This window comes from Xyrauchen texanus, chromosome 10 (assembly GCF_025860055.1).
Source record: "Xyrauchen texanus isolate HMW12.3.18 chromosome 10, RBS_HiC_50CHRs, whole genome shotgun sequence".
Lineage (NCBI taxonomy): Eukaryota > Metazoa > Chordata > Actinopteri > Cypriniformes > Catostomidae > Xyrauchen > Xyrauchen texanus.
In genome coordinates this window covers 15,570,478-15,631,425 of record NC_068285.1, presented here as the reverse complement: position 1 = coordinate 15,631,425, position 60,948 = coordinate 15,570,478, and the positions used below count along the sequence as shown (strand labels likewise).

The 60,948-nt window shown below is 38.0% G+C and overlaps 3 protein-coding genes across 6 annotated transcripts; 1 reads left to right on the top strand and 2 right to left on the bottom strand.

The window, feature by feature from the left end:
• Nucleotides 1-7,712: 7,712 nt before the first annotated feature.
• LOC127650597 (sorting nexin-27-like) lies at nt 7,713-28,918 on the bottom strand. Its single transcript, XM_052136102.1, has 13 exons — nt 28,145-28,918; nt 21,914-22,145; nt 20,535-20,727; nt 20,180-20,244; nt 19,968-20,072; nt 19,756-19,834; nt 17,775-17,938; nt 16,707-16,796; nt 14,811-14,960; nt 14,428-14,556; nt 14,115-14,174; nt 13,976-14,024; nt 7,713-13,063 (listed from the first exon to the last, which is right to left on the bottom strand). The coding sequence occupies exons 1-13, from the start codon at nt 28,459-28,461 to the stop codon at nt 12,996-12,998; spliced, it is 1,701 nt and encodes a 566-aa protein (XP_051992062.1). The 5' UTR covers nt 28,462-28,918; the 3' UTR covers nt 7,713-12,995.
• A 3,341-nt stretch (nt 28,919-32,259) lies between these two features.
• Nucleotides 32,260-34,593, bottom strand: LOC127650606 (protein S100-A1-like). The gene is made up of 3 exons (XM_052136118.1): nt 34,510-34,593; nt 33,647-33,812; nt 32,260-33,225 (listed from the first exon to the last, which is right to left on the bottom strand). The coding sequence occupies exons 2-3, from the start codon at nt 33,785-33,787 to the stop codon at nt 33,061-33,063; spliced, it is 306 nt and encodes a 101-aa protein (XP_051992078.1). The 5' UTR covers nt 33,788-33,812; nt 34,510-34,593; the 3' UTR covers nt 32,260-33,060.
• Nucleotides 34,594-36,085: 1,492 nt separating this feature from the next.
• On the top strand, nt 36,086-50,495 carry trim46b (tripartite motif containing 46b). Of its 4 annotated transcripts, none has more exons than XM_052136099.1 (12): nt 36,086-36,214; nt 37,546-37,801; nt 39,809-39,959; nt 40,364-40,562; nt 40,659-40,805; nt 42,920-43,015; nt 43,101-43,354; nt 43,446-43,567; nt 44,144-44,482; nt 46,228-46,457; nt 47,018-47,085; nt 48,219-50,495. In XM_052136099.1, the coding sequence occupies exons 2-12, from the start codon at nt 37,552-37,554 to the stop codon at nt 48,655-48,657; spliced, it is 2,295 nt and encodes a 764-aa protein (XP_051992059.1). In that variant the 5' UTR covers nt 36,086-36,214; nt 37,546-37,551; the 3' UTR covers nt 48,658-50,495. The 4 variants fall into 4 exon arrangements, with proteins under 4 accessions (XP_051992059.1, XP_051992058.1, XP_051992061.1 ...); XM_052136098.1 differs by lacking the exon at nt 36,086-36,214 and adding an exon at nt 36,402-36,438; XM_052136100.1 differs by lacking the exon at nt 36,086-36,214 and adding an exon at nt 36,503-36,613.
• Nucleotides 50,496-60,948: the final 10,453 nt, after the last annotated feature.

Here is a 60,948-nt window from a genome sequence, read left to right as displayed (position 1 = left end):
CACACACACACACACACACACACGATTCCCCGGCAACATCTGAACCTTTGCTGCATTGGTAAAAATCATAAAAAATGTCAGAGCTTGCCAAGGAAACCAAAGTGTGTGTGTATAAGCATGTACACATGTGTGAGGACCTTATGTGCCCAAGTGCACTTGTGCTGATCGAATGACTGGACAGGCTCCTGAACACTCTTTTCTTTTTTTCCCTTTTTTTTGTAGCCTCACCCATTCATTACCAATGGCCGGTCAATTTTGACCAGGAACACAACAGGTGTAACAAAGTGAAATAAAACCTATAAAATGTAATGAAAATGTTTTTCAGATACAATTTATGAACAAAGTAAAGGAATGTTATTCCAATTGGATTAAGTACAAAAACAAAAAAAGTTGTCCGGGTCAAAATGACCGGAACACAACAAAAGGGTTAATAATAATGTAGTTAACCTCAGGACTCAGGCCATATCATCTACTCTTTTCTTAAACTTTGACTGGAAAGCCGTCAAAAGACAGTCATCGCAACTCTATAAAGAATCAGCACTATGTTATAACACTTTTTATTTGGCAGTTTTTAATATGCTAAATATCCCACTATCCACATACGTCTATATGCGAGAAAACACCAGAGACTGAAAACAGAAACGGTTATTAATCGTCGATCACTTCCTTTTTCAGGAGAAAATGGATACCATAATGCTGAATTCTTGATTCTCATTGATTGACAGACATCACATAACCCTTCCAAATCACTTCACCACATTATTTCTAAACTAGAGCTGTTTTGGGCTGTTTTAAGGAAGATAAAGAAATTTCTGTTGATAAATTGCATTTTTGTCATAGTTTCTAAAGCCTAAACGATGTTGCTTTGACACTGTTAGGATGTTGAGCCAAAAATGGCAATACTATCAAGTAAAAGTTCATTGTTTACGATCTGATTGCTATTTTGACGACGTTATGTTGATATAAGCCAAAATACCCCAATAGTAGCCAGAGTTCAACGTTTAAGAAATTACATTTAGCTAAATTTCCTATCCCAACATGCAGTCAGTGCATCAAAGAATACAGATTGCGTGTGTCTGCCATTACTGCGGCAGCCATGGCTCATCTGCCAAAGTAATTCATCCGCCTCTATCTGTAAATGTGCTTGCTGGCACATTGACTTATCCAGATTTGCCTTGCTTACTCGTATGGAGAAAAAGAGGATATAAGGGGAATAAAAGTGTGTGCATGTGGCAAATAAAAGGTGTGATCGCACACTTTTTTTTTTTGCAGAGATACGCCAGAGATGATGACTGTGAGTATGAGTTATATAACGACAGAACCAGGATTGTGTGAAGGTGAGACTAATGTGTATTTGAGTGTGACTGAAGGTACTGCATTGATAGATTGGTATCTCTGTGTGCAAGAGAGATAACGCCATGAAAATGGCTGTATAATGATACAGAGTCCAAAAGTCTGAGACCACTCATGAAAATGCTTCTATTTTGCACTTTTCATTACAACTTATATAATCAGCATAACATGAATTAAAAAGTTAAACTGAAAATTGAACATTAATTTTATTTACATTTGAAAGGTTTAAATTTCCATGACTATTTTAGGCCAGAAAATCTCAATTGTAAAATTCCCTGATATTTCCAGGTCGTCCATGACCATGGGAACACAGCTCCTTTAATACTAAAATAAAGCGTATATTTTCATAATTTTTTCAGTGTCTTCTTCCCCTCTCACTCTTCCCCTCTCTTTTTATGACACTGATACACAAACACATATCAGTTTATCTCTGAACGTGACAGCGTCCACAATATTGCTGGCGTGTGGCCGCGATCAATGGCTTTTAATTAACGGGGTAAGATGGACTTGATCGATAATAATGACGAGGGCGAGGGAGAGTAAGTACAGAGAGTGATTTAGGGAAAGGGATGGAGGGTGTTTAAGGAAAATGAAATATAAAGCTATAGGTGTGTAAATATATGTGAAAGGCATGCAGAAATGCTAAAATACATGCAGGAAAGAAAGATAGAAAGAAAAAATGTTTGCTGATGTTGTATACTTACCAATCTCTTAACTCTTGGGTCACAGGTCTGTTTTGATATAATCATGGACAGAAATAATATGGAACTTACCATATTACCATATATTTTATTATAAGGTTAATAAAAAAAATGTGGTTCTGTGTTGGACTGCCACAGTATCCAATGTAAAACCTGCCATAGTCTGGGCTGGATAGTTCTTCCTGTCTCTCTCTCTTAATGTGTGTGTCTGTGTTTTCCTCTCTCTCCCTCTTGTGTTTTGCTGGTGCCATGTGGAGAACATCAGCTCTGTTGCCAGGACAACGGATTGTTTCTCCACCCAGCCCGCACCTGCCACCTATTACCATCTCCTATATATTCTCTCCTTTGTTGTTCTGTGTTTGTTGGATTGTTTGCTGTTGCAATTATGTTAGCATGTTCTGGTCTGTGTCTCCAGTTTCAGTTGTTCTAGTTTCTGTTTTATTTTTAGTTGTTTATTCCTCCCCTTGTGAGAGTTTTGATTTGTATTTTATTTGTTCATTTAATAAAAGACTTATTCTGCCTTCCTGCGTTTGGGTCCTTCTTTCAGCACCATGTACCGTGACAGAACCACAGTCCTATGGTTAAAGATCTGGGTGGGTATGTTCAAACAACGTGATCACACGGGAAGTCTGCATATTGCTTCCAAATGTTCCAATAACATGAGTTAGGCCCCATTATGCTGATTTGCTGTCAAGCGCAATCTCCCAGCAGACATTTTTGCCAGTACAAATGTGTTTACCTTCTCCTGTGGTGCAACTGAAAGTGCATTGTGTCAGCAAGATGGAAAACACAGCGTTCCTGTGTTGAAACCAGGAAGTAACTAGTCTGCGTATTCAGTAGAGAGCACATTTGGAGGTAATGTTTTCCTTCAAGGGTTACATTTTTACTGCACTATCCCTTTGGATTAGGCTAACAACCGGTCTACACCAGATCACTCGCGTCCAGCATAGAGAGGATGTTAGGGTTTGGGGTACAGTTCATAAAATATGCATTCCTCTTCACTATGTTACATCATTTACTGCTAAATACAACTCACTTTTGGCGCCCCTTTGTGGGCACTTCACCCGGAAACTGGAGCTCACACGTGCGGGTGTTTTTTTGTGTTCAAAAAGGCATAGGCCACTGGGGGTAGTGCTTCAAATTTCACATAAGCACATGACCGAGTCTAGCTCAAGAAAAGTTAACCGACTGTTTCTGTATTCAATGTGAGATCAGTCTGGATTAGGAATGCACTGGTGTATCGGCTGCCAATATTATTGGCACATTATTGACCAAATTAAAACCATTGACATATCAGATAAGTATACCTGTCAACATTTGGGTACCAAAATCCAGGAGACCTCTGAGCAGGGAGGGGGGTTGTTGGTGCTGGATGGCAGAGGTAGGCTTAATTACAAATTAGTGTAAACTAAACTTTAGAGAAAACACAGATGGTTCACAGATTTTACAATGGTAAAATCAAGCACCTCAGGGAACAGAGAGAAAAGAAATGCGATAGTTTAAAAAAGGTACAGAAAACACTTCTTGAGAGGGTTAGATTGATGATTGTTTTGCTATGAGAGTCTCATAGGACCAATTGTTAGCACTTACTAAGCTCACAAAGACACATTCAGTCCACTAGACTGACAACAAGTGGCCCTGTGAGACCACTGCGGTCACACACAAACACACACACACACATACAGTCCCCCTTGACTCACTACTCTTTCAAGAATTAACCAAAAGCAAAGACACACAAGCACTCTTCAAACAGCCTGAGTCGACCAGGCCAGCACTTCATCTAGTGTGACCGCTGCAGACCATTGCAGTTTAGCGCCATATTGATCACGTCTAACCCCATGGACAGCTTCATCCTTTGATCCCACGATGGCAATTTATTACGGTCTCGATCCCTCTAAACTTTACAGAGCATTTATGATGATGTAATTGAGTATGAACTGTATAAAGAGGGCGGAGCGTGCTAAAGTCTGTAAGTGCCTATATTTATGTGCACTTCATGGGTTACACTGTAAAAAACTGTTCAAATGCTGAAGATGCAGTTCAATGTAGGCTACAGCATGTACTGCAAGTATGCTTCTATCTCTTCCGTAAAAGGAATAGTTCACCCAAAAATGAAAGAATTCTCTAATATACTTACACTCATGCCATCCCAGATGTGTATGACTTTCTATCTTCTGCAGAACACAAAGATTTTTAGAAGAATATCTCAGCTCTGTAGGTCCATACGATGCAAGTGAATGGTGATCAGACCTTTTAAGCTCCAAAAAGTATATAAAGGAACCATAAAAGTAACCCATACAACGTTTGGGTGAGAACAGATGTTACTCCTTTTTCACTGTACATCTTGCCAGTCTCTAGGCAGGATCATGATTTTAAGCTCGATTACACTTCCTAGTGCTTGATGCATATGCAGGAAGTGTAATCAAGCTTGAAATCGTGTTAAAAGTTATATTTTGGCCTGTTTTAATCCAAAATCGATTGGATCACTTCAGAAGACATAGATTAAACCAATGGTGTTTTGTGGATTACTTTTATGCTGCCGTTATTTGCTTTTTGGAGCTTAAAAGTTTTGGTCACCATTCACTTGCATTGTCTAGACCTACAGAGATGAGATATTCAAAACAATCTTTGTTTGAGTTTTGCAAAAGAAGAAAATCATACACATCTGGGATGGTATGAGGGTGAGTAAATGATGAGATCATTTTATTTTTGGGTGAACTGTTTCTTTAAAGGGATTAAAATGTACTCACCCTCTTGTTGAACCAAACCTGTATACATTTCTTTCTTTGAACACATAAGGAGATGTTAGGGACTCACAGCCTCAGTCACCATTCATTTTCATTGTTTGGAAGAAAAGAGCAATGTCAACATTCTTCAAAATAAATCTCATACAAATTTGGACAATATAAGGGTGGCAATTCATGACAGAATTTTCAATTTTGGGTGAACTATACCTTTGATGTTAAAAACTAACAATTCAGGAATTCTCACTATCATTGACCACAACATGAAATATGCTTGCACATAATGGATCTTTTGGATAATATAAGCTATCCTTTTCCATCAGTCCATAAGTATGTCAATTACAGAAAACTGGTTTAGATTAATGGCTTAAATATCCAGTTAATAACACAGATATGTCATTGTCAGCTCTAGCTTCTGCGTCTTCATTCTTTTAGTCAAACCCAATATATCAGCCAATCAGTTTTACATTTTAATTCTGTGATATGTGATATATTTGGTGAACTAATAGCAGATGAGCTACTGAAACCCACTTTTCATACAAAAGATCAGACAGAGGTGAGTTTTAAGTGCGGCCAATCCTCTTGTTAAATCCCTGGAGTCCTTGTGATAATAAAAAGATGGAATTTGATTGGCGTATTTAGCTTGCTCAATTTTAAGGAAAACTTTTCCCAAGGTTGTGCATGAGAGATAAGTAGATATTTAGTGGCAATTCTCCAGCAGGAACTCCATTACAGGAATTATATATAAAATCAGATCTGCAGGGGGCCTGGGAAGCTACAGCCTCTAGCACCCCTTGAGTCATGAGTTCAAATCCAGGGTGTGCTGATGTAACCGGTCCTACTCAACCCCGCTCTGAATGGGACTCGAACTGGCGTCTCTGGCGTAGTAAGCAGGTGCTCTAACAAGGAGGCTAAAGGCTACAGCGTCTAGCGTCATTCGCTAGTGCACCTCTTCAGGTCAGGAGAGTGAGGTTTACACACTGCTCCCGTTACACTGAGTGACTCCAGCCAGGTCTCCTAAGCAACCAAAATTGGCCCGGTTGCTAGGTAGGGTAGAGTCACATGGGGTAACCTTCTTGTGGTCACGATTAGTGGTTCTCGCTCTCAGTGGGGCAAGTGGTAAGTTGTGCGTGGATTGCGGAAAGTAGCATGAGCCTCCACATGCTTTGAGTCTCTGCGGTGTCATGCACAGCGAACCACGTGATAAGATGTACATGACATATTCAATTCAAAACAGCAAATTTCACCACATGCTGTTACTTTGTTGGAACATAAAAATGTACATTTTAAGTAACTATTCCATCGAATAGGTTTATAGAGAGAAGGAACTGTCAAGCTTCATAAAGGACAAATCCTATAAAGCACTATTATAGGTTCAGTATAATGACATCATCACTGTATTCCAAGCTGTCTGGGGCCACACAACAGCTATGTGTTGTAAGGTTTTTTTTTTCTCTTTGGACATTGAGAGGAGTGGTTAATATGAGCTGTTTTGTATGGAAAATAGCAGCGTTAGGATTCTAGAACAAAAGATTGTATTAAGATTCTTCTTTTTGCAAACCAATTGACACATTCGTGTCATTTTACAGATACATCAAGAACTGAAAGATGACTGAAACAGGCATTTTACTAACAATTCAGACATTGTGCTTGTCGTGTACTGTGAACTTAAAAAAATAAAAAAAAATTGTGCTTTTATCACATTTAAAGCCTTTTCAGAAAATTATTGCATTCAGCGCTTTGACGATTTCATAGGACCAAAGAGACTCCCCCCACCCCCAAAATGATCAAGACATGGTTACGGCCTTGGTTAAAATGAAAACTAGAAAGGTTTATTGAAATCTGCTTTCTATTATTGTTTCAAAACACATTGTTTATTTAATAAAAATTCACCTTGCGCATACAAAGGCTCAAACATCTTTTCAACTCATGTTGTTCAGGCCATCTGATTCGAACAGATGCTTTTGATTGGTGGTGTCCATAATGTAATAGTTCTTTAAAATCACAGATTTTGTCCTAGAAGCTGGAAACGGCACAGCACATACATTGGTAATGCACAAATCCAACATTAATCCACTGTAAATTTAGCTCACTCTTTCCAATTCATGTTTTATAGTATTCAGTTGGGCTTTGTGATTTTACAATGCTGAGGTGAAACCTTGACATACCTTTTTATGATACTGCATTACCATTGAGGAATGTTTACGTCTTTATATGGTTTTAAGTCTAGTAAGTGTTAGCAACAAAAAGTGACTGAATTAAAACTGACGGGAGCCATTATTGTCACCAAAAGGAATAGCAACAAATGTCTGCTTCCAACTCAAACAGGTTTCCTTTGGTCAGCCCTGCCCCAAATCCTCTGTTTACATTACATGTCAGGCATGCTAGTAGGGAAATGTGACAAAAAAAAAAAATACATTTATAACAGCTTTAACTCACTTAAAACATCATGCTAGCACTGCTGTCATATTTATAATTACCTTAACATAGGCCTGTAATTTTTTATAAATGAGCTTATCATTGCCCTAGACAATATTGATTACTATATTAATCATTACAATTAATTATACTTCCAGCACTAATTACTAAGTCATTCTATCAATGTGTATAGTGCCATGCCAATACACAGTTGGCACACTGTGCAGTTCTGGGGCAACTATATCAATTAAGGTTCAGCAAGGCTTTATCGAAAGTTTCATTAGAGGGATTTTTGCACTGCTCAAGACTGTTTTATGTACTGCAAAAAAGTTAATAAAATTGTATTCACACTCATTGATATGTACATTTCAATGTAGATAGGCATAAACATCTAAGGTGGGTGCAAAATAATCTTGACTGATATTAGAAGGCATTTTATGCAATAAAATCATATGACACAGATTTTCCAATAGATCATTTTATTTAAAATAGCATGTTAAAATGTTTCAACCTATATCATGTTTGTTAAAGTTTTTTTTTATAACTCTGGAACTATTGTATCCCGATATTGTTAATTTATGCCATTAGCTAGGCTACATGAAATAATGCACCCTCTTTATCTCTTTCACTTATGCATTATATATTTTTCCATACAAAACCCCTCCCGAAACTTACACCAGCAAAGGCCTTCAATATCCTTGATTTAGCAGAAAAATAAATGAATATTTTCTGTCAAAAAAGGTCTATAAAGTCTGTCAGTACCACACATAAGCAGTACATTTACAGATGAAGCGCAGAAGACAGAAAAATAGCTGTTAAATGTTTGCACGTCAATTCACGAAATCGTCATTCGTGACGGGAATGCAATGATATTTCTAAATTCACAGGGAAACACTCAAAACATTAATAACACGTTCAAGGTGAGCAGACCTAAAGCTAAAGGAATGTTCCGAGTTTAATACAAGTTTCTCTCACTCGACAGCATTTGTGACATCATGTTGATTATTACAGTGAGGCACTTACAATGGAAGTGAATGGGGCCAAGTTTTGGTGGGGGTAATGCAAGGGCATAGCCAGGAAATTACTTTTGGGTGGGCCTCAATAAAAATGTATATATTTTTTAACATCAGAGAAGCGGCGCATTCAAACAGTTCTTTCACACTTTCAGAAATTATGCATTTTATTTTACTTTTATAAATAAAGTTAAAAAAATTATCTCAAATATTCTGGGTGGGCATGGGTCTACGCCACTGGTTTAAGGGCAAAAATGTGTATTTTAACGTTTATGGATTGGCCCCATTCAGTTCTATTGCAAGTGTGTCAATGTGACCCAGAATTCTCCTTTTCTTAAAGAACAGGAGGGACAAGTTAAAATAATTTTCATGGTGTCAACATTTTGCCACAAATGATATCGTCTGAACTGAACTTGTATTGAATCTGGAATATTGCTTGAAGAAAAAAAACACTCAGAGGGAGGCTAACAGTAGGTTAGTGTCTTAAGTTGTAGTAAGGGTAATGACAATCTTAAACTGCTGCACTTCAAGTTAATATCAAAAACCATTCTTATTAATAATTATCCATGTTATAAATACATTCTAGTACATTCATATACTTTTTCCTGCATACTGACACAAAATAAACACTGATCAAACAATTAACATTTGTATAGCACTGGTGAACATTACATGGTTGACACCTTCTTTTACATGGTCCTGACAAAATGACAAGTTACACAACCACTATACACACATGCTGGTTTTTTCTTCATTCACATTAATAAACTGGTTGAACTAATCAAACATGGAAATGATCAGGACTGAAGACAATCAAGTTGATTTGACCAATAACAATTTTTGCTACTATGCTGTTGTAATGACAGTCTTTACTCTGACCAGAGAGCAATCTATTGCAGACAAACACACAAACATTCTCATTCACTGATCAGGGCATTCTGATGTGGTTAAGTGCTTCCCTACCGATTCAGTTCATGAGACATTGCTGAACGCTTTGGGGAAGTTCCTTTTCCACAACCTAGTTGAAGCCTTTGTATCACATAATGCCAGTCTTATGATTGGCAATGGTGTTTGAGCCCTGCTACTCCTGCCGATGGCAGGGGAATGGAGATTTCATCCTTAAATGGTTATAAGGATTTGGGAACACTTCGGCAAAATCGAAGTCGACCTATTTGCCTCCACAGAGACAGCCCACTGCCCTCTTTGGTACTCCTTGTCCCAAGCCCTGCAGGGAGTGGACACCTTGGCCCACAAGTGACCGACGACATACAAATATGCGTTTCCCCTGATACGTCTCCTCCACCCTGTCATCAGTAAAATTCGACAGGACAAAGAAACGGTTCGGTTGGTTGCGCCGAAATGGTCCAACCAACCATGGTTTCCATAAATGGAGATATTAGGTTGCACTCCATTGGGAATACAGCTGAGGAGGGACCTACTCTCTCAAGCGCATGGCACGATTTGGCATCCCCAGCCGGAGCTGTGGAACCTACACGTATGCCCCCTGAACCCTAGGATAACGAACGAGCCAGAATTGGCTCAGTCTGTAATAAACACCACTTTGCAGGCTAAAGCGCCGTCTACGAGATGCCACTATGCACTAACATGGCCTGTGTTTGCGGATTGGGGCTCTTTACGCATCAAAGACTCAGTGAACTGCCCCATAACAGAGATCTTTACATTATTTCAAGAGTGGTTAGATGCAGGCCTTACTTCATCAACGCTTAAGGTTTAAGTAGCGACCATCTCAGCATTTCACGCCCCAGAGGCTGGCTCCTCTATAGGCAGACACGATCTAATCATAAAGTTCCTTAGGGAGCATCGCGTTTGAAACCCCCTCTTAAGCTATGGTTCCAACATGGGACTTGAATCTGGTGCTGAGGGCGCTCACGAGCCCCCCGTTCGAACCTATGGAATTGGTTGAATTATGCGTGCTCTCTTTAAAGATGGCAATGCTGTTAGCTCTGGCTTAAGTCAAACGGGTTGGTGATATACATGGTTGAGAGTTCATGTCTGGAATTCGGTCCCAGGCTTTCAAAAGCCACCAACAAACCCCAAAAAGGCTATGTGCTTAAGGTGCTTTCCACATCCTTGGGGCTCAGATAGTGCACCTACAAGCTTTCTCTTGTCCACCTTCTAATTCGGATGAAGAGCTGTTAGCATTAGTTAGTATTTATTATGCCCCGTGCAGGCATTGCACATGCATGTGGAGTGCACTCGCCAGTTTAGACTGTCAGATCAGCTCTTTGTTTGTTATGGAGGATGCACAAAAGGCATGTCAGTCTCCAAACAAAGGCGATCTCACTGGACCATCGATGCGATCGCCTTCGCTTATGAATCACATGCGTAAGATGCCCTATTGCCGTGAAAGCGCATTCAACTAGAGGCATGGCCTCTTTATGGGCATAGACTTATGGTATATCCTTACAGGATATATGCTTTGCAGCAGGATAGTCTTCGCAAAACAAGTTTGCTTGGTTTTATAACCTAGACGTAGCATTGGACTTACTATTCCAGCACCCGGCGGGTGAGCCCGAGCCCCTTATCATGGCAGGCTACCAGTTATATTTTAATACAGTACTCCGCTACACAATTTACTCCCACTAGAAGTCACAAGCATTTCCAATAAAAATAATAAAACCTCCCACCTCTGGTATGAAGGGTTAAATTATACTGTGTGTATTATAAGACTCATACACATCCTCAGACTAAGATTAATTTTCTGTCTGGTTTTCACCATGTGGGGTTACTCATTTTCATATACACGAAAGAGATATTATACTAAGTCACCACCCAACGAGCCTGCGACCTTATTTACATATTCTTCTAAGTGTTTTACACCCTGGTGCATCCAAGGGTATTACGTTACGTGGCGCAGCATGATGGGACAATGTCTCGTGAACTGAATCGATAGGGAATGTCTCTGGTTACTCTTGTAACCTCGGCTCCCTGTGATGGAGGGAACGAGACATTGCAAACTTGGCCCAACTACGACTTCAGAGTTTCGAGGTATGTTCTTGTCCTCGGTCAGAAAATTCAGAAGAAATGGTGTGCGAGCGCCCGCTTATATAGGGCAAATGCGCACCTAAAAGTGCGGGACTCAAACAACAATGCCAATCGTTAGATTGGCATTATGATACAAAGGCTTCAACTAGGTTGTGGAAAAGGAATTTCCCCAAAGCATTCAGCAATGTCTCGTTCCCTTCATCTCTGGGAACCGAGGTTAGACGATTTCTCGCAGTATTGTGCTGAAATGGAATAGTGAAAGCTTCTGACTTGCATTAAACATTCATGTCTGTTAAGAAATAGCACTGTTAAACAGGGCAGCACATTTTGGCCTTTATGGTGGGGGTTTGATGTTTTGCCATCCGACCAGGTAGGGGAGCATCTGAAGTTCCCCTGTTAGACCCGTGCTATGCTGTTAAAATATTTCCAACAAGTAAAACAATGCTTTTAGGGTGAATTGGTGGTACAAAAAGACGCAAAGCGTCTTGGCTATTTTAGCACATTTAAGGACATTTATTACTGAATAGAGACTTATGGCCTCACAGTGCCTCAGGTCATGTTAAGAAACACTATTAAAACTATTCACAATATTCTTAGTCCGTCCCTTAAATGTAGCGGTTTTAACAGATCGTACCAACAGGTACGCTATGACGGATCCCGGGGAAGCCGCTATCCTCTTTCTTTGACGATAAATAACACTAAAACAAACACAGTTACGGTTCAGCGATGTTTCCTCTGTAGCCAAAACACAATTAAACATAAATAAACAAAACTGACTCACTTTTGAACCCACATACAGAGTGAAACGGACATATATCATGTCTCAAATATATAGGCCTTATGTTTGCATGAGAAGCCTGCACCCTCTACAGAGAGCTTGCGGAAACTACACTTGAATTAACGCAAAACTTTATCTTTAAATCTTTTTTCTTACATTTTTTTCTCTCTCTCAATCAACACAATCACACACATTCAGCATACAAAAAAGCTCCCATGATACTGCCACCACAGACTTGTTTACTCCTAATTTAATTATATTTTGAAATAAATGTAAAAATGTTCACTATATGAGATAATTGTAGTCAGCAAAACTGGGAGAAAAAAAAAATAAAAATCTAGCCATACCATCTTTCCCCTAAAAGAACAACCATACGAATCATCTGTATGGCAACCTTGCTATCCCACTTATTTACTTCCTATAATGACTTTTTATGCATAGCTTTCCCCTTCTCATATATATTAAAATCTTTAACCATTGTGATAGTGACTGCCGTTCCATATCACAAAGTGTTTCCTCTTTCTTTTCTATGCTTCCCCGTTAACTGAGTCAATAGACCTCTTCTTAAGCTCATGTTCTTGAAATTCCAACCAGCAGAAAGTAAGAAGAGCCTTTCTCCTGAACCAGTGGAATGGAAGATCTCTAGGTCTTGTCCTATGCATTTTTTTTCTTTTGTTCAAAGTATCTATTGATGGAAATGACAGCAGATTCCATTGGTGCTTTTGATTGGGTGTGAAACGGCACTGTAGCTTATTATGCATCTGTCTTGCCATGATCATAATGGCATTTTGTGTTGCCATGGTGATGTGGCTGCCATACGGAACGCTCTGCATCTGAAAAGGCACACAATTGTCTCCGTGGAAACGTTCTTGGTATGGCGTTGCTGGGGTGTTGCCGTGGTAACATGGTCATTATGGTGGTCCTCTGGTGTGATGATTCAGCACCACTTCTGCAGTTCTACAGTGGGACTTTGAGAGGAGTTTTATGAAGTGGCAATCTCGCCCCCTAGGTGGCACCAACCCTTCTGTTGCTCCAGCGGGGAGAGGTAATCTGCGAAACGAGATATTTCAATTGTGTATTGATGTGTGTGTTTTTTTTTAATTTATTTTTTTTAATAAATATACTGTAATTTATGTTTAAAGTTTAATTTGTTTTATTACAAGTTTTTTGAGCATTCCAAGTTTTTTTGCATGGATTTATGCCTTCTTTTGGGATGTTTTAAATGTGCAAGCAATGTTTTCCATGGTGTAAAAAATAAAATAAAAATAATAATAAATCCCCAAAATAAATAATTTGTAGTTATGAAAATGTGTTAAAATAATATACTTGTATAAAATTAATAAAAATAATAAAAATATATATTTTTTAAATAATCAGTGACATATGCTTGGGAACTGGGTAGTTCAACAATTACATCGACCGAAAAATTTTTGTGTGATCTACACCAATAGGGTCAGTATAAAATCTAGGACGAACAAAAAATTACTTTGTACAACTTAAACTTTTTAAATTAAGAAAATGTAATTTCCTCAGTTTAGTACAGAAAAGTATGTACTATGTAACACTTAAGCTTCTTTATCTCCATTGTATGATAAATATGGGAATACATAATTTGCAGAATAAAAAATAACAAGTTCAATAATAAGCATAGTCACCATCCTCATGAGTACTTCTAATTTATGACAGCATACAGTGCATTTAAATCAATGCATTTCCTGCATTTTATTTTACACAATAGGAAGGAATAAATTCCCATTGTTTTACCTTTCGAGAAGGTCCAGGGTTCATTTCATGCTCTGACAGTTCAAATGAGGATCACATGCATGACATGTGAGCTCATATACACACTCGAGTGTTTGTAAGAATTAACCAGGTTACTGTGCGGTTACATACACATCACATGAGTAAACCCATAAACGTGTACTTTATGTGTGTGAGAATGAGAGGGTAAAAGGTTCTCACCGTTATTACTACAGTTCTTATTGCCTTTGTCCGAGGCCTCTTCTTCAACCTGTTACACATCCGAGAGAAACATATTAGCCACAAATAACAAGAAATGGTACAAAAACAAAGGCTGAAATGTGTGGAAGTTAACAAATACCTCTTTTCTCCATTTGAGCTCACAGAAAATCCTCTCAAAGCACTCGTGCATGTAGTTAAACTGAGGGCAAGCACATATACACACAGTCAGGGCATTAATAGAAAACAAGTGATTGAATGGGTAGCTATTAGAGCACTGACACATCCTCTCTCTGATTTTTTAGCAAACTATTTTAAACAATCTATTATTCAGGAGATTGTTTTAGCCTAAAAGGCATAGTTAACCCAAAGATGAAAATTCAGTCACCCTCATGTTGTTCCAAATCCTTTTGTCTAAACTACTGAATGTTTTTGTATGCATGCATGTGACTTACATAAGGAGTGAAAACTTTGACCCAGCGAGGTTTCTTCTGTCCTCGCACATATTCAAAGCAGAAGGCCATACCCTCCTCATCTGTGTCCCATCTCTGCATCTCTGACCATTCAAAGATGATCACCTGATTCTGTGTGCCAGAGGCAGAGAGTTCATACAAGCCCTCTCCAAGTTCTGTGATAAGCTTTAATAAATATACAGTCCATCTAAACCTTCAATATATACAACCAAGCCCCTAAAAACACTGATCCAAAATGAGTAGCATTTTATACTTGGGTATGTGTCCCATATACCCAAGTCACATGACTGTAAATGTCTACAAATATGATACTGATGAGATCACTCATTCCTGCACACACATTCTGTCATGTTAGCCCCACCCACCTCCAGAGTGCCATCCTCCGTGCAGGCGTGCAGTTTGAAGTGCTTCATGCTGACGGCCGAGATCACATGACCTTTCCTCCGTGAGTCACATGGACAGTGAGGGAACATCACCTCGTTATACCCTTCACATGAGTGCAGAAGATTCAGATACTGAAACGGATAAAACATACTGTTTATTTTGTGTTGAACTAAACAGTCCGTGCACATTTAAATTCCAAATTATTCACAGATTTTGTTGCATGACAAAAAGCGTCAATAGATATTTTCATTACATTCTCATTACTGTAATATATAGATTTACAGTTGTATTATAATTATACTGTTCTACAAGAAAATACTGAATTGCAATGTTTTTGCACCAATTAAAGCCAGTAATAAAGACTACCTTTATGCAAAACAAAAAACATAATTTTTTTTCAATTTACAATTAATTTTTTTAACTTTTTTCCCCTTTTATTTATTTATTTCTTTGTTTTGTTTAAATTATTTCTTTAAGCAAAATTGATTCGGTAACACTTTACAATAAGGATCCATTCATTAACACTAACGGTTAATACATTATGTATCATGAAAAAACAATGAACAATATATTTGATACATCCTAAATTAATCTTTGTTAATGTTAGTTAATAAAAATACAACTGTTCATTGTTCATAATGCATTAACTATTGTTAACTATTACCACTTTTGATTTAAAAAATGTATTAGTTAATATGTTATAATTAACATTAACTAAGATTAATAAATGCTTAATAAGTATAGTTCATGTTAACTAATGCTGTTAATTAATGTTAACAAATGGAAACTTATTGTAAAGTGTTACTAATTATTATTTTTTTTCCTTTTGATTTTTAAGGTGAAATGTGACCTGGACATGTTCTTGACTGTTTTTGTGCAATTCACCCAATAATACTTGTAAAATCTGACATGAACAATAGCATTTTATATTTAATATAAATAATTTTTAAATAAATTAATACATTATACATTTATTTTTTATAATATATTTAATATAAATTGTACACACACACACACACACACACACACACACACACACACACACACACACACACACACACACACACACACACACACACACACACACACAGGGCACTTTATTAGGACCACCTGTACACCTAAATATTCATGCGATTATCTAATCAGTCAATCGTGCCACAGCAGTGCAATGCATAAAATACTGCAGATATGGATCAGGAGCTTCAGTTAATGTTCACATCAACCATCATAATGGGGAAAAATATGATCTCAGTGATTTCAACCGTGGCATGATTGTTGGTGCCAGATGGGCTGGTTTGAGTATTTCTGTAACTGTTGATCTCCTGGGATTTTCAAGTTTAACAGTCTTTAGAATTTACTACGAATGGTGCCAAAAACAAAAAACATCCAGCGAGCGGCAGTGCTGTTAATGACAGAGGTCAAAGGAGATTGGCCAGACTGGCCCAAGCTGACAAGAGGGTGACAGTAACCCAAATTACCACAAGTTACAACAGTGCTATGCAGAAAAGCCTTTCTGAACATAGTTGAACATCGAGGCGGATGGGCTGTCAGATTAGAACAGGAAACAGAGGCTGCAGTGGTCACAGGTGCACCAAAGCTGGATGGCATACGATTGGAAAAACATCACCTGGTCTGATGAATCTCAATTTCTGCTGTGACATGCAGATAGTAGGCCCACTGCAGCCTCAGATTTCTGTTCTTGGCTGACAGAAGTGGAACCCAACGTGGTCTTCAGCTGTTGTTGCACATTCGCCACAAGGTTCGACATGTTGTGCATTTTGAGATGCTATTCTCATCAAGAGGGCGTTTCCATCCGCAGAACTGCCGCTCACTGGATGTTTTTTTTAAGTTCTACAAAAAAATAAAGGATCAGAGACCATTGCCATCTTCCGCTGTTCTGCTAACTTCTGCAGTTGGTACGCCTTATCCTCTGCTTTAATGAAGCCCTTCTTCACATCTTCCTGTGCCTGAACGAAAGAGAAAAAAAGCTAAAGTAAGAGATGAACTGCATTAACTGATATGATCATTTGAAGTTAAGTTGAAGAACTGACAGAACGCAAGCCAATGATATACTTTAGGCCACAAATGAAGGCATCTTGTTCAGCTATGCAAATATTGCAAATAAAATGCAAAGAGACACTAAACTAGGACATGTGGTATTAGATAATACTTTAACAAGACACTTTACTAGCTGTACAAAGTCCATTAGATGTGTTTGTCCATCCATCCATCCATAGTCAACCGCTTATCCTGTGTACAGGGTCGCAGGGGGCTGGAGCCTATCCCAGCTAACATTGGGCGAAAGGCGGAGGACACCCTGCACAGGTCGCCAGTCCATCGCAGGGCCACACATAGACAGACATACACTCACACTCACCTCCTAGATGCGTTTGTATTTACTTTAAATTGTAAAGTTTCCATTTATTGCTTGTTTACAACACACTATCAAAAAGGCTGTATTTAATGTTCTACACAAACACTTCTGTACATGCGTTATCTCATTTATTACATCAAACTACAATCAAATTTGAGAGCAGCAGTTAAGAGCTATAATCTGATCCTTGACACAGCAATGTAAAAATGATTGAAATATCTAGTTGAGGAAATATCATTGAAAACAGGACTTCCATTGCCATTTTGAAATAAACAAGATCAATGTGATATATCGCCATACTCTAAAAAATACAAGGAACCTTTTTCAATCCTTCCTTTTAGAGGTAATTTACATTGAGAATTCTTAAAGGTACAGTAGCAAAAAAGCCTTTTTGTTCAATTCTGAAAGTCAGAGGAGGAGTGAAACAATTTGAGCTGTTATTGACTTAAGCATTGACTAACATTATAAGTGTATTTTAGGGGAAAGCAAAAAGCTTCAAAGAACCAGATTCAACTAGAAGCGGACAATTGATTGAACAGTGCCTTGCTGATCTGAATCCGATGGGACTGACCTGATAGAAACAGTAGTGCAGGGCCAGAGGGTTGTCCCGCAGCAGTTCTTCTTCCTCTGTGCTGAAGAGCCATTTGCACATTGTGAGACACGTGCCGAGCACTGCTGACGTGTAGTTCTGAACATAAAGCTTATGTGGGAACTCATTAGGAGCCAATTTACGCACTGAGAAAAGACATACCCAAAGTGAGACAAGATTGTTCAAGTTTTTGCTTAAATACTATAAATAAAATAGAATAACATAAAATCAATTGCAGTAACAGTAACTGTAGGACCCATCGCATTTAGGTGCAAACTATGGTTACATTCGCACGTTATAAGAAAGATTGACTTGCCCTATATTGGTTAACTGAAATAAAAATGTCAATGCAAAATTAACAATAATTCCAGAATAAGTCGTCAGTAGACTTTTTCAAAAATGTTTTCAACTTGTATCTGGATTCAGATCTCTATTTTGTTCAATTTAGTTGTACGATATCAGTTCACTTTTCATTCACACAGTTATTTTTTTGGAACCCATTCAACATAAAAATGATCATATGTAAACAAATAATAATATATTATAATAGTGATATATCTCAATCGTGCACCTTTAACTTTAAAACCCTCACGCTTTTATTTTGACATTCTGAACTCTCCAGGAAGTCCTGCAAGTGTCTGTTTTTAGGCAAGTTCACAGTAGTTTAATTCGCTTCTTGTTCAAATTCTGTTAAAATGCCCCTCTGGTGCCATTCTAAATGCATATTATAAGTGAACCAAACTATTGAGCATCTACATCTGAGATGTTATTCGTGAGTAACACTCAAATATTGCGGCGCACTGCATGAAGGCTATAAATAGCCACGAGTGTGTGTGTAAACAGAGCAGCACCATTCACTGACACGCTGGAGCTGCGCATACATTTTATATATTTACCTTATTAAAACACAGCCTTTTGTGATTCACAGAGCTGTTGCACATCTTCAAGTGGATTTGAATAAAATGCAGGATTCATATGAAATACTTTAATGGTGTTTTAATGGTTCTTTTATGTCATTTTTTTTTCGCTCCATCTAAAAGCCTCGGTATCCAAGTATCGGATCAGTGCATCCCTAGTAACAACCACACAGCCATCATCCCCAACAAAAACAACAATCCTGAAATTCTCAAGTATTTAAGTTCATAGCAACGGGAGGGTTTATTAGTAATAACACGTTAAAATAAAAAACATGCTCAAGCCTGTTAGTGCACAGAGTGGGGAAAAAAAACAAAACAGCTAAAAATAATGAGACAGCAGTTCGGGAGACATGGGTAATGTTTTTATTCTCCTGCTTCCCAATGCATTTCTCTCTATTTATTTGGCAGTGTCATGTGTATACGAAACAGTGTGTATACGAAATGCTTGATCGATTTTATAAGCAGCATCCCGCTATTTGTGTCACTTTACTATCACCTGTGGTGTTGAAAGGCGAAGTTGACATCTGCACGCACACAGAAGCAGATTTCTCATGTAGCCATCCTGAACAAGCAACCAATAGTTGTGGTTATAGTAACAAACTAGGGATTGATTTATTCTAATACAGAGTGCATGTATTGATAAAAAAAAGAAGAGAGAGAACAAGGTGCACTGAGAATCGTTTTGTAACTGACATTAAGCTCCGCCCCCTTGGTTTCGGTTTCTCACTCTGACAAGCTCTGCAGAACTCCCAATTGCAGACTGCCGTGAATGACACGGATTTTGGCAAAATATTCTAATAAACGGAATGGATAATATTTTAATGTGGCCTGGCATGAAGAGTGACATTACGTAAGTTATTAGAAACGCTGTTAAGGCGGGGCTTAGTGAAGGGTCAATTGAATCGTTATAAATCGATTCATAATTAATCAAATCGTGAGGCCAGTGAAGAGTCGCACCTCTAATTAACTCAATAATTTTAGACTTCTTCCTTTTCAACAGATTCAGAAAACTACAAACTTGAAAGAAAGATGGAGAGATTGCTCACCAAAGGAGTGGTTAATAACTTCAAAGAGAGCAAAGTAACTGGCCATCATGCTGTCCATTCCAACTTTCACGACAAGAGCCTGAAAGAGAGAGAAAAAAATATCTCTATCTCTAGATATCTCTAGAATGAGCCTCTGTTTATCTCATAGTTGAGGCCACCCAGGTGTTGGAGTTATAGATACTTATGCACAACTATGAAAAGTGAAGATTTACCTGGTAAACCTGGTCAGTGGTGCTGTTTTTCCGGACCCTCACTGAGACTGTGGTTTTATCAGGTAGCGCTATCCGTAACTCGACATCGGTTACACCGTTATGGTTCTTAAACACAACAAGACATTGAAATCAAGAGCAATGGTGTGCAAACTAGCTAATTACAAACTATATTCATGCAAAGCAACATTCAGTATTTGTGCACACATACTTACTTCATTTGATTCAGACAAAAATTCTTGCATAATGTCACTTTCACTGATAACCCGCACCGAGCACACTATAGAAAAAGAGAGAGATAGTGAGGGAGAAAGAGAGAGGATATACATTTACAACAATCACGCTCATTACAATACTGTTTCATCATTCATCTAATGCATCAACCACAAACTCTCTACGATACTCTATAAAGACAAATAAGCATAAAAAAAACACTCCCATGGTGGTTTATTGCATTGGTGCATAAAGAGATGACTAAACAAAAATATCCCTGAAGGAACTGAAGTCGTGTGTACAGAAATCAATTACATAAATTAACTCGAACCTGCATCACAGGTCAATGTGTCTCACCTCTCTCCAGATACTCCTCCAGTCCCCTCCTGCGAGCGTCCAGCTGCTGTTCAGACAGAGAGAAGGGCCATTTCCCTGGCAGCTTTGGGAAAGTAAAGTTGGAAAACTCTCTCTTCAGGTTCTGATTAAGTATTGCAAACTCCCGGTAACGTTTTGAGCACAGCTGTCTGCCGGACATGTACATGTTATAGACCTAAGAAAAAAGAGAAAGAGCTTACTGGAAACATGCTTAAAAAAATGATCGGCACAAATGTACAGCATTAATTACACAAATTGCACACACTTTATAAATTGACTTGGTAATGATGACCAAAAGAATTCCAATCATTCTAAAACAACTTAGACAAAATGCACTTCTCAAATTATGTTGGTCACATGAAATTCAAATCATTTCCAAACAACAACTGGAGCGCAACAGTAGTTTATTATAAGTGTAGTAAAAATATATATTAATTTCATTGCAAAACATTCAGATATTTGCAAATACACAAGTAGTTTGAGAGTGTAGAGAGACTGACTCGACTGCATCATTCAAATCGACTAATGCGATCGCTTAAAAGCTTGTTTGCCCTTCTTGTTGGCCACCATTCACTGATTGGTGGAACTTTCTCTGCTGGACCATGAGTGTAGTCCTTCAGATATTCCACTATTACAAATTATTTAAAAAAAAAAAAACACAGACCGATGGGTTCAACAGAATTATAAACAATCGATTAACAACCTCGGAGCTCATTGTTGTACTATTTTAAAGGTTTAGAAGTCATCATTAAAAATCATTACACCCATTGAGAACCCCACTCTATTGCACTCTATTACGTAAATTTCATTACTTAAATGTCAACAATAGCAATGTCAAAGCAGTGGGACAACAGCAATGTCAAAGCATAGCCACCGATGGTGCGAGGTGGGACTGGGCCCACCCACATTAAACCCAGGCCCAGATTATTAGAGATTATTGTTTGACTTCAAAGATATATTTATAAAATAGTTAAATAAAATTCATAAATTCTGATTTCTGAAAGTGTGAAAGAACTGTTTGAATGTGGCAGTCCTCTGTTGTTAAGGACAATTAAAATAAATAAATAATAATAATAATAATAATAATAATAATAGCAATAATAAACAAAAACTTGGCACAAACATTTTTTACTGAGGCCCACCAGAAAGTAATTTCATGGCTACGCCCTTGTTCCAAAGTTAATAACATTTACATCATTTGCGAAGTACATTAGTTATAAGTACATTAACGAAGTTGTTTTGGACTGTTCTCGAATTTATGTGGGCAACATTTATGAAGTAAATTGACCATCATTACTCTTATTCTCTTGTTAAAAGTGATTAGTTGCTGCATTGAAAATGGTGTCTAATGCAGAACTCACCACAAATTTCTCTGAGTGCTGTTCCACATGTTTGTATGTAGGGATTGAAATGGGGACTGCCTGCTTGTCGCCATAGTCATAATTGGGTAGCACAGAGCCTTCTTCACTGGTATCGAGCCCTTCCACTTCCTGTGCTGGCACAGAGAGAACAGTCACCACCAGTTCCCTCTGTCCAGCCCTGATCAGATCCACCACCTGCTTGTGTGTCGCCCCCTCCACGCTCACACCATTTCTGCAGGAGAGATGGAGAAAACAGTTCATGTTTCAGGGGTGAAAAGGCATGGTCATGTGTCGGTCTGCAGGAGAGGGAAAGTGGGAAGGCTCATCACCTGGGCTGTAATTACTCTAAATGATCTTGAGGGCATTCTTTGTCATTTCACAGGGGGTTGTGTGATTTCAGATAATAAAGGTTGAGGGTCAATGGCTTCTCAATATAGTTAGAAATCATTGTAAACCACAAAGAGCTCATGCCATCTGTCCATCACTTATTCCCACCATCACTAATTCATAAGCAAGGCAACAGATGGAGCTATACAGTGAGGGAGATATATTTCATAAGAGGGGTGTAAAAGTTAAGTGGATAAAGACAGGTAGATGGAGAGCTGACATACAATACTCCTCAAAAACAGAGGCAGATGAACACACACACAAAAAAATACAATTCTTGTTTAGATCATCGTGTTCAGTACAACAGTGCCATTCTACTATAGAAAACAATCCATGTAGTTTTTGTTTTGACTTGGCTACACAAAAAGATGAAAAAAATGGAAAGATTTTATGATTTCAAAAATAATTTAGTTTAAAACTAAGTTTAAAGTACAAATAAACCACAGTGAAAACTACTGTGTAGTTTTTCCATAGACTGGACTCTCTTTGGACGATCTGCCTGAAAAGATCTGATTTGAGAAACAAATCTGATTTGCCTGCAGTCTCAACAAATCCTAAGTCTACACTCTGCCACCTTTGTTCACTTTGATCTTTCTTTAACTCACAAAAAATAGAGCTTTTTAATTGAGCTGCTTAGCGACATTTTTCTTCATGATATGATACACACAGAGAACGTGACACATATATTATGATTCACTACGTCACGAGCCATCACCTTCTAATCCAGCAGCAGCAAACACGTGCGAGTGACGAGTGTCCCCACTCCAGAGTGTGCATCAGCCGGGAGAAGATTCAATCTCTTCCGCGGTCACTTCACGCACATAGACGTAGCGCTGACCGCACATAGAAATGCCAGTTTCTGAGTTTATTTTCAAAACCCGCTTCCTTCTTATTTTAACTTTATAAAACGATGCTTTAAAAATATAACGTCGGGGAGTTTAATGGCGAAACAGAATACGCCAAAACAATAATTGAAAATAAAATTTGATTAATCACTCAACCCTAGTATAAAGGCTGCTTGACATTGTCCATTTTTGCCTTCGATGGGACAGACAAAGATGAATTAAAGACCTATTGATTAACATGAAGAGATAGGATAACAACCTAGCTTCACAGCATCCAAATAAACAAACCAGATATGAGTCAGATGCGTCTCTTATTTAAAAATATATGAATATTCATAGAATGACAATATTTCAATCTATATACACATGGCACCTTACAGGAACAATCATTATTGAATTTACAGGCATAAGTATAGACATCCATCTTGCAATTTACCAAAAAAAAAAAACCAAATCCTACTAAATAAAAGCAGCAATATACATAACGGCATGTTGTTTGATTTAAATTGTGACGTTTACATCTAGAGCAGACATAGAAGTAAAAAACGTAAACCCTATGTTAAAGTACACTTAGGCTCAGTATGAAAAGAACCTGGACACCCCTAATAACCCTTATCAAAGGTTTATTTACAGTCCTGTGCAGTTCCTTCCTTAATTTCAGGAAGGCCTAAATGTTTTCATGGCATTTTCAGTGAATGTAATATTAGAATGTTGGATACATTTAGCAACAGCCATTGTACCACATTACTGTGTATACAGCTCCAAGTAGTTGTGAATAAATGTCAAGTTTAAAATTTCAAAGAAACAAATTAGTGAAAAAAGAAGGAACTATGGCAGCACATGGGCAACATACGGCCCGTGGGCCGGATCAGGCCCTCCACATGGTTTAATGTGGCCCGAGGCTCATTTATTGCAAAAGTGTTTTTTTCTTCTTTTCATTGGATATTTCAGTTAACTTGCATTGGGACCTAACGTGTCTCCACAAGTGTTTAACAAACTCAGGGTTGCCAGATAAGAGATGCATCACCCCAGTTTGAGATTTATACTTGCACAAATTGGAAATATTCTGCCAAATGTTATACTTATTTTGTGCAATCTGGCAACCATGCATGCAAGTGCACTTTTACTATCTCTCGCTTTCCCCTTTGAAAAAACGTAGCAATCTGTAGTGCAATATTTTGCTCAAGGTAAAGTGTGATATGGCTACTCTGTGTCCATTCTTGAGGCTGCTTGTGATGCTTGGTGCTACTTTGCAGGTAAACCTTCTCAGTGATTAAATTCAATATAAAAGTAGATCTCGGCATCATTGACATGCGAGCAAAAGCAAGCCAGAGACGAATATGTATATGTATTTTTTATTTGTGCAATTTAGAAACGTTGAAGTACCTTCGCACCGGTATGTTTATCTAACTAATGCAGTAATTATTCATCATAGTCATGAAGCCTGTGTTATTCAGTTGTGTGCTGAAAGTCAATCCATCAAGGAGACCCGCATCATGACCCTTTTAGCATGTAAACGGGTAATGTTTTAGAAATCAATAAGTAAACTCGCCCGCTTTGCGACAAAAGTTGCATTAAAAGTTCTATAAATTTCAAATGTTTTTTTTATTAAATCAGACCCCTGATGTAGAGATTGTTAAATTGAATAATGAATTAACAGGAAGTCACAGATACACTTCAGAAAATTGAGTACACAACTATTTCTGGGCTTAAAAGATACAAAAACCAAATCAAAAGAGAACATTGTATCTCAAAAGGAATACAATGTGGCCCCCTATGCACTACTTAAAGCCCGATGAGGCCCCTTTACCAAAATAGTTGCCCACCCCTAAACTATGGGGTGGTTTAGGATAATCTTGCATTAAACTTTAATTCCACAGGTTATTTATTATAAGGGACAGTAAAAACTAAAATCGAGCTCTCTCTTCTAGTGTCCTAACACTAGTAAGTGTGCAGTACAAGAATGGTGACACTATTGTGAATGGTCTCTTTGATGACATAGCCAGGAGTTTATCTACTACACACTAATTAGATGAGTTCAGATGATTTATATTACCTGGGAAAATGCATTGACTGAAACCAACAACAAGCACACCATCAACATTTAGTTTACTGACAGGAACTAACATTATGAAGAATTATATCTTTAGCACATTTTGTTGCATGAATCCTTATTTAACTTTTGCTTTTCAAGTTACATAATGGGAACACTGTATCTTCACATGAGATATAACTGTAACCATGATCAGTCGAAGTACTATAACACAGATCATGTTACCTGTAACACCACCAAGAGTAATTTGATGAATCTCAGGCAAACATGGCCTGGCCATATTTCAACCAAAAATGACAAAACAAAAAAACAGAAAATCTATTTTGCTTAAAGTAGACTAAACGAAAACTACTTTTAGGCATTGACATAGCCAAGGGTGGGCCGATGTGGAACTGGGCGCATCCAAATTAGACCCAGGCCCACCAGAATAATAGAGATTATTCTTTGACTTCAAATAAATATTTATAAAAGTAAAGAAATGCATACATTTTGATTTCTGAAAGTGTGAAAGAACTGTTTGTATGCACCACTACACAGTTGTTGTTTTTTTCTCTCCCCAATTTCGCCTGCCCAATTCCCAATGTGCTCCAAGTCCTCATGGTGGTGTAGTGACTTGCCTCAATTTGGGTGGCGGAGGACGAATCTCAGTTGCCTCTGCATCCGAGACAATCAATCCGCACATCTTATCACGTGGCTTGTTGAGCGCATTACCGTGGAGATCTAGTATGTGTGGAGGCTCACGCTATTCTCCACGGCATCCATGCACAACTCACCACGTGCCCTACTGAGAGCGAGAACCACATTATAGTGACCACGAGGAGGTTAACCCAACATGACTCTACCCAACCGGGCCAATTGGTTGGTTAGGAAGCCTGACTGGAGTCACTCAGCATGCCCTGGATTCGAACATGCTACTCCAGGAGTTGATAGTCAGCGTCTTTACTTGCTGTTGTTAAGGAAAATGTTGTTACAAGTTTTGGGGCAAAACCTTGGCCGATCCATTTTTATTGAGGCCCACCCAAAAGTAATTTCCTGGCTACACCCTTGCTTTTAGGACTGCTTGCAGTGTGACACTATTTTCAATCAATTTGAGCACTTTTCACTTTTAAATTGTTTGTAATTCTCACTGAATCTCATTAGGGCCACACAATGAATCGAATAACAAACTCCACCATATTTAATTGTGGAGGGAGAGAACCTGGAGAAGAGTTTCAATGTTTACTGGTGCATTGTCAAAAAGATCTATGTTAAATAGTCATTTCTATCCGTGACCACCTCTTCTCTGTGTGGTACGTGCCTTCCAAACAGACCTTTCACACTCCCATGTATCAAACACTCTGTGAAAGCTTTCCCTAATGTGTAGGTGCCCTTAATGTGCAGCGGTAGAGCATTCACAAATCCACAGCTCGCTTCTGTGTATATATATTTTTCTAAATTTTAATAACAATTTTATTTTTCAAGCTGTTAAAATGATCAATGTGAAGTTGACCGTTTGAGGACCGTCTTCACTTAATGATAAAACAGCTAACAAATAATTTAGAAACAGTTCTCAGCTGTTTGTTGGATGCTTGTTCTACATAAAATAAAAAAATTAAATGCCATGAAGTTGATCCACCCAAAATAAGCATTTTAATGTAAATTGATTTCATCTAAATGAATTACAATTACAATATAGAGGGAAATAATCGACAATTATGATTTGTCATAATCATGTAGTTTTAATTCTCACAGATTCTGTAATAAAGTAATGAAAACCATCCCGAACCAAATAACATTCATTTCTTTTTTTTAAATTCTGACAAATTAAAGTCACTACAACAAATACAACACATAAAAAATATTTAGCCTATTTTTACGATTTAGACATTTCAATTTCATAACAAAATTCAATCGAACTGAATTATGTAATTTAACAAAATTAAATTAATAAAATGTAGTTTTTTTTAAAGATTACTTAATTTAATGGAATAACTGGCCAAACCAAACTTTCAATTTTTAATTTTTTTTGCTCTTGTAAGATTCACCCTAATATGATAAGCATGCACACACACACACACACACACACACACACACACACACACACACACACACACACACTTTATAAATTAGCACGAAATCCAGAGGGTCTGCAAAACATTTGCTGAAGGGGACCATCATTGTAGTACATCTTCTGTCTAATAACGGTTCTCAGTGTTGACACAGTGGCTCTATGCAGTAAACCATGTAACAGCTAATTTAAAGCAATAACATAATAAACATTTAAAAAATATGACTCTGGTGCACTTTCTAGGCTAAAATAGCGGCACTGCTGACATTATTAATCTCGAAAAGAGCTATCTTGGAAGTTAACATGTAAATATTACATCTATTAACTGCAGTAAGTTAAGCATGTGATAGAATATTTCCCATACATCTACTATCTTGCATTGATCATGCAACTGTCTTTATAAAACATCAACAAGTCATTCAGCCGAGACACTTCAGATTTATACCAGAAAGACATTGAGAGCAGTTTTCTCAGCTTCAAGGCTGACGCAATGTAGATTACAGCAAACAGGTATGATATACCAATGAATGTTTTGTAGACATATATACTATGGAAGCTGTGAACTTTCAAAGACGCTTCTAGCACGTCTTATCTGTCTCCTCACTTACATTATAATGATCTATTTACTGCCTTAGTGGAGACTGTTGGCATGCAGGCCCAAGAAAGCTTAAACATGCCAACATACCACTGTGCTGAACTGCTATACGCGCAGAAACAACGTTGAGCACCGATAACTATCCAGTATGTCAAACTGCAACAGTGTTCTAATGTAGAATGTTACAAGTCATTGTGACATAATGACGTCAGAACGCAGCGCAGAATTGATACATTGTAACGGACTGAGTGCAGGGCAAATTTCCCGGCAAAAATGAAAATAAAGTGGGAAATAAACAACTTACACCTCTAGTATTCTGTCTCCTTTCACGATACCGGCCTGGTCCGCCGCGCCCCCGGTTAACACGGCACTGACATGCTGGAGAGGAGCGTACAGCTCCCCGTTAATGCTCCGCAGCTGGCCGCCTTCACTCACTTGACCGCGGACGTTGAATCCGTAACCCGATTCTGACTTTACTATCCGAACCACCCGCGGACCCGAAGTCACCATGGTCGGCGTCAGGTTGCCAGAACCGGATCCGACCATCCCGGGACCGTTAACAGGGGGTATCAGCGACGGAGAAGCGGGACGAGGGCTCTCTTCTCCCTCAATTTCCGCCATCTTTAACTCGGGGTTTTAACCCCCCTCTTCTCAAGCAGGACTAAACCTTCAAAACAACAGGCTAGAAATACGCTTGACCCGCCAACCATCACAAGACTTCTGTCACTTTCCTTCACAGACTGTGTTCAGTGTTTGTACTGGACCTTTAGAGGGAGACAGCTTTGGTTTGTAATATTTTGCGCTGGTAAATTATGTAATGAGTCATATGGTGTAGGCTATATAAGTTTCCAAGGCAGAGATTAAAGTAAGAGAGTGTCATATATTGAACCACAAATATGTTTACCTTAGCAACTGACAAAAATGTGACATGATAATTAAACTACTTATATTACTTTGTCCAGTCACACATTATTAAGATTATGTTGTGCATTTAGACCCTTTTAGATGGCAGTGTATGTATAAGCCGATGCCATCGGGTTCGAGCTAACTATTTGATATACACAACGTGTAGGTTATACAGAACATTACTTTTATTTTGTTGTATTTATTTTTTTATGTATTTGTTTGAATTTTTTTGTATTATATAATCTATTTAGTTTTCATGTATTTTCTTCATTTTTATTTTACTAGGATTTTGTTTTTATTATTGTTTTTCACATTTTTATTTTGTTTTATTTCTTCAATGTGCGTCTCAGTGGATGAACGATGGATCTTGTGTGGATATTTCCTGCCCCCTTGTGGCTAATAAACGACAGACAACTTAACATTTTCGTTTGCTGTGAATGGGCAACAGCATGGTTTGCGCTGTTATTTTAGTACTGTAAACAGTGTGGCTGACTGTCTGAAATTTAGCTGCATTTGCATATCTCAAAGTTGACTAGATTGTAATCAGAGTAACGGAGTACATGTAACGGAATTACGTATTGAAAATACAAAATATAAGTAACTGTATTCCACTACAGTTACAGTTTAAATAATTGGTCATTAGAATACATTTACATTCAAAAAGTATTTTGATTACTGAAGAGCTTACTTTTTATCATTTTAAGAGCTTTCTGCATTTTATTGACATTTGTTTCATTTAATATTTAGTTCTTTCAGATGGAAAACATTTATACATGTAAATGATGCGATTCAAACTGCATTTGAACAGCGGTGAAACACTTTCTTATGATGTTACATTCATACGAGCAGACAGAGAAGTACGTTTGAAGTAAGTTTTGAGCTGAAGAAATATAAATAAACCTTGTGTAAATTGTCAGATTTATGCTAAGCTAATATGCTATTTCGAGCCATTTTACACGCACATGTTACCAGACACGATCATATTTTTCTATCAAGAAAATTCACATTGGATCATAATTTCTTTTTTCTAGGAAGATAGGGCAAAACTCATATTCTTGATAATAATTTTTGTTTTGTTTTCCTGTAAAACAATCTAAAATTTCTTAAAACAAGATTGATTTGATTTGTCTTGTTTTAGAAACAACACTTCATAAGATATTTAGGTTTTTCAGAGAATGTATTTTTAACATGTGTATTTTATCTGACTGCACTGACAGAGTTTTTATAGTCAAAACAAGTGAAAAAAATCTACCAGTGCTGGAGAAATAATCCAAAGTATTTAGATTACATTACTGACCTTGAGTAATCTAATGGAATATGTTACAAATTACATTTTACAGCATGTATTCTGTAATCTGTTCTAAAGCAACCCTCCCAAACTTGTAACGAATGGAAGCCTGTTTCCACCATGTCAAATAAAACAAAAATCCTGCTCTCAAGCCATCAAAATAATTATTTTGAGATAATGTTGCCTTAGTCCAAGATTACCATTTCAAAATAATGACATAATATCTCAAATTATTCAGTTAGTATTCAGGGGTATTGCTTTTTAGAAGTGGCCAGCTCGAGTATATATATACATCGATCAGCCACAACATTAAAACCACCTGCCTAATATTGTGTAGGTCCCCATCATGCTGCCAAAACAGCGCCAACCTGCATCTCATAATAGCATTCTGAGATTATATTCTTCTCACCACAATTGTACAGAGTGGTTATCTGAGTTACCGTAGACTTTGTCAGTTCGAACCAGTCTGGCCATTCTCTGTTGTCCTCTCTCATCAACAAGACATTTCCATCCACAGAACTGCCGCTCACTGGATGTTTTTTTTTGTTTGATGTTCTGAGTAAATTCTAGAAGATCAGTAGGTACAGAAATACTAAAACCAGCCCATCTGGCACCAACAATCATGCCACGGTCCAAATAACTGAGATCAAATTTCTGATGGTTGATGTGAACATTAATTGAAGCTCCTGACCTGTATCTGCATGATTTTATACACTGCACTGCTGCCACACGATTGGCTGATTAGATAATCGCATGGATGATTGTTGGTGTCAGACAGGCTGGTTTGAGTATTTCTGTAACTGCTGATCTCCTGGTATTTTCACACACAACAGTATTTAGAGTTTACTAAAAAAAGAGAGGAAGTGATGGATATGTTTCAATTTCTCAACTTGTGAGTATTTGGTGTTTGTAGTTGTATTGTAATATGCAAAAATATGATGCTGGATTTTTTTTTATTAAAGATGCCATATTAATTTAACATTGATTTTAGCAAAGACTTTCATGTGACACAAAAAGCATTTTGAATTCTGGCCACCAACATCATCAGAGCCATGAGAAGTGAAAGTCACAAGGGACATTTCACAACAAAACAAAAAGGTATATCTTTTCCCATTATTTTGCATTGTGTCAAGGTATGATATATAATACTAAAAATGGTTCCCTTCTGTTTGCAGTGTCTCTGGAGTGCAGCATTACTGGTTTGACCGTCTTCATTCAGTTAAAACACAACACTCCTCTTCTTCGTGCAAGTTTTAAGATGCAGTTTAGGGACACATATTTCTTTCCATTTAATAATAATAATAATGATATGCTTACTGACAGCACATCTAATACAATTTCTTACTTTCAAGGATCAGAGCATCCATCCTTAACCTGATCATTTATACGGTGTCAAGACCGCTCAGTGCAGAGAGTCAGCATCAAACTGATGACATGGAGATGGCTGAAGTCAAGTGGATTTATTTCATGTGTTGTATCCAAAGACCTCAGAGTGTCTCATTATAATCATGCTGTAGAAAGATGGGGATCTTTCTATAGCATCAAAAGTGGCAACAAAATTATTCTGTATTCTGTAACAGATTTTCATAAGTCATTTGTTTTTATTTTTTATTCATACTTAGTTTTCTACTTATTTCTTAATGTTACTCATGGTTATAATTTTAATTTATGGTTAATGTTAAATTATTTAATGTTAAGGATTTTTACATAACTAATAATGCTACTATTTAGAATTTTAGCTAATTATTAGAAACATGTGGATTTATGAAGTCAATTCTTATTATGAATTGTGTTATTTATTGCTTATGTTGTTGTTAATACAAACTATTAGATATGCTTACCGAATAATACTTAATGTGTTTTATATGTTTAATATTTCTTAGTGATATATCTATATTAACTATTTAATTCACATATCCATAATCATTATCCTGGTAACAAAACTAAAATGAAATGTTATGATTCCATGATGGGAACCCCTAAAAGGTTCTATATAGAACCTTTTCACCTGTGTTCTTTCGATAGAACCCTTAAAGGGTTCATGGAACCTTTTCATCTATGAGTGTAGCCAGCATACAGTATTTATATCATAGTTTGGATGTGATAAATCAGCTGAGAAAAACAGTAAGATTATATATTATGTGTAATAAATGATTTAATGCTAAACCTATACACATGTTAGAAAATAACATGATCAAAAGGAGGCCACGGAATTAATGGTTTCTTATATGGAAGAGTTTTATTTCCACTGACTAACGGCAACATGTATTTATACCACAAAGCAAAAATGTCTTGAAATCTTATATCAAATTATGACCCCAAAATGTCTGGAACATGTGCAGAATATGAGTGAATTTACACACTGGGGTACAACTGCCAGATACCAAGCAGCCATGTGCTTGAATTTTCACCATTAACAGGTTTGCTTCACTGCAGGACACACCCAAGTGCAAAGACAAATGTGAGAAAAGCATTGTGACAATGTAGCAGAGAGAGAGAGAGAGAGAGAGAGAGAGAGAGAGAGAGAGAGCACCAAAGGGACTATACATTTGTACAAATGAATAATACTTGGTTTCCTCTCTCCACCCATCTGGCCTAAAATAAACAGTTGGAGAATCAGTCCATCAGGATCGTTTCCACCCTTTTTTCATTACTGAACATCATTCCCAGATACCCATACCAAGGTTTTCAAATGTTTTAAGTATTTCCTAACAATAAAAGCTCTACACAGGAATATTTTGAAGTTAAAATAAAAAGCAGATTGTGCTTTAATCATAAAGCAAACATTTAAAGCTTGAAGAATACTATAGGGCAAAGAGCAATGTCAAATCCTCAAAGGCCTGTCATACACACCCATTGTACTTTGACAGCAAAAGTGTTTTTATGCTTTTTATCTGATGCCATTTAGATCTATCCCTCATCCTTCTTTCTCAATGCACAAATGACAACACAAACTCATAGGACAAAATAGTTATTTTAATAGATGACAGGATCAATGAAGTTTTCCTCTTCATAATCCCCACTGTTCATTTCCAGCTTCGTGTCTTCTTTAATTGCATCCGGTAGCACTTCTCACAGGCGATGGATAGACCCACTACAAGCGACACAAACTCTTCAAAGTTCACTTCTCCGTCTCCATTGGCATCCAGGTCTCTCATAATTCTGTCTACTGTTGTAGGGTCTTTCTGAGACTACAGGAAAAGAGAGAAAAATGTGCCAGATGTTAAGTGGCTTGAAACTTGAACTACTTGGACACCCGTGTGAACTTGATGGGAACTGATGCCATAAATCTACTAAAATTAACATTAGACCAGTTGATTAGAAGTATGTATATCCATCCAGCCATTCAATTTATGATTTAGCAGTCACTGGTTTGATATTTTGTATCAAATGCAATGGCATTTACAGTATAATTTAAGTGGTTGGGATTGTTTGGCCAGGTGTAAACAGCCCATTTATTTCAAATAGTTCAATCTCTATGCAACTAACTACAACAATACGACCACAATCTGAAACCTTTGGGTTGTCCAGGTAGATTCGGATGTTCTTTCCTCCACAAAGTGTGAGTATAGAAAAAAGATAATCTTGAAGAAAAGGACAGAAGATCTTCACCTTGAGAAACGCAGCTAGTTCATTCTCCATCAGAGTTCGGAGCTCTCGGCGGGTCAGGGATCCATGGCTCCCTTCTTTCCCAGCGTACCGGTGGAACACCATGATGAGGGACTCCATGGTCTTCTCTAGTTCAGATGGCATGGCTGCTCACTGCTTGGGTTCAGAGCTTTAAAAAGCCAACATGAAGGCATTATAATATTAACATAACTGATCTGATAGGATAGCACAACTATTTGACTTCCTATAGTTTCAGGGTTGCCAACTCTCACGCATCTGGCGTGACACTCACGCATTCAGCCTCAATCTCACGGTGAGGCTGAATGCGTGAGTGTCACGCCAGATGCGTGAGAGTTGGCAACCCTGTAGTTAAGGTGTCAGTATACAGTGGCCTCAAAAGTACTTTTGGACACGTAAGCCACACTTTGCTGTCAAAACCAAGTGACATCAAGTGCAAACAAATAACGCTCTGTCTCTTTTCAGAACTAACTACACTCCAACACAGAGGGAGACAGGGAGAAACTGAATAAACAAAATGTATATGTCCAAACTGATAAAGTTGTGTGCCTTTTAATGAGTGATATATTGTTAAGAATCATTCAATATCAAAAGTTGTGATGTGGCGGAGGAAATAATCCAAATAAAAGAATCAAAGATAAAAGACTGCTTCGCTGTCTTGAACGTTCTTGAACAATTTGTGGAAAAAAACAAACGATATGCGAGTACTAATAAACGTAAAATTTGTTTGCTGAATTTGGCGTCCATCTATTTACTTTATCATAACATTTAATGCTACTCTACTCAAACAAATCAAGCCAGTTTAAAACTAAAATAAATTAAAATAAACATTAAAAGAAAGAACTTACCGACTGGGCGTCAATGTGAAGAATTTGAGAAATGCTTGTTATCTCCAAGACTTTATATGGTGAGCACATCGGCAAGAGAAGGCGTTGTCAGGGGAAGTTGGGAAATAGAGTGATATCAGTGCAGCATACCAAAGAGTGGAATTTGCACAAACATTGTGTGTTCAATATAAATGGTGTAAACTGTGTATGCAAACAACATCAATCTGCCATTTGAGGTTACATTTCAATTCCACTCTGTAAGCTTCAACCCGAGATTGTATATTCATTTGGGCCAAACTTGGTACTTGCCATCTACGTAGGCAACTAGCAACCACCTAAAACTAACTAGTGAAGTAAAATGCAAAACTGATTCAGGTGTGAACATTTGACATGGATTTAGTCAGCCAAACATTGCTAAATATTCAAGAAGGTTGATGCATCATTACAATTAATCAAAACTTGACAATGCTACACAGGCATGTGCATTCATTATTAGCTTTGTTTATGGTAGATCTTATTGTATTTTATGTATATTTTCTTATTACACATTATTCATCTCAGAACCCTCATGTTGTTCTTAACCTGTATTGCTTTCTTTCTTCTGTGGATCTCAAGAGATGTTAGACACAATGTCAGCATCAGTCACCATTCAGTTTTATTGTATGGAAAAAGATGCAATTAAAGTGAATGGTGACTGAAACAGCAAAAAAACAACAACAAAAAAAAAAAAACTGAAAAAATTAAAATCTTATTTTTGTTCCACTGAAAAAATAAGTCAATACAAAATGCCTTCATAGGTTTGAAACTACACATGGGTGAGTAAATGATGACAGAAATTTTATTTTAAGTGAACAAAATTTTCTCCTTGACTTGATTGACTGTCTCATTTTTATGTGTTATCCATTTGCACAGGTTTTATTTAAAATGTGCATTAAATATTTTTGCCTGATGCAGACTAGATGGCAAGAGTTCATGCTTAGAAAATACATATAGACTAGTAAATGAATACTGTCTGAAGAAGTGCAAGAACTCAACATTTAATATTTGTCCTATGGTAGCGGCAATAAACGTGAATAGTGTGCCAGCGTATAAAACCTGAAGCATGGTGCTGATGCAGACGCGGACGTGCTCGTTGGCATGGAAACAGGATGCAGGCACCAGGCAAGAGCAACGTTGGGCACTCTGATCCATTTCAGAGAATCGGTTCGTTTGGCCAGATCGTTTCATTGAACCAGTTCGAATTTTTTTTCACATACCAGCTGATCATACCAGCTGCACACTCAAAAATATTTTAGCCTATGTTCATTGTTTAAGAAAAGGAAATTAATACAATTGTAATATTTCAATTGCATTTCATTAACAATTAATCCATTCAATTTGATGGAAGTTTGTTATAAATTAATTATTCATTATTACTTGATTATTTTTGATAATCAATTATTGCATCAATTATTGACAATATTATTCCCATCTCACAGTTTTTCTCCTAAACAAAGCAATTCCTTCAAACACTATGAGAATCGGTTTTATCGAGTCATTCAAAAGAATCGGTTCAAAATAACGATTCGTTCGCGAAACTCGGACCGTATGAAAGCATCTCCAGCTGCGCACCGATGTAGTGACATCCTACTAACCTACATTTCAACCTGAAAGGGACAATTGCGGCGAAATGAAGATTTGCTTACGGACATAAGTGCATCTAGGGCGAAGAAACATAGAATAAAAGGTATACAGTCTGTTTTTTTAATAATTTTTTGAATGAATAATATTCCTTGTATTTAATCGTGCATGTGGTCGTGCGATGCTTCTACAGTATGCTCTTAGCGGTCGGAAATTGCAGGTGGCTTTACATTCATTGCTATCATTTTTTGTATCTGTCGCGATAAGTGATTCGCGACAGCAGTGCTCCCAATACAGCATCCCGTAATGGCGCACAGACATCAGGTGAAGGTAAGGGCGCTGTCGATCAGAGCTTGCGCCGGTTTGCCATGCAAACCCATTATAGCATCATCTTTTAAAGTCAAACCCCGATTGCGTTTATTTTCTAGTAAGATCAGTTTGAATCTATCGCATTGCGAGATGGGGTGACCTATAATGCCAGTTGACATTGGTAAATGACCGCGTGGTAAGTGTCTGCGGGCCAATCCATCTCGTTTTTAAAGAATAATTTCAAGGGAACAGCTATATGTACAGAAGGCTTTTCTAATGCATAATGATAGGTACAGGTTACATTACAAGCTGCCATTGTATGGACAGATCAGTGCATGGGTCGCCAACTCTATAATTAGCTAAAAGACTAATAACTATAATAATCAGTCATATATTTTTGGATAGGAATATGCAATTATCTGTTTAAACAAAAATGGTGGAATAGAAAAATACATCCCTCTCACAGTTAATACAGAGGTCAAAGTTTCTTGACCGATTTTCAGCGTGCATGCTTGGCTTTTATGTTTGCGCAGATGTGATTATGTGCATGGGTGTGCATGTAAGATTTTATATTATTTTATTTTTGGAAAAACCAGGCATCAGAGAACCACATATTCCAACATCACCGTTTGTGGTGCTGTTGCTCAGGCAGTCTTACAAAAGTATACAGAAATATGTCTGTAACAGGTAAGTCTTATAGATGAGGTGATTTTTTTTAGCTGATGTGGCCTCTGGAGAGCTTCCAAGGGCATCAGCAGCCTGCTTAAATCATTAACATCAGATCAGTCCACTATCCATTTTTAAAGAGCATTGCATGCATGTACCAGCCCGCCAGAGACAGCTATTTATAAATATGTGCATCTTTCTCAAAAGCCAGGTAGTGAGAAAAATCTTCCCATTGTTTCTTTTTCTTTTTAAAACAAAGTGCTGTGTATTTCAACGTATAATTATTTATTTAGCTGCATGCAATTCTGGCAAAAATCATGGCTTTAGCATCCAGATTTTGGGGTATTAGATGGACTGTCCTGGAATCTGTTTGAAAACAGCAATTATTTTTTGTGTTTTAAGTCATTTTGGCTCAGAAATTACAGCCATTTTTCTCTTTCATCATCTCCTTTTATTTTTCAGTCCAATATGAGGACTATGGAGAAGGAGTTGCAGTGTCCAGTGTGCAAGGACATTGTCAAGCAGCCCATCGTGCTCCCCTGCCTGCACAGTGTGTGTCTGATGTGTGCTTCAGAAGTGCTGATCCAGAGTGGGTACCCTCAGCCCGAGCTGCCCCCGGAGCCCAACTCACCCGCCTCCACCCCCAACACGAGGTCCCCTCGGCAAATGCGCAGACCCATGCCTAAGTCCGATCGTGTTGATCGCTTGTTGCGCTCGGGTGAGTAAAGAAAACAGGGAGTGTGTGGTTATTTTCAGAAACTGCATGTGTCATCTTCAATGCAGTGGCAGCTGCTGTGTTTCAAAAGTGGAGAAGGATGGACTAGTTTTTGGTGACTGCCAGGAACGCAGGAAGTGGGGGGTGCTGAGGGTGCTGCAGCACCCCCTGTTTTTTCAGGATGGTAAATGCAATGAAAACTGTTTAAACAAAATCAATACATTTGACACTTTCTTTCTGTAAAGGGAAAAAGTAACTGCACAATCAAAATACAAGCTTATGTAATAGCAAATGTTTAATTAAATAAGTTTTCTCGAAACAGGATTAGCGCATCATATCTTTCCTCTTGATTGACACACAAATGTATGATGTTTGCCCAGGAGATGAACTGTAGCTAGAAGTTTGATGCCACATAAGCAAATTTCTGATTGTTCATCCCAATCAAAATCCCCTAAACAAAATAATCATTCAGACCCATTTTTATAAAGCACAATATGTGTTATCCTGACCTCCCGTGTCAAGGTGGACCATTTACATGTTACAAGTGCTAGCGGTCTCACTGTTTTCCGTCAAAAATGTAATATGTAATATATAGTCAAATGTATTAGTGAGCATGCTCCAGTATAAATGAGCGTTCTGGGTGATATGTTTTGTTTGTTCTGCTTCGTGGAGTTTTGACATGTTTTAAGTATTATTTTGGTGAATATGATATACCACAGATTTGAGAGCTTGACCAATCATCATATTGAGAGGCCGGACTTCTCTGAACAAAAATACATTGATTGAAAGCCCATTTTAAAAACAGTAACATTTTGTACATTTAAAAATAGATTTTGGAGGGGGGGCCTGGGTAGCTCAGCGAGTATTGGCGCTGACTACCACCCCTGGAGTCACGAGTGGGAATCTAGGGTGTGCTGAGTGACTCCAGCCAGGTCTCCTTAGCAACCAAATTGGCCCGGTTGCTAGGGAGGGTAGAGTCACATGGTGTAACCTCCTCGTGGTCGCTATAATGTGTGGTTCGCTCTCGGTGGGGCGCGTGGTGAGTTGTGCGTGAATGCAGAGAGAATGCAAAGAGAATAGCGTGAGCCTCCACGTGCTTTATGTCTCCGCGGGAATGAGCTCAACAAGCCACATGATAAGTTGTGTGGATTGACGGTCTTAGACATGGAGGCAACTAAGATTCGTCCTCCACCACCCCGATTGAGGTGAGTCACTACGCCACCACGAGGACTTAGAGCGCTGTAAGGGGGGATCAAGGGAAAGGAGGTGAGAACCGACTTAACAATATTAATAAGGTTTAATGATAAACTTCACCAAAAACAAAAACATAACCACACACAGGGTAGCAGCCCATAATTCTCACTCTCTCAAACTGTCGTCACCGGCCGCCTTTATCCGTCGCGCACCCCATCAGGCTGATTGGGGACCGGCCGTGCATCGTTCCAGCCCGGCCCCGCCCTCCTCCACTCTACAAGCGCATTGGGAATTGGGCATTCCAAATTGGTGAGAAACAGTGAAAAAATACAAATAAATAGGTAAATAAATAGATTTATAGTCTTTGATGAAAGCATAGTGCAATTTAATTTTCAAGACAAAAGGCCATTATACAAGACCAAGTCCATTGTGCTTTCTCAAACATCATGTGTATGATGCATTAGTTATATAATTATTATATAACTATAACACACTTTCCATGCCTTTAAAACTTTTCCATTTTACTTGCATTTTATAGAACAAAACAAGATCAGTGCAACATGTTACAGTTCACATACAGTATTTAATGAATGTATTCATTCATAATATTAAATTAATTCTCTTTTTCAGCGAGTAGACTAATCTATCGAAAACACGTCTAGGCCAATTTTACAATGTCAGAAGAAAAAAGTACAAAAACATGAAGAACATTAGCCTATTTTTAAGGTTTTTTATGAATATGTATTTCTTCAGATGGCAAAGTATCAATTGCATGATCATTCTTCTGTTCATGTGACTTTGTGTCTATGTGTTTAGGTTCTGGGACATACCCGGGTCGCAGGCGAAAGGAGGGTCCTCCATCACTCATGCTTTTCCCTTGTGCCCCCTGTGGGCGAGATGTAGAACTAGGTGAGAGAGGATTGGCTGATTGCATGAGGAACCTTACTCTGGAGAGAATTGTGGAAAGGTAATATGTACACAAAATATTTCTACTTTGCATTCTTATCTACCTTAATACTTTCATAAAAATGTGTATTATCAGCATTACAATTTGAGTGAATAGTTATATTGAAAAGTGTAATGCCCCCTTTTGCTTTAATGACAGAATACACTGAAGCTGGAACAAGTTTGTGTAAAACTTAATGATCCATTTGCTTGCTTCAGTGGAAGCATTCAAATCTGACCTTTTATATTAATGTCCAAAAATTGCTTACATTTGATTAGTGGCCTAGAAATAGAGCAGAATCTAAAGTATTTTTTTAAACCTCCACAAATAATAAAATAAAATATATATACAAAGAGACTATCAAATGCCTCATTGCAGGATCTCCCTCTCTGTCTTTCTCTCTGTATCTCTGTCTCTCACTCTAGGTACAGACACACAGTGAGTCTGGGCAGTGTGGCTGTCATGTGTCAGTTCTGTAAACCGCCACAGGCCCAGGAGGCCACTAAAGGTTGTGCTGACTGCAGGGCCAGCTTCTGTAATGAGTGCTTTAAACTCTACCACCCCTGGGGCACTCCCCGCGCCCAGCACGAACATGTTCTGCCTACCCTGAACTTCAGACCCAAGGTGTGCCACTTCATCTTTGAATCTGTTCTTGAGGTGCAGGCTATAATAAAAGGAGTGCTGTGAATCTACATAAGTTTCTCTCTCTCCCTCCTTTAGGTGTTGACATGCCCAGAACATGATCAGGAAAGGCTGCAGTTTTACTGCAAGTCCTGTCAGATGCTTCTTTGTGCACTTTGTAAATTGCGCAGAGTTCACACGGGCCACAAGATGGCACCCGTCTCCCAGGCCTATCAGACTCTCAAGGTATGTATTAAAGGGATAGTTCACCCAAAAATGAAAAATTCTCTCATTATTTACTCACCCTCATGATATCCCATGTGTGTATGACTTTCTTTCTTCACCAGAACACAATTGAAGAAAAATAGAAAAATATCTTCGCTCAGTAGGTCCTTAATATGCAAGTGGATGGTGATTTGACTTTTGAAGCTCCAAAAAGAACAGATAGTCAGCATAAACTTTATTCATACGACTCCAGCGGTTAAATTAATGTCTTCTAATGTGACACAATCGCTTTTGGTGCAAAATAGATCAATATTTAAGTACTTTTTAACTATAACCCAACACTTCCGTTAAGCTTCATGAGACTTCACGCTGTCTCTTTTGTCACGTATTTGTGTTGTCATCATGTTACGGACGTCATCTCATGTTTTTCTCTCGATTGAGACATTTAAGATAAGCACACAAATGCACCATTGTGAGTTAAGAAACAGATAAATACAGACCTAAACTAAAACCAACAAAGCTTCCGTATAGCAATCCTTCTACTCAGTTGTAAACAGTGCTGCTCTTCAAGGTGTGTAGCATGTAACATGCGTCAGTTCTCACGTGTTTGATTTATTGGTAAAAAGTACTTAAATATCAATCTTTTCCGCATGAAAAGCAATCATGTCGCTTTAGAAGACACACTATCCCTTTAAATTCAGCTCCATATTAATGGTCTATCATGCATAAATGTCAAAAGTTGACATGATTTTGTTTTTCTAAAGCATTTGTTGTAATACATCTAGAGAAGTTGACATCTAAATAATTGTAAATTAGAGCAGGTTGGCCAATAATTGCAGGGTTGGAGGTTCAGTTCCTGGCCCACACAACTCCACATGCCAAAGTGTCCTTGGGCAAGTCACTGAACCCCAAGTTGCTCCCAATGGCAGTCTAGCGCCTTGCATGGCAGCTCTGTTGTTATTGGTGTGTGAATGTGTGAATGAGTCACAGTGTAAAGTGCTTTGAAAACCATTAAGATTTATAATTTTTTATATTAAACCTGTATAATTTTTAAGAATGCAACAGCATTGCCACCTAATGGCAGTGCCAAGTAGTGCTGCCATCCCAATTTACAGTTCAGTACTGGAATAGTAAAGGAAAAAGTCAAAGAAGTATTATATTATATCTCAAATTACAGAAAGTTGGGACAGAATGGAAAATGCTAATATAAACAAAAAGATGTTATTTGTAAATTATATTCACCCTGTGCTATATTGAAATTGTCTACAGCAACACATTATTTGATGTTTTTCCTTGTGAATTTAATTGTTTTATTTTTTTTATGATTGCAACACGCTCCAAAAAAGTTTTAACAGATGAGTGTTTACCATTGTGTAACATCACCATTTCTTCTAAACACTTATTAAGCATTTGGCACTGAAGATCCCCCATTCATTGATCCATTATGCAGGTTCTCAGCTGTGCAATGGTACAGGGCATTAGTTTCCATTCTTTGCACTTCAGAACATTCACACATTTTCAATTGGAGACAGGTCAGGACTGCAGGCAGGCCAATCTAGCACCCGCAGTCTCTGTTTATGCAGCCATGCACTTGTAATCTGGGCAGTATGTGGGTTGTCCTGCTGTAAAATGCAGGGACGTCCCTGGAAAAGACAGCGTTTCGATGGCAGTATATGACCAATATTTTTACCTATCTTTCTGCGTTAATAGTGTCCTCACAGATGTAAAAGTTATCTATGCCATGGACACTGACACACCCCCATACCATAAAACACACTTGCTTTTGGACCTGACGCTGATAACAGCTTGGATTATCCTTTTCAAACCACAAAACATGATTCCACTGTTCTACTTTCCATCTCAGATGAGATCGAGCCCAGAGAAGTCGGCGGTTGATCCTTACTGTCCCAACTTTTTCAGAATTGGGGCTGTATCAATACCACACCATACCATATCATATCAACTTATTATATTATATTATATTATATTATATAATATACCCTTTCTCAATATTGACTTCTGATTTAATTTATATTAATTAAACTGGCACTATCAAGATCTCCTTTTCTTTCAATTATTCTCTTTATTTTAGTAAATTGTTGTTTTTTTATTTATTATTTATTATTAAACCCTAGGATAAGATCACCAAGGAGCTCAACTATATCCTGTCCAATCAGGACATGGTGTTGACTCAAATCACCCAATTGGAGAATGCCCTCACCCAAACTGAGGTATGCCCACTTTTTATGTTCCTGTCACTAAAAGTAATCAGATGATTTATACGCTGAGCCATCATGTGTGCTTGTGTGCATGCAGGGGAACAGTGTATCGGCCAAAGAGCAGCTCTCCCACTGCCTGAAGGAGATAATGGCATTGCTAACCGAGCGACAGTCTGTGCTGACCCAGGCTCTGGAAAACTCGCGGCAGAGAAGGGCAGATGCCCTGGCCAATCAGGTGGCAGAAAAACGCAGTCTGCTGGAGCACGCAGGCTTGATTGCTTTTACTCACGAGCTGCTTAAAGAAAATGACCCGTCCAGCTTTGTGCATGCGGCCAGAATAACACACAACCGGTGGGACAGCCAACCCACCTTACATTCTACAGATAATCGACGAAATACCTTAAAGTAATTCTATAATTCTAAAACTCCTTCTCTTTCTCAGATTGTCCCAGTCCATTGAATCTATGCAGCGTTTCTCTCTCTCTGCGGATCCCTCATTCCGTCATTTCCAGCTTGATGTTTCGAGAGAGCTTAAGCTCCTCACTGACTTGAACTTCATCCAGGGTAAGGACAAGGAAAAAATGTTCAACACATTTTTAGGGCCGTTAACCTGTCTTTGTGCTAAAAAAGCTAGATCCAGCTCCACGAATGCAGGTGTCTTGAGACACGTCTTTTTAACCCTAATGCATTTTAACGCATACCTCGGGTCTTTATTGACCCGGGACTTCATTCCAACCCCTGTAACTGTATAATTGTGTTTACTACTGAAATGAGGAAAGTTGTGCATCTTTAGACTCAATAAGTGCCTGAGAAAATGCATTTGTGTAGCTTATGTCATGTGTGGCTCAATATGGATTGTTGGATCTCATGAAATTTCAGTGTGAAAGTAATGAATCCTGTTCTAGATTTGTCCAGATTTTCGATATACTCCTTTATCACAAAAAAAAGGAATGTCAAAATTATTTCTTGTGTTTATCAATATTATACCACAAATTCTATCGATTAAGCTTAACGTTTAAAGTTCCTTCAGTATCATAAGTTGATGACAGTGTGGCTCTAACATGTTAGATAACCATCATAAGCTATGATACCTGTAGTATCACAAAATTCACCCATGACCCAAATGTAATTTCCCCTCAGCCCCTCTTGCCCCTGTGATCGACACCCAGCGAACCCTTGCGTACGACCAGCTATTCTTGTGTTGGCGGTTACCGCAAGACTCCACTCCCGCCTGGCATTTCTCTGTGGAATTCCGTCGCCGTGGAGTTGTGCCAGGGGGCGGGGCCAGAGGGGGTCTCCGAGGGGGACTGGCAGCTGCCCGCTGGGGCTGGCAGAGAATGGACGAGGTGACCGGGACCTGTGCAGTGATTGACAGGCTGGAGATGGACAGTGTTTATGTGCTTAGGGTGAGAGGCTGCAACAAGGCAGGATTTGGGGAATACAGTGAGGAAGTATATTTACACACACCACCAGCTCCAGGTGAGGACTGTACACACAAAACATTTACACATTTATATGAACTCAACACATGAACATACTTATGAAGTCTCTTTAAAGTCGACCTGAAATGGTGTTTATTAAGAAAGTAAACAATCAAATTGACTTTTGTATTTTTGACAATACACATTGTCCAAACAAAAATATTCAAAATGATGCTCAATTACTCATCTTTCTATCTTATATTCTCTTTTATCTTTTTTCTGTTTTATCCATTCCCATTTCCAACACCTTTGTTTTTCCATGTTTTGTTTTCCAGCTTTATTTATGATAGCTTTGTACAGCCACCTTCCCTATTCCCTTTTTAAAGCCCTTAAATTGCTTTTGTTTGTTTTATCCTTTTTCCTCTCATCTGTTTTTCTTGTTTATATTTCCCTTTTGTTTTCATTATATAAAGCTATTTATTGTTTAATTCACCGGTTTATTCATTTTCTATGTAAACCCTTTGGTGTAGTGAAACATTGTGATCTGAAGTGAATGTTGACCAATTTGTTTTGTAAATGTGGGCACAAGCAAACTTTAATGATGTATAATGTTTATTGATCACATTAAGTAATGGCCCATGTTGCAAAAATAATCCAAGGTTTGTATCGTCCAGACAAAAGGCAGACATTCATGGCTAAACCCAAACATTAGCTGCTACGAATGAAAACAAGAGTTCGTCTGCAGCTAATATTTGCTAATGTTTGAACCTTTTATTTTATTTGAAAACATTGTTTGATGGAATAATTATTTTTGCTGCGTCGCATAAACATGTTCAGTTCTTTATTTTCAGTCTCTTTCCTTTTCATTTCCTGAAGACTGATTAGCATTAATTTCAAAGTGAATATTCAGCACAACTTTTCTCCCCAAATTGGAATGCCCAATTCCCAATGCGCTCCAAGTCCTTATGGTGGCATAGTGACTCGCCTCAATCCGGGTGGTGGAGTACGAATCTCAGTTGCTTGTGGCTTGTTGAGTGCGTTACTGCGGAGACCTAGCGCATGTGGAGGCTTCACGCTATTCTCCGCGTCATCCACGCACAACTCACCACGCAACCCACCGAGAGCGAGAACCACATTATAGCGACCACGAGGAAATTACCCCATGTGACTCTACCCTCCCTAGCAACAGGGTCATTTTGTTTGCTTAGAAGACCTGGCTGGAGTCACTCAGCACCCTGGATTTGAACTCGCAACTCCAGGGGTGGTAGTCAGCATCTTTACTCGCTGAACTACCCAGCCCCCGGCACAACTTTTAAACTTATGTTCAGGTGTGCACACTTTTGACAGAGACTTATGAAACTTTGCATCACACTTGATGTGAATAGATTTGGTGCAATTTTTTATTTACAACTTGCGTCGTTTCGTTGCATCACTATTTAACTCTTCGTTTGCAGGCCAGAACTCTGAAATAATGAGCATAGAGTAAAACTTTTCCACTCTGCCTGTCAACTGGAATGCAAATCTTCCTCCTTTTTGCAGTCTTGACTTTTACCCTGCTATTCCCAGAGTGCGTTTCTTTGTTTTCTTTCCTTATTTACCGTTATTTCCTGATTGCTATCTTTATGCCTTGTCCTCCTTTTGCATATTTCTCCTGTTCTATACTTCTTTCTTTTCCCTACCCATCCCTGTGTCCCTCCTTTGATGTCCTTCTCCAACCTCCTCAAAATTCCTCCTGTGTTCCCTTGCTGTTGTCTCCTCCCCTTTCCCCTCTTTTTCGGTCCCTGTCTGTTGTCCCTTTGGCAGTTTTGAATTTTTACCTGGACTCCCGTTGGGGTCTTCACGCGGACAGACTGGTGGTGAGTAAGGAGCAGCGTTGTGCTCGCAGTGTGCCCGGTCTCTCCCTGCTGCAGGCCGCTGATCGCACCCTCACATCCTGTCACCTGACGTCAGACCTACTTGTGGGCGATGTGGCCATAACGCAGGGCCGACACTATTGGGCATGCTCAGTAGAGCCCGGCTCTTACCTGGTCAAGGTGGGTTTGAGAGAGAAGGCAAAAGTGCTTTTAAGACCCTACATGTTCATTTGTCAAAAAAGCTAGAGCACTGCAATGTGTTGAACAGAATATTGGTTTCTCGTTTTTAATAGTGGAAGTTCTTTAACTTGACACAGCATGCAAAAAGCAGCGCTCATGTGCAAGACACGGCCCAATGTTCAATAGATGTCCATCTAGCGCATGTTTACATAGAAAAAGAATAAAAAGAATTACCACCGGGAGGCAGAAACACATATGGTGTGAATGGCCTCTAGAAGGGGTTTGTATAGTATGCAAACAATTTGATATGTGTCAAATCAGCTTTGTTATTAGCGGTGCTTGCTGTCAATTATCATTATTAATATTGCTCATACGGGAGGTTAGGGTTTTGAACAAACCCTTAACCCTAACTATTAAACTTTGACATGTAACTCACTGCACTTTCACACTGTTTATGCTACGAACATGAATGATACCTAAAATTGTAAAAACAATAAAATGACCAAAACATTTCAATAGATTGATTTTTTATGTCTTTTACTTTTCTCTCTGATCCACAGGTTGGTGTGGGCTTGGAGTCCAAACTTCAGGAATGGTTTCATCTGCCTCAAGACATGGCTAGCCCACGGTAAGACACCCAATACTACCTGCATGCTTCTGTCATGACCCCACAAACTGTTGAAGTCAACATGAAATGCCATTCACAACCCATTTCACAACTGTCAAAATATTAAATGGCATAGATCAATATTTACAAAGTAATCCATTACTTTTTCGCTTATGATTTTGGAGCAAAACTACATGTAAAAAACGATAAGTGGCAGTGTCATTATTTTATTTTGACAAAGAGATAGGTAGGTCTATTAGTAAAATCAGTTATTTGGACCCCTGATCATGCACTCCAGACCTTTGCAGATGTACATTTTAAAGTCCAAAAGCTAGCTATAGTTATTGCACTAACTGAAGAGTATGTACTGCTTATTATTCGTAATAAAACGTTTTTTAACTTTCGAAAATCAAGATTTTGACATGACTGTGTATTTCTAGTTTCAACATTATTTGTACTTACAACCTTTGTTTTGTTGGATAAGAAAAAAACATGTGACCATGTGACCTACATTTGGTTTTCGACCATTGAAAATGGCTAAAATTTTACAATTTATAGATGGAGCCACATTGAGAACCCCTATCTCTGGGATTAACCCATATAGGGGCCCAAAAATTAAGATACAATAAGAAAAGTTTTTTTCTGTACCAGAATCGTGAAGGATATTAAGATATCTTGATCACTTCTGGAGTTATAGGCCCTCCAAATTTGGCAAACATTTAGACATCTCCACATTTTGGACTCACATCATTGATATATAATGCATTTTAGTAATAGACCAACACATCTCTGTGTCAAAATAAAATAATAATGCCTTTTTTTACTTTTCTTTTTTTATTTACTTGTAACTCCAAATTCAGAGATGAACATTGTCATTTTGACCCCCTCTACAAAATAATGGGCTACTCAGTAAATATTGATCAATGGCATTTAATTGTTTGTTTTCCATCATCATTTGTTGATCTTTTACCAGTAAAAGCTTTTTTAGCAAAGGACCTCTGGTTGATTTGACATGGAATGGCCCAGCTATTTTTTACGTACAATGATTAATCAAGCGCAATGAGTCTAGAATGACTATTATTAAAAGGAAATGGGGTCCAATTTGATTTCATGTTCACTTTAATCTTATTGAACCAACCCTGTTTTTCTTGTAGATATGATCCAGACAGCGGCCATGACAGTGGGGCTGAAGATTCATCCGATTCCCCTCCCCCTTTCGCTTTCCTCACTATGGGCATGGGCAAAATCTACCTGCCCTCATCTGCCAACTCCCACCATGGAAATGCCAATAACAGGGAGTCTGGCTTCACTAACGGCAACAGCCCTTCTTCGCCAACTGGCGTCACCTATCCTCTCCCTCCCAGGCTGGGTGTGTGTCTCGACTTTGAGAAAGGACGTGTCACGTTTTATGATGCCCACTCGCTCCGCCCACTGTGGGAGGGACCTGTTGATTGCTCCGCCCCTGTGTGTCCTGCATTCTGTTTCATTGGAGGCGGAGCTCTGCAGCTACAGGAGCTGGTAGCCAATCGCAATGCAAATCAAACGCCTGTACGAAGAGTCACCATCCAATCACGTGTTACGAAACTGAACTGAGGCCATTGAAATATTATGTATCCAGGAAAATACCAACAGATATACACAGGATTGTCAGATTCAGTATTGTTTTTATATTTACATTTTAAAGAAGTTTTTAACTGTACCCAACATAAACCTCTCAGCTTAAAAATGTCAGTTTATCTTCGCTATTTCATCTGACATTATATTTGTGAGGGCCTTATTGCTGCACTGCTTACAAATGAATCATTAGTTGTGTGATGCCACCTATATAGCCCTACAAAAATATTTTAAAAATACATAACCACACGTATATATAGAATATATGCAAAAATGTATACTTACCAGCTTAAAATGGGCGACCTCTCTGTTCCAGTGTAGGAAATGTGCCTCAAAGTTATTGATACTGTATTCTCACTGTGTATATTTGGTAATATAATATACAGTGCATTACAGTTTTTATTAATTTCCAAACAGTAGAAACTGCAGACTGTTACACAAGGCCTCATTTTATAACCCACATTACTATGGTAAACATCTGCTGTTTTACCCTTTAGCCATGTGCTTTCAAGACAGATCTATCAAACTCAGCTGTTAACTGGAGCATGTATAAAGATATTTCCCAATGTAAGTCTAATCCCAGACCAAATGCTTTTTGCAACTTTTTTTGCTGTAGATGCAAAATGTTTGATCTTTTTGATGACATTTGTGGCTTCTAGGCTGCTGTAGGCACATGAAAGATTGTTTTCTGAGTAATTAATTAAAGCACACACACTATAGCTTACACAAATCTGTGTAGTTGTTTAGATTTCCCCTGTGCAATTGGAAACAATATTTAAAGGCTAATAATGAATCTCATCGACTTAAAGGAATGTTACAGGTTCAAAACAAGTTGAGCTCAATCTACAACATTTGTGGGATAATGTTGTGTCCCACAAAAACTTATTTCATTTAAATGTTTATTAAAAAATTTAATTTGCGATTACATTTAGAGACTTACAATGGAAGTGAGCTCAATCTACAACATTTATGGCATAATGTTGTGTCTCACATAAAATAATTTAAATGTTTATAAAAAAAAAAAAGAAAGAAAAATGTGCGATTACAGTTTGAGACTTACAATGGAAGTGAATGGGGGCCAATCCATAAACATTAAAATGCACACTGTTTCTAAAGTATAAGCATGAAACATAAACATTATATGTGTCAAAATGATTTTAGGGTAATAAAATCAGGGATTTAACTGGTGTTATGGAATTTACCAGATTATAAGATGCACTGGCATTACGTCATCATTACAAAGTTGTAAAATTGGATAGAACTTTACATAAATAAGTTTATATAAGGTATTTTATCACACTAAAATTGTCTTAACATGTATAATGTTTACATCTCGTGGCTTTTGAAACTGTATTTTTAGCATTTATGAACTGGCCCCATTCACTTCCATTGTAAGTGCCTTACTGTAAATTCAATTTTTTTTTTATAGATTTTACTGTAATTCGTTTTTGACTTTGTATTTAATTTTGTGGTTATCCAACATTATGCCACCAATGTTGTTGACTGAGCTGAAACTGTATTAAACCCAGAACATTCCTTTAAAATGCCGTGGAATAGATAGGAAGTGCACTGCTTTACTGAATATTTATGCAATTGAAAGTGTAAGAGTGTGCAAGTGTGTGTACTGCACTAATCCCACCATTGTAAATCACGTTATGCAAGCTTGTAGAGAATATTTTTAAGAGTTTGACTCAAGTGCTTGATTTCAGTCTGGCATAGGGCTGTGCTTCCCTGGAATGGCTTTAAAGTGACATTTTGGAGAGAATGGTGGCTTTACCTGCTGGCAGAATGTTTAGTTCACTAATAAATAATTATCTGAAAATGAAACTTCATTTAGTACTTGGATTAAAATGTGCACTACTGTGTTTTTTTCAATAGGGGGCAGCAGTTTATTCATATGCTGTATATGAGTCCCTGTCCTCTCTACCAAGGAGGATTACACTTTGACTGCTACAAATGGCAACATTAATGTTTTTGTCAACACAGCTATCGAGAGAATTGGGTCGCATGGACAAATAAGATATGACACTTTCCATTTGGATTGATGGTCATACACTTGTAATCGCTGGATGTTTATCAAGCACACAGAATAAAGAATGGCCATTTTAGAAAATCAGGACCCAATCATTTTGTATAGTTGTGATATATTAACAAACAAAAATATTGTAATACTGATATGAAACATAAAAATTCATTTGTACTTCAAAATTATGCTGCTGATGCATGTACCCCAAAATGATGCATGCACCCCATTTTCCTTTCATATTTCAGACATCAAATGAACAAAATGCACATTCTTGCCTACAATTCCCCTAACATTTATGTCAAGCTGTTACTATGCTATAGATATGCATGTGTGTGTGTATATGCTACTTCAGATTGCTTCTTATATGAAAATGCACATATGCCTTTAATTGCTGCCATGTTGGTTGGAAACCGAAATGTCGAGTGGTTAGGTATGTTTCAGCTTAGACAGAGCCTTTGAGAAACTATGAGCCACAGGAGGGGGTTAGCCAATGTTTTCCTCTCATGGAATATAATGTTTCAGAAATGTTAAGTTTTGAAAGCACAGATTTCACTTTTGGCTTCAGCTTCTGATGATATAGAAATCCAAGACAGTGTGGCCTTTCTAGCTCTCACTCCCACATTCTTAACCCTCACTGAAAGTGTGATGTCCCAATAGAAGCTGAGGGTGATATTTCTTAAAAATTGCTCGTCACAGGTTGATTCTCTCTCTCTTTCATCTTTGCCGTCTCTGCTCTCATCTAAATGGTGCATCATCTCTCCTCCATCATTCTTCATTGTTTTTAATGATCTCCAATTCTCAGTTTTTCTTTTTTATCTTCTCAGTCATCTCCATCATCCACCAAGCTCCTCTGCCTGGGGAGAAGGAAAACTCAGCGACAGATTAGGTTTAGACTGACTGAAGGTATGTAGCCACAACACCACATGTAGTTGCAGCCTCTAATCCTTACCAGGAAGTCTTGTGCACAGTCAGGGGGAAAAGAGTCAGGGGGACATTTTTAAATACCTCAGAAGCTTTGCAGCTGCTTAACCTTCTGTGATTATCGTTTAATAAGACCAGTCATTTTCCAAAGTACCACAGACTAAAATATCCGTACAGGGTGCATCCGTAGTCTCGGTGGCTTGTCGTGTTGGCTCCACCCGCTGATCTACTTTGTTACAAGCTTATACCTCCACCAGCTGTTGTAGGTCTATACTGGTTGTTGCCATCTGTGTCAGACTAGACCATAAGGGAGGGCTAGACAGAGGTAATTCTCTGTTATTGCAGGGTAAAGAGTCTTGGACAGATCACTCAAAGTTTATATTTTGATTTTATGCACCGTAGTGTCCATTGATTAATTATAGGATTAAGTTTCATTGAGTTGGCAGATTTATCATAAACTGCTTCATAATTTTGATTGCTAAAAATAACTTGCTAATAAGAGTAATTCACTCAGTAGGTAGCACTGTATTTTTCTTCAGCGTAGATAAAAAAAAAAAGTGGGATCATAAGAGTAAATTATTTAGGAATTGAGCTACAATTGTCGTGCTATACGTTTCACACCATTGATTCGAAAGAACCGGCTCATTAGAGTAATTTGTTTGGGAATCAGGCTACACTGGCGTGCTATATGTTTTGTGCGGCTGATTTAGTAGCTGATTTAGTTCTGCTGATTCAACAGAGGTGTGAAAAAAATAGCCGAGTAGTAAAAAACTGCGCAGAAAGCCCCGTCATTGAATGGTGCCCCATCCACATCAGTGGAACAATGCGCATTCTAGGACCGTTACTGAAACAGAAAGTCATGAAAATAATTAGCTTCTGCTAGTTTAAAAAAAAAAAAAAAAATGGGTTTCTCTGTTCGTAACCATAATTGGGGCAATTGTAACACACTATGTTTGTCAATCGTAAATAAGCTATTGTGAAGACGCTTGTCGTAGCTGGTGCAATTGTAGCTCTTTTGTAGAGTCTAGAATTCTTGTATTAAATTGAAAGTTATGATTTCTTCTCATTATATGTCTTTTAATGGCATGGTTACTTTTTCAAATACAAATGTTTCTTCAACCCTCAGTCTCCCCTACCGAAAGGAATGCATTATCAAATAACATTAATATTAACCTTTGTGAGTCCCTCAATCCATTTGAAACGAGAATCTGTGTGATGAAAATCATCTCGTTTAATATTTCTATAAGAAGATTGGATACGCAAAGCTGTCTGCTGGCTCCCTTCCCCCACACTATAAATGAATGCTACAGTAGTACTGTTCCATGTCGATATGGATCCTCTCGTGTGCAGGACAGCACTTTGGAATGAAGGGAGAAGTCACGTTTAACTGTTTCAACACTTCGCCCTCCCCGGACAGCCCATCTGTCCCACTATTAGTAAATCCCTACAGATAAATAGAAGCTTTTGAGGATCATTGCCCAGGCAAGTTTTAAACAGTCTGAGCGAGACCGTGACTGGCTGACCTCAATAGAAACATTCTGTTTATCAAACTTGCACCACATTTTGTGTTTTGCTTGAGTAGGTGCACTGGCGTAGAGCACCGACCCAATAAGTGGGGCCTGCACAAGCCAATTATATTACAGTTAAATTTGCCTATCTACAGTGATGGGCTAAATTGGATCCTTTGCTAGTCTAACTGCTTTCCTGGGATTTGAAGGAAAGTTCAGTTCTAATTGCGTCCCTCTCATTTATATCACGTTACAATGTTTACTGAGGGATTTGAAATGTAAATCTCCAGCACTAACCCACAGTAGACTTGCTGTAGCCCATCAAATTTATATTTTCTGCACAGAATGAGAAAAAAAAAAAAAATACAGAAGTAATGCAAAGAGGACTAAATTGCTTAAAATAACACCACTCTGGTCTCAATCAGCAATATTACTTCACTCCCACCATACTGGTGCAGAGGTCTGGACTGGGAAGAGAAGTCGGCCTGGGATTTTACATAGCAACTGGCCCAAAAGTTGTGGAGCAGGGGGGAGGGAGGTGTTCGCTGTCCTTTACTGCATATCGCGGCGCCATTTCGTGGTCCGCTCTGCATAATGCGCCGGCTCATTTTAGCTCATCCGGCCCATTTCACAGCCAGCACACTGGACCCAATGGCCCAATGGCCAGTCTGCCCATGATCGGCCCCAAAGTGCGTCGGCCCATCGGGAAAATGCCCGGTATGCCAGATTACCAGTCCAGCCCTGCAGGTGCGTGGGCACGATGTCATACCTTGTGGGCGGTGCCCCATTTTACGGTACACGAGAGGCTGTTGGACACCACTTACTATGTACAAATGCCATCCACACTGCTCTATCTTGTGCAATATTATTTCGTTGTAGGCTAATATTAGAATAACAGCTGAGCAATTAATGGTGTTAAATTAGCCAGATGCCACATCACATGTAACCAATTTTCCATGCACCTGTTTGGTTTTGCATCATTAGTGACCCATGGTTTTATCATCAATGTTAGATCATTTACTAAAAATGAATGTACCAGTACTGGACTGTCGCACCTTACAGGTGTTTTGTCCTCTGAATGAGATTTGATGCGATTTGAAAATTAGTTGTCTAGAATGTCTGTCTGGACATATGCATTTGCAGCAACTGTGGCATTTACAACACATTTGCTTCGGTAAAGTTTCATATTTTTCTAAGTTCTATGTTCAGTGAGATGTGGGGCGGGATTTTATCCCTGAGAAATCGATTGGATTGGGAATCTCGTTACATACCAGATTGGAGGTGAATGGAGGGGAGGGGATGAAAAATAAGAGGGCTTGGTGTCGTCAGCAGAAAAGGAAAGCCATTTCAGAGACGGAGCACATTAATGTGCATTAAGAAAGTAAACAGGATCAATTTTGATTTCATGTTGACCAATTTTGTGCGATTATTTGTTCTATCTGCAGTATCCTAACAAGATGTCACCATAAACCAAAATGTAGACATAATGTAAATGTATATTCATCAAATATTTCTGAGAGAATCCTGACTGTCTTTAAATTGCATTGTTATTATTAAGGTTTGTTTACAGTCCATCATGTGATATCAAAATGGCGAAAGCGCCGGGATTTTTGCGAATGAGTGTGTTTTGCCTGAGATCTCCCTTGAGAGTTATTCAATAGATCAGAAGCACAATGCTGCATTAGAATGCAGATCAAATTCACAAGTGATGTAATCATTAGTAAACATTCAGTGGCAAACAAAATGATACCAGATTTTTAAGCAGGGTGCCACAAACCAACTAAGCCTGGTACTGTCAGTTAATGTTTTTATCAGTCAAAGGTAAACTGGTCAAAAATACCTTCATGTATGCGAACTGCCCCTTGATTGTCTGTCAAATAAGGTAGAATTTGGAAAAAGCCAGATTTACATCATCTAACATATAAAGTATAATGCATCCCTACAGAACATAATCAGCATCTGCTGTGTGTTTCAGTTTGTTCTCCAAAGTTCATACGTCTTGGATCACATCTGGAGACATCAAGCTATGAAGTTTTGCTTAAGCTGTGCATGTGTTTTATTTTTAGCTTGCTTCCCTCATAAACCTTCATCTGCTGAACAGCATTGTGAGTTAAAGAACTGTATGTTAACCAATTCACAATGATAAGCGTTCAAGCAGAAAGACCCCTGGGAAGGCTGACATTTCAGTCTGAAGACTTCAATCATCTATATCTTTATTTGCATTGCTCTTTACCTGTTCGTCATGTATTATGCTGAACAGTTGGTTCCCAGAGCATTAAAAGACCGTTACAGCAGATTTTAGTTGCTGATGGAGTAAAGGTGTAACCTCAGACAGATGTGTAATGTGGGCCCATAACTCAGTGCAAGAGGGTGAACACTGTTCCTATGGTGTACAATAACAGAAATCGTTATTTACTGTAGATATGCAAGAACTGCTTTTTATGAGATTGATAAGAATAGTTTTTCATTTTATTATTAATAAATTAATAATTTATTTGTATTAAATTACTATTAATACTAATAGTGTCAGTATCAGTAATAGCTCAATCCTTGATTAAAAAACACAGCCATCTTTTCTATGTATTATAATGTGAGTAGCATTACAAATATTAATGCAAATAAGCAGACCAACTGCACTATGATTTACGGTTTTAAACTACATTTATATACAGTATGGTTCAAAATGAAAAATCTAGGACTCAAGATCGAATCTAAACCTAGAAATAAACAAAGATTTTAGTATTAATGTTTGCATGTTATTGATGTAAAATGAATAAGAAAAATGTAAGATTCTTCACCATTTCTAGGTCAGTAATCAAGAATTTTCAATACTGAAATTCATGTAAATTTTCACTCAAATTGTAATGTTGCTGATATAATTTGTAATGGGAAAATTGTATCTAATTATACAATTTCACAATAGAATAATTTTCACAAGACTTTTGAACTCCGCAGGATGTGAAATTGAGACATGGACAATTTATAGAAATTTCTAAGGTTTTATCTCATTTTACCATGTTGATCTAAAGGATGGACAGAGAGTGAGACAGATAAAGATCAGCAGGGGAGATAGAAAGCAGATGGAGACAGAGATAAAATGAAGCTGGAGAGGACAGAACAGTTGACCTTTATAGAGGAGAGAAAATAAAAGGGAAAGAAAAAGAGTGATGGTATCTATTTCACGGCAAACACATGTTCCTGTAGGGTTAAAGGTCAAAGATTGACAGATGCGAGAAGTAGGGAGGGCGAGCGAGGCATAGAAAATGAAAGACATTCTAGTGTCACAACCACAAACTCAATAAAACACATAGCAACAATAACAACAGGTGTCTTTCATATTAACAAAATGTTCTGGGTTTAAAATAAATCAAGCTCTATCAACAAGCACCTTTTTTAATGCTGTCCCTCAGGAAAAACAAACAAAAATCACCTTCACCATAATGCACTTTGCGAAGAGTTTAAAAGCAGAAATGTATAACTGTCTTTATGTGTTATCGAAGTCTTTTATCTGTGTATTTTAATCTTTGTAGGCAGTCGCTTTCTGGTATCCTTGTGTGTATCATGTGAAACTTACAGGGTTTTCTGGTTTGGTCATGACAGGACATGAAAGATTGGATATTTTGCTCTAATATTATTTTGCTCTTCTTTTTCAGAATCAGTTCCATAAAAAAAAAATATATATATAATAAAATACTGAAACTTGTGATTTTCCCAACTTTCAGTTCTGTTAACAATCCCGAATGTGCAATGTTTCGCAGATGTGGATGGAACACCGAACTAAAATATTTTGACGTGTTTCCTTTTGCACAATTCAGTGGCAGCGCAGCCCCTCTACTGATCCACAAAACATACGGAGCGACCAGAGAAGTCCCATTTCCGAATGAATGACCCTTCCTCAAAAGTACTAAAAGAATCGTTAATGGAACAGTTAAGAAACTGGAATCGTTAAGAGGAATTGGAACCAGAATCAATCAGTTCCTTACGATTCCCATCCCTATATAATGTTTCATATATACAGTACTTTCGAATGCAGTGCAATGTCTTGCCCCAAAGAGTTGCATCAGACTGATCTCACAGTGAAATAAACAGTAGGTTATTGAATTATCTCTGTGTTCAATGAAATGTGAAACACTGCTAGTCCCAAAAGCCAATTACTTGCATCTAATCTAAGTGAAAACATTATGTTTAGAGCAGAATTGTCAGTAATCTTAGAGGAGTACATGCATTAGAGCTTCAGAGATGTGTGTGCTTCTCATCTGTGACACTTTATTGTGATTTCAGGAACACTGAAAAAGTTCAGTGAACTTGTATATGTGTACGTATGCGCATTTTATAATGTTATTATCTGACGTTTATTTCCTTCAAAAGCTGCACGTAACTGGCAAAGTTTAAAAATCTTGTTTTAGTGCAGCAGTTGATTGACAGGTAGAATTCATCCAAGAACTCCTTGCTTTCACCAGACTTGCACTTGGGTAGTCAAAATATATATAATTTAAGCCTAATCCACTGTCATGTGTATGCAATTGCAATGGATGCTACGCCTATGAATGTAGTACTTCTAAAATTAATACCTTATTTAAGTAGATCAAATAAGAGTGGAAAGCAAATAAAAATACATAGGCAAAAAGGTGACTGAGAATGAAAGGGTGAAAAATATGTATTTATTTGGCATTATATATATTAGGCCAGCAGAGAAGGCTTTGTTGGCCCTCCGAATTCGCCACTGCTCATACTATAAAGACAACACTTAGATGCTCTTGTCTTGAAGGAATGAACATCTTGTTGAAACACACACACACACACACACACACACACACACACACACTACAATACAGTCAGCAATGTTTACTCAATCTGGCTACGGCCTTAGTGCTTAATTCTATTTACTACTATCTATTCCACCACAGCATAATCAATGCATTTTTTATGTGATGCAGTTTGCATTTAATCAGTTCAAGAGGGGATATTCATTGATCATGCTGACCACAATTGTTCTGGGTCACAGCGCCAAAACAAACAATAAAATGCCATGAAACACACAAGGGACTAAATATTTGATTAATTCATGACATCATTTCCATCAAGGTCACTAAATGCAAATGTCAACCAATCAGATACCAACATTTGATTACCGTACCCCACAAGCCATCGATTGCAAGTCAATATTTTAATACCCCCACCCTTTTATTAACAGTGGCAGGTTTCTAGGTTCCCGTCTAGACAAAAGCCATCGGTAAACTTCCACAGAGGTCGTGGCGGTTAGACCTACATTAGCTCATTAAAAATGTTGTCTGTTGTGGTCCTGTGCACTAAGAGACACTAGAAATAACTCTCCCGGCTAGAGGCCTTTCACAACATGTGCCAATTAATAAAGATATCAATCAATGTAATTTAAAGGGCATGACAGGCAGTCTGGGTAACATGAGTTTTTGTAAAATCTGTCTATATGCATGGTGTCACTTTGCATTACAGTTAGCAGAAAGCTAACTGTACATTGAGTTAATGAGGGATATGTGTTAATATGTTTCGCTATCAGCTGTAAAATCACTTCTAGTTTTCTATTTGTTCTATTTACAAAATGAGCTAAAAGCAAACTAAAGATTATAATGCCTGGTCAGATTGGACTTTCTGTTTACTAAAAAACGTGTAATAAATTGAATAGCTAAAAGACCACTAGGATAAACAAACAATGGGGGTGAAAATAGGTAAAATGGGACACTTTCTGAAAAATAGTCATAGGCATTGTTTTTAAAATATGATCCAAGTGGTTATTGGTAGTAGTTTCATGGCATACTAGTTTAGGATGTGCTTAAAGGGTTAGTTCACCCAAAAATGAAAAATATCCCATAATTTACTCACCCTCAATCCATCCTAGGTGTATATGACTTTCTTCTTTCAGTCAAACACAATCGGAGTTATATTAAGAAATATCCTGACTCTTCCAAGCTTTATAATGGGAGTGAATGGTACCTTAGATTTTGATGCCCAAAAAAGCGCATCCATCCATCAAAAAGTAATCCATATGGCTCCGGGGGGTTAATATAGGCCTTCTGAAGCTAAACAATGCCTTTTTTTTTTTAAGAAAAATATCCATATTTCTAACTTTATAAACTCGCCGTCCGACGTTCAGAGGATAGAGGAAGCCAGTGAACGCGTGGACGGCTATTTATGGGATAATTTTCATTTTTAGGTGAACTAACACTTTAATGCAAATTTTTACTAAGGGAAGAATTCTGTGTATGCATAAATATAGGTGAGTAAGATTCAATGTCCCACTTTACAAACTGTCCCACTTTACCTGTATAAATGCTATTTATGAACATTTCAAATAGTATTTGTTACTTTCAAATGGCTGACCAATAAATAAAATCTGAAATCATCAATTTTTTTCCTCCTGATTTCCCAGTTTCATTTCAAAGTATGTTTTGTTGCCAACTGGTTTTTGGTCAAAGATTATTCTTTCCATTTGACTCCTATTGAACATATTTTCAAACGGTCTCAAACTCACATTTTCCATTTTAAAATGTCACTCATGCCTTGGATGGCATGAGCTTCTGCCAGTCAAAACAAAGGGATGAGCCAAAATGGTCTTTGTTTAAATAAATATCTCAGTGTGTTTGTTTGTTATTTCAGAAAAAGCTGGCTTTGTTAGACAACACAGACATGGCATTGACTTTTGAGAGGAAATAATAGAGACCTGGCATGACTATAGGCTCAACCCAGAGCAGTTGAGTAATGGAATCAGATGATTGGCCTAGCAGCTAAGAATGAGATTTTCAATTTAAAAGATTTGTACAAGCCCTGAGCGCTTCCTGTCCCACTGTATATGTCTTTTACTAAGGGTTTATTTTTGTTCATTCAGTGTGAAATGACCAGAAGAAAAAAGCTCTCGATACATGCTGTCATATCGAGTTATATTCAATTATATGATAAAACACATCTCTGGGGCATTTTACACATTCAAGCGACACTCTGGGACTTCAACAGCAAATTAATATTCAAAGGGTTTCATAGGGTGTGTAGTGCCAACACGTTTTAAAATAGCTGTCATTCTGCACTCAAAAGATTTGTGACTTAAAAAATGTTTCTAGGGTTTAACAGTGATAAAAACAGTAATATTCAAGTGCCAGTACTGCAATATAGACCCCGTTACACCTTACATTTACATTTATGCATTTGGCAGACGCTTTTATCCAAAGCGACTTACAGTGCCCTTATACAGAGACAATCCCCCCAGAGCAACCTGGAGTTAAGTGCCTTGCTTAAGGACACAATGGTGGTGGCTGTGGGGTTCAAACCAGTGACCTTCTGATTACCAGTTATGTGTTTTAGTCCACTATGCCACCACCACTCCGTATTACCACACTTGGTATTAAGATGCGTCTCGGGTGATCCGATCACATGTGGTCAGGTGAGACACATTGCTGTTTACACCTGGTCACTTAAATGTGACTTCTGTGATCACTTGTGATTTGAAGGGGAGGGACTGTTTCATGACGACATACATCAATCACTATGTCACTGTGTTCCTGCATGACATTAAAGCGTAACAATGTCAGAAAAGAGAAAGCGCAAAAAAAAGGTGCGCTATTTCTCCCAGCACAAAAGCAACATTTCGAGCAGAATTGTCTGTTATTTTAGTGGATTACCCATATTAATCTGAGCTGCAGATGTTCGTGCTTCTCATAAGTGTCCCTGCATGTTGATATCAGACACTCTGAGGAAGATCCGTGAAGTTCTTGTGTTTGTGTATGTATCTGCTTTCTTTCATTTTTCAGATCGGACGTTTTTATTATTTTAAACCGCTCGTAACCA

What these genes read in the sequence shown, in the direction of transcription:
- LOC127650606 (XM_052136118.1), bottom strand. Translation starts at nt 33,787, where the DNA reads ATGCCATCTGAACTAGAGAAGACCATGGAGTCCCTCATCATGGTGTTC. An exon ending in AACTAGCTGCGTTTCTCAAG is followed by an intron (nt 33,226 to 33,646) that starts GTGAAGATCTTC and finishes CTTTTCCTGTAG; the next exon opens with TCTCAGAAAGACCCTACAAC.
- LOC127650597 (XM_052136102.1), bottom strand. Translation starts at nt 28,461, where the DNA reads ATGGCGGAAATTGAGGGAGAAGAGAGCCCTCGTCCCGCTTCTCCGTCG. An exon ending in GGAGACAGAATACTAGAGGT is followed by an intron (nt 22,146 to 28,144) that starts GTAAGTTGTTTA and finishes TCTCTCCTGCAG; the next exon opens with AAATGGTGTGAGCGTGGAGG. An exon ending in TTTTGTCTGAATCAAATGAA is followed by an intron (nt 20,073 to 20,179) that starts GTAAGTATGTGT and finishes GTTGTGTTTAAG; the next exon opens with AACCATAACGGTGTAACCGA.
- trim46b (XM_052136098.1), top strand. Translation starts at nt 36,415, where the DNA reads ATGGCGCACAGACATCAGGTGAAG. An exon ending in TGATCGCTTGTTGCGCTCGG is followed by an intron (nt 37,802 to 39,808) that starts GTGAGTAAAGAA and finishes CTATGTGTTTAG; the next exon opens with GTTCTGGGACATACCCGGGT. An exon ending in CCCTGAACTTCAGACCCAAG is followed by an intron (nt 40,563 to 40,658) that starts GTGTGCCACTTC and finishes TCCCTCCTTTAG; the next exon opens with GTGTTGACATGCCCAGAACA.